This window comes from Lactuca serriola, chromosome 7, assembly GCF_051521515.1.
Source record: "Lactuca serriola cultivar US96UC23 chromosome 7, Lser_US96UC23_V15, whole genome shotgun sequence".
Taxonomy (NCBI): domain Eukaryota; kingdom Viridiplantae; phylum Streptophyta; class Magnoliopsida; order Asterales; family Asteraceae; genus Lactuca; species Lactuca serriola.
The window spans coordinates 5,977,642-6,049,730 of NC_136414.1; the positions used below are offsets into that span (position 1 = coordinate 5,977,642).

Genomic DNA, 72,089 nt, shown 5'->3' on the forward strand with positions numbered 1-72,089 from the left:
ATTTATTTTTTTTATTTTTTTTTTTACAAACGGTTTCCAATTTTCCATGTTGACGAGAAGTGGGGCTTCCATATTGGGTTCATGAGAAGTGGGGCTTCCATACTAGGCTAACGAGAAGTTGGGGTGTTATCTTGGATTTACAAGAAGTAGGACTGCAATCGTAGGTAATTCAAACCTTCAACGCATCACCCCATATAAACATATGTTCCCTTTATACCAAAGAATAACATTTGCATATTTCCATATGACATTTACCATCTTAAATCAGAAAAATACCACATACCAAGCATCATGCAAACCATTTTCGTTATTATATATAGCCACATTAGAGAAAAAAAAATTAACTCTTCAGTTATTCAGGAAAGTTGTAGGTTTTTGTGGGTAAATTGCATAAAAGATCTATAAGTTTTATGATTTTTTGATTAGATCCAAAACTTTTTTTACAAGAAAAGCCTACAACTTTCGAAAATTTCTATTTTGCCCGTTTACCGGAAGTTAACAAAATGAAAAAATAAGAAAGTTCTAGGGTTCTATTTTTTTATTATTTTTTTATTTTTTTATTTTTTTGTAAAAACAAGTTTTGATTTACACTGGAATATCATAAAAATATGAAACGTTTTGAAATTAGTCTTTTATATTTTCAATCAAAACCCAATAATTCGAAGAGGAAAAAACATAATTTTAATATAAACTAGGTGAGTAACCCCGCGTTGCGGGGTCGTATGTACACCGATGAGAAACCTCACTTTGGGGGTTGTTATTGTTTGACGAGAAACCTCACTTTGGGGGTTGTTATTGTTTGACTGTCGCTCTTAAAGAAAACTAATGGAAGACATTAAAGAGGGTGTTATTGTTTGACTGCCGTTCTTAAAGGACATTGTGGGGATTAGAGGGTACTTCATAGCTTGTTAATTACTGATTTTTTTTTAATTGTTTTTTTTTTGTTATTATATGAGTAGTTGTAAAACTGTTGTGTAAACCATTTAATAACTTCAAGATAGTGTACTGGATGTTTGAAATGGTTTTAGAAAGTGATCATGTATTTGCCAAAAATTTGCAGATGAGTTGTCAACTTGCGTGAGTATTTGTATACATACCGTTGATGCTGAATCATAAACTGTGGATGCTCTCTCAAAGTTCGTTGCCATTCCCAAACCACACCACAATATTTGATTGTATTAAATGTGAATGTAGAGTCGAATGCAAATATGCTTAGTATAACATCCTAATTTATTTTGAAAAATCTACCCAATTATATGAATGTTATAGAATAGAAAACAAATAATAATAATAATAATAATAATAAAATAAAGAAAAATAAAAAAAACCTACTATAATACGTTGGAGATTTTTAAGGACAATTTTGTAAACGTAAGCAAATTGTTGAGATAGCAACCTCCGTATAGAAAAGTCGAGCAAAAGTACACCTGAACTGACGACAGATAGATCTCTTATCACATTTATACCGTATGTTATTACTATAACCGCTCGTGCTTTCTGACCTTAATAACGTTCTTCATGTAGAGATCAAGTTCTTCTCTCTTTGGTGTGAACCTAACACATCAGAAAGCCATATATTAATGTAGCTTCGCAAAAGGGTAAAATAGTCAAATGTCACTCAAAAGGTTATAGAATCCTCACCCCATATGCTAGATATGAGATTAACAAAAAAATACATTAAGGTCGCTTCGGAAAAGGGGTAAAATAGTTAAATGTCACTTTCGCATTTGATACTTTCGCTTTCTTTTTTGGAAAAAAAATTCAGAACAAATTTTACCACATTTATAAAAAATAAATGATAAGTTGAACAAAATGGCAATGTATGTCGTTTTTTGGGTACAGAATTTAAAATAAATTGAAAAAAAAACAGAAAAAATAGGTATAAATGTAAAGTACATTCATATTTAGGACATTTTACTCCTAAAAATGGAAATTACACATAATGAAAATGTAGTTATTTTTTTGGGAAAAAAAAATCAAAACAAATTACATAAAACAGAAAAAAAAATGTATAAATTCTAAATACATTACTATTTCCTGCATTTGCCATCTAAATATGAAAGTGCACTAAATGGAAATGTACTTTGGATTTTGGTAAAAAAAACAAAACAAAACTGCAAAGTACATTGCTATTTAGTGCATTGTCCTTATCATTACTTCTTTGATGGCTCCAATATTGACTTGTTTTAATAGAGAAGCTAATAAAAAAAAATTCAAAAACCCCATAATAAGTTAGTAAAGAGATAAATAAATCAAAAAACAAAAAGTTAACTTGTTAAAACGGCCATCTTCCTTTTTTTGTACTCATTGCATCTTTTAATACGCCAAAATTTATAACAAACGAAAAATGAAACAATTAAAGGAAAACCTCATTAAAAAGTGAAACCTGATGCAACACCTATTCGTCGACCAACTAATGGATTGATTTATAAATTAGCCCCTACAATCTCATCAGGCCCCCTACACATAAAAATTTAAATTAATCAAATTTCTTTTGGACCAAACGGGTACAAATTCTGGTAAATTTGATAAAAATGAAAGAAATTGTTGGTAATCACAAATAAACAATAGATATTGATTAAATTCTGGTAAATTTGATCAAAAATACATATATTAAACGTGGAAGATTAGCATCCTTTAAACAAAAAGAATAGCATAATGTAAACAAACCAAATGATTGTAAATCGGATTTGAGAAATTGGAGAAAGCCTAACTTCTTAAATTAAGTCAACTTGATTGGTAATCACAAATAAACAATAAATATTGGTTCACAGCAAATCTGTTTGAAAGAGAAATTGACAAAAAAAAAAAAAAGTAGCCTAAACAAACTTTAAACAAATGGCTTTGAAGAGGTGCAAAATAAAACGAAAAACAATAACATGTTGGTAAGAAGTTGTTTCAATACTTGATTACTGTTAAAGAGTTTAAATGTCAATATCAACTAATTTAAATAAAACTGCGTAAGTTTGAGAAATCTTAACATCTTCATTTGGTTGAAAAAAATAATACACTAAACAAATGAATCGATATATTATTATTTCATATAACTCACCATAAAAATATAATATTTAATGTAGATTACAATAATAATGTATTTTTTCTCCAAATTGTCATTGTTATTTTGAATTAGTTAAACGATAATAATCTACTTAATTTTTTTCCATGATTTTCTAAAATATTTAAGATATTGCACTAAGCTTCCAAACTCCAAACATCATGCATCAAATATTGGCAAAATAAAAAACAGAAGAAGAGTATAGTACCATTCACATTATAAATTCTAGATACAGACTGATTCAAATGCTTCAAGGACATCATTTTAATCTGTTTTCCAAAAACAAAGGTAACTAATAATTAGAAACCAACGAAACTATCCTATTTAGGCAAATAAGTAAATTAACAGAAATAACGGAACAAACTCACGTAAAATAGAGCGTAGTGAATGAAAGGGAACCATTGATTTAATCATAACATTAGTTTTCTTTGATTCAACACATCTCTTACCTTTAGAGCTTCACTCAACATCTTCATTCGTTGAATTATTGTTGCTTGTTACAGATGGATATGGTACATCAAGGTCAAGATGCACCGTCAATTTCATTATCAAATTCTGATTTTTGAACTTGATTTATTCTTTTCATGCAAATTGTTAATATCCAGATCATTAAACAGCACCAAGACTCAATTTTACAACCAAAAGCCATTGTTTCATAGATCAAACCTGAATGTGAAGCTTCTTGATCAGGTACAAATTCAAGAACAGAAACGGCACTTCAATTTTCAATATTTCTAAGACCCTTCCAGCAAAAACTGTGATAGAGGGTAAAGTAGTACATGAAATCATATAAATTGAAAGATGACTTATACATGAAAAACGGTAATAATGGTTCAAGAAAAAAGACTTGCCTCTAACGGCTTCATTAGTTTTTTTTAATTGGTCCTGCAATAAACACATCCATCCCACAATGACATAATAAACGCAATCCACATTGTTGGGTACGTTATCAGGAATTAAACGGAAATTAAAAAAAATAAAAATACATGCTAGAAAATTTTCCCCTTACAAACTAAAAGCAGACTTCACACCTGGGATGAGCCAACTCTTTGAAGTTTGATTTATGGGATGCATCTCTCCCTGATAAAGAGAACTTGAATGAGGAGAGAAAAACTAAAAAGGTCTTGAAAATAAATGCATTGTGATAATGATTAAAAAAGAACAAATTACCTAGTGTTTAGTTATTGGGTAACTACAGACACGACAACAAAATCATTCTTGATGAGAAAAATGTCCTCATGCAACCCAAACAATTGTTGAATCCAATGACACAGTTGCAGCGACAACATACCTTGAAATTAAGATATGCATAGAAAGAATAAATGAAGGTTATATCATGTTTTTAGTAACAAAAAGATAATAAGCACCTATATACCAAGGGTACATATGGAGCGTATTGCATTTGTTCCTGACTACTTAATCCAAGGGTTGATATCACTTCAATAGCAGTAGGAAGTAGTCCGTCTCAGTTTACATAGAAAACATTCCCTGCTTTATGAACTTAAAACTATGATTAAAGCATAAAAAAAGTAAATGGTTAATAAATTATGAAATTAGGACAAAAATCGCACCACCGCATGCCGATTGCATTGGCGATTTCTTCTTCTTCCTGTATAATATGTTGTTGTCGAATAGAAATCTTTGAAGAAGAAAGCATGACACCACCGGTATGCCCTAAAACGTCATCAGAAACATAATATTACATGTATAGACAACTGAACCAACTGTTAATGCTCTTTTAACAGGAAAAATAGAGATTTGTTTCATTACCTGTAAAAGCACTGCAATTACATATGTCGTTCCTGTAATTAGGGTTTCAATCCAACGAAGAGAGATGACGTTATTGGAGCGGAGAGGAGAGTGCAACAGAAGATGGAGATGGCGCTGAGACGGTAGTAGGGTTTTAGATTAAAGTATTTACCTGCAGTGGAGGCAGTGACTGAAGAATTGTTATGAGGACATGTGACACTACGGCATAATCGTCATTCCTAGGATCTCGCTGATGGCGGTTAGGAGGTCACGTCTGGTGATTAGCTGGGTAAAGATGAGAGCTGAAGTGTGAGCGATGGCGGAGTTGACAATTTTAAAATACGAAACCAAATCGATTGCAGAGAAAGGGGGAAGGAAAAGTCGATGGAGGCGAACCTGATAAGAGAGACGGTGGGAACTGGGAAGTATCCGGATGTTCGATATGTAGTCTGTTAACTGGGTTACGCAAGAAGCTGACGGCTGATGTTGACGAATCTTCTGCCCCTTCGAGCGGTGGTAAAGTAGGAAGGAACTGGAGGTGTCATCTACTCCAAAAGACCAAAAGACGAAGGCAGATGAAAGAAGGCGGTCTGGCGGTGGAAGCAACTGTATTTGATTGGGTGAGGGAGGCGGTGAGTAAATGTGGATGGAGGTGATGAGGCACGTAGGACAAACTAGGGATGAGCAACGGGCCAAACCCGGACTAGACCGGCCCGAAGACCGAAAACCCGAAGACCGAAAATCGTGAATTTTCTTACCCGAAAACCGGACCGTTTTTGGATGTATCAGGTTCGGCTTCGGTCCGGTCCGGTCTCGGGTACTAAACCGGGTTTCGGGTTTTGGACCGAACTAGACTTTGAAATTGGTACAATGCGGGATTTTACTTAGATCACGTGCAAATGAGGTGTCTACAAAAAAAATACAAACCTTATTAACATTTGGAACAAATAAAAATTACACTATTTAGCATAAAAACTACACTTTTTATAAAAAAAAATGCATGTTTTAACAAAAAAGAAACAACATTGCTAATAAAAAACTGCATTTTAACAGCTTTTTTGTGTAAAAAACAACAAAAAACAACATTATTTATAAAAAACTGCATGTTTTTATAAAAAAAAATTTGCATGTTTTTAATTTTTTTTTTTGCATGTTTGAACAAAAAATAACGTGCTAGATACATTCTTTCTTGTAAAGTGATAGGAACATACGTTGATCAAGATTTATAAACAACGTTAAAATAAAAACATCAAGTTTTATACATAATGTTATATATAACATTAACTAATAATTCAATATCATTATCTATATATTCTAAGGTGAAAAAAAATTCCGGTCCGGTCCGGGTTAAATCCCGTATTCTGGGTACGGTCCGGTCCAAACCCGAAACCCGATTAGTGGTAAAAACAAAACCCGAAAACCGGCCCATTAATATGTATATCCGGTCCGGTCCCGGTTTTTTTCCGGTCCGGTCCGGTCCAACGGGTCATATGCTCATCCCTAGGACAAACGGAAGAAAACTATAAACAAAGTGTGAAACACCACCCAAAATATATTCAACACAAAAAAATACAAAAACGAAGAACCATTTGTGAAAATAACACGCGCAAAATAGCATAGAAAGCAGCTGCGCAAAATAACACAACGGCACTATTCCTAAGAATAGTCCAACTTTAATATATATATATATATATATATATATATATATATATATATATATAGGGAAAAGTGAATATACCTAACAACCTTATATAAACTTAGGTACCTAACTCCATAATACCACATCGGTTTGTATGATATTTATATTGTAATTGCCTAAGGTTCTTAAACTTCAACCTCATAACTTGATTGCTTCCAAAATCTTTGGACTTTCACCAATATCTTTCTTTTACATCACGTCTTTCTATCGAATACCACCTAATGGGCTTTATATCCTATCGCTACAAACGAAATGATGCAGGAGAAATATAATGATGAATTTTCAAATTTTTTTGAAGTAAATTAAGTTTAGGGATGAAGTTTAAGAACCTTGGATGATTGCAATGAAAATTTAATGCAAAATGACGTAGTTTGATGAGGTTAGGTACCTAAGCTTATATAAGGTTGTTAGGTATATTCATTTTACCCATATATATATATATATATATATATATATATATATATATATATATATATATATATATATATATATATATATATATATATATATATATATTGTTTTACCCAATATTCGTCATAGACAAATAGACTCTTATGGGGAACACGTGTACTTGATTTCTATCGTGAGCATTTTTGTAAATGAGACAATTAAAAAACAAGAAAATAATTTATTAATGCATATATGTGAAGATTTTGGCATACACTTCATGGATTAAGAGACCTGATAGCACATAGTACAATACATACATGTCTACAAAATCAATTTCTCATTAGATCGATGAAATTGTTAAGCGGTGGTGGTTGGTTATATCTAGTACTTAGTTTAAGTTATGGAGTTCGGTTGTTTTTTATCTACTTATCAAGATATGTTTAGAAAGAGTGACTCGATAAGGTAGGTGGATGGGGTTTTTCTTTCTAGAAAGGGGATTTCTAGAAGACTCTATAAGGCTTAACATCCGAGATGAGTTAGGTTTATGGTTTGGCGACTTATAAATGATCAAGGCTTGAGAGCCTTATGGAGATGATATGGGCAGTTCATGCCCGTTTGTTATTTTTGGCTCAATTTTCTGCCTATGTATTTGTATCCCCTAACTTTTTACATGAATAAAAAATTTTCTAGTTCGCGTGTTGACGATCACGATTACGGGCTCAAAGCCTTATGGAGACGATATGGGCTTTTAATGGACTTATCCCATATCTTGTTGCACCTATAAACCATATCATTCGTAAAATTAATAGAAGCATTTCTATATTGCATGATTAAGGCTTCATAGCCTTACGGGGACGAGCTTGCCTGTTTTTCCTACAACTTTATAATTTGACTTACACAATCCACTAAATTCTACACAATTCAATGAAACATATTGTAAAAATGAAAGAAAATGTGATTTACATTCAATATCTATTGAATGATAACTAAGCATTCCACATCATCCAACCATACTTAACTATAGTATTATTTTTCACATCTTAAAAATAAATTACAACTCAAATCAAACACGTTTATAAATATTGGCCCAAGATTGCCACCCTTAGATTACTTATTGTCCGTTCTCGCAAATCGTAGTGTTTGTATTTTTTGTGTTTGTTGTATAATATGTTAACACGTACGAACAAAATACTGGTCATTTCAGTAAAAGTATTGTACATATCGAGTAACTAAACGTCCAAGAACAACGATCAAGTAAAGCCACTTTTATTAGCTTCATAGCATCATCCCAATATCTAGATTGAACATCAAGATCCCAAAAATGGTTTACAAGCAATAATTGGTAACTTGTACGATTATTAAATACTATTAAACCCTTAGAAATAAGTATTAAAAATTAGCCGGCTGATCATGACAACAACACAAAGGCGAAGGAGATGGCATACAAGCACCCGTTAGAAAACCCCGCTCTTGGCAAAGTTGTAGGCAACTGTTCTTAATCGATGCACATGGTCCAATGCATGCAGGTGTAAGACCTGAATACATGCATATACAATCAATCAATATGTTTTATAATCTTATAATAACACAAGAAATGAGAAATGAAAGAAAGTTTTCATACCTAAACTTGGAACAAATACCAACACCAAAACTGTGATGGCCAGTATTGTTTTTGATGTCAAAGCCATGAGTCTAATTAACGTTTGATTTGATGTAGCTTGATTTGATTGTATTTACAGAATCTGTGGTTTGTGGGCTACTTAAATACCCATTTGCAGGTACTATAACAACCAATTTGGAACAAGGATTATTATTTTATTTATTAGACTTTTAATGTGTGTTCTTAATGGGACTTATTACCATATATAATACCGATTTTATAACCATTTAAAGGTATCACACCATTTTCGAACAAGGATTATTCTTTCATTGATTACAATTTTAATGTGTTCGTTATAGGATTAATTAGCATATATAAGACCGATTAATTATTTGTTTGATTGGACTTCTATTTTAGTACTTTTAAGTTTTAACTTATAAATACAAACAATCCAAAAAAAAAAAAAAACCCATCGAGGTGATGCCTAATGTTGCTCAAGGAGATGATGACATTTCAACGAAAAGAATTTGTTTAACATTACAAACCACATAATATTTATTATTTTAGTGCTTGCGAAGCCTTTATTTTCTTTCAAAAGATCAATGATTACTTTTATATGTATTATCTATGGTTCAACCATTTTACTTTCATTTCTAATATATTAAATAAATATAATCACTGGCGAGGTTATGCATAACTACGGTGGGTAATAAATTCAACGGTTCGAGTATAAATGAAAGAAAAAGGGAAACGAGATCACAATAAGATTTTCATCTTAAAAATGGGGGTTATTGCGAAATCGGTAGAAGCTACGGATTTAATTGGATTGAGCATTGGTATGGAAACTTACTAAATGATAACTTTCAAATTAAGAGAAACCCTGGAATTAATAAAAAAAAAAAAAGGCAATCCCAAGCCAAATCACATTTTCCGAAAACAAACAAAGGTTCAGAAAGCGAAAATAAAAAAGGATAGGTGCAAAGACTCGATAATGGAATTGATTGTCTTACGTTAGTAGAGGATTCCTTTTATTGAAACTTCATAAAAGAAGACCCACCTAATTTTTATAATTTACCTAACATTTCTATAGAAATTTTATAGTGATCTACTTTACAAAAAAAAAAAAAAAAAAAAAAAAAATTAGGATCTACCTTACCAATAAAATCTTTAAATTTGTACAGACAATTTTCTATAGAAAAATTAGTGAATTGCGTAGTTTTCAATCTAGACTTGCCACTAAATATAATCAGGTCATTTAATAAAAAAAACGGGTTAAACAAATCTAAAGGATCAACATTTATCCAAAGTATATCTACTCTAATAAATCAAGATCATTTTGTCACATGTCACTTTCTCATTAGTTTTGACACATGTCATTTTATGGTATTTTCTTAATAAATAGTATTTACATATCAATTTATGGTTTTTTTTATGTCTTTTTTAATTTTTATAAATTAAAATGTCACATAATACTAATATTTATATACGTAAAATATTAAATATAATGAATGTAATAATAAATGACAAAGATTGTCTATTAATTTATGGTAATTTGAATTCATAAATCCATTTCCTAATAAGTTATGATTTTTTGTTTGTTTTAGATAGATGATAACCTTTTTTGGTTAATAAATTATAATCTAGACCCTTCAATATTATTTTTTAAAACATGTTCAAAGAAAAAATAGTTAGAAATGTTTGACTTTCTATTATTTATTTGATTTTTTATTATTGGTATAAAAACTATTCTTAAAACGAGTTTTTAACTTTTTATTTAAAAGAATAGTTTATCAATAGCTATTTTTTTGCAATTTTTTGATACTTGTTTTCCTTGGACATAGTTTTCTTTTTTAAAATTTTAGCGGTAAATCAAAATATTTATATAAGAATATCAAGCCAAGATGAGCTTTTATAAAATTTATCGTTTTCAAAGAAGAAATTCTAAAATAACAACTCTTCATAATAGATATTACAGAATGACCATATTTTTAATAAATGTCACAAACTACCATAAAATATGAAATTTTATAAAACTTAAAAGTTAAAACTCTATATAGATTTTCGAGTTTAATATATATCTACCCTAATATATAATTTTTTTTTGTCATTTGTTACATTCTTATTCATTTTGTCACATGACATTTTGTGGTTATTTTAAATTAAATTTTTTTCACATGATATTTTATATATTAATCAACATATGTAGTATATGGGTCTCACACCTAATGTTTAATAGAATTCATATCATAGATCATGTTATGCAGAATTGCCAAATTCAACTTGTGATGGTCGAATAATTTTAATTATTTTATGAACCCCATTAGTTTGTTTCTTTAGAATCGCATAAGCGGTGGTTAACGAATAATTATTGTGGTGAAATTTTCATGCAATCAATCAAATTTACTAAATCCAAGTAACTTCAGTTTCATGAATGGAAATGTTTTCTCCTCATGTTCTTTATTTGAAGATCAATATAGTGGTGCACAATATAAGATCGTCTCTAAACTCAGGGCCGGCCAAAGCCCAGGGCGAGCTGGGCCATGGCCCAAAGCAACATGTTTTAAAGGGGCATCAGATTTCAAAGGTCTATTATGGGTAGCATGCTATTTGGGCCAAAACTCTTATCAACCACCACTAAAATTGATGGTTTGGAACACAAAAAGGGGAAACTAAATGATCTGAAACCTAATTTGGCAGCAATTGCAAATTAATTTACACTTCTGACTTCTTGGTCTCCTAAACATCACGCCTAAAAAGCTGAAGAAGATGAAGCGTCTGATCATTGAATCAGGGAAGACGACTCAAATAAGTTCTCTTTAATATCTACTTTTATACTTATGGAAGTTTGTTAGGGGTGTCAGACCCAACAAATAAAGGGGTACGATATACTCCTAAGTAACACTACTCTATTGCACTCAAAAGTAGTACAAGGCAAGTAGGGTCGATCCACAGAGACATGGGACTATCAGTCTATACCCTTTTTGCGTAAGGTACTTGTTCACAAAAGATGAAAGAAGAACGGGGGGGGGGGGGGGGGGGGGGGGGTTGATTGCAATGATTAGACAAATAAAGTAAAATCACAAGTAATTGGCTGAATGAGTAAATTAAATTCAGATATTATAAAGACTCCAACTTCATGTATGACAGTTCAACAATGTGAATCCAAGATGACAAGACCTTTGTTTCATTCTATCTAAGTTGGTACTTGAAAGTGTTAACAAGCTCTAACACTTTCCATTCACCACAATAATTAACCAAAACAAGCTCTTTGATTAATCCTAACCTTACTAACCTAATCTAAACAAGCTCTTAGAATTAGATTGAAAGATTGCATGAAGCTTTATGTGAATGTTCCCAACAACACCCAATACTCCTCATAAGCTCGGGAGTGTAAAAGTGTATGAATAAGATTTACACTAAATTCATTCAATAGATGTCAATTTAATGCTTGTTACTTGTTCAATTTCACAAAACAATTACGGATTTTGTAAAAGAGATAACTGGAATGACCTAACCCTAATTCAAATGGCCAATAAGAATCACAATTAGAATCAAACATTCGATTAAAGCAAAATCAAATTCATTAGATAGAAATTAAGAACAAACATCAAGTCATATGATTAGATTCACAACTAGAAAGTCAAAACATGAGTATTAAGAACAAACATCAAGTCATATGATTAGATTCACAACTAGAAAGTCAAAACATGAGTTGGAGAAATTAGAGTTCTAGCCACACATGACTAGAACAAAACCAGAAATCTAGAAGATGAAATCAAGAATTAAAATGCTTACAAATACGAAATCAAAATGTTTCCAAATGCTTAACGGACAATCCTTGCTAAAAACTTCAACTCCTTCTCCTCAAAAATGATTTTTCTCTGCTCTGCTTCCCCCAAAAATGACCTCATTCACGAAATAAGAAAAGAGTAAAAACTGCCAAAAAAACAGTTTTTAAGTCGAACACGCCCCGTGTCGAAATAGAGCAAATCAACACGGGTCGTGTTGAGTGTAAGTACGATGCTCAAAAATGCCCAAATAGCCCAACACGCCCCGTGTCCATATAGGCTAAATGAACACGAGTCGTGTTCATCGAAGTCAGAAGATAAGTGTTTGATAGCCAAACACGCCCCGTGTTTGTTTCCAATGCAAACCTAGCACGCCCCGTGTTGCCCTCTGGATGCTCGTCCAAACTTGATTTTTCTAATTCTTCCGATTCTCTCCCAATCATCCCGCAATCTTCATCAACGCTCCCTAGCACCTCCAAAAGCGCGCTCCAACCTCCGGTTCACCTGAAAATGACATGAAAGAGTGCAAATAAGGTCGTTCAAGAAATTAACCTAGATATGATGAAATGCAATAAAAGTAAAGAACAATTATGCTAAAAACATAAATAAAAAGGGCTAAAAGTTGTGCAAAAAGGGTGCACAAAATGCACCTAACAAAGTTATTGTTAATTAGGCAGTTCTTTCCTTCCTTTTCAAAAATCTCATTGCGAATTTGAATTGAATCAGTCATTCTTCTCCTTGGAAATCTGATAGTTTTCTCCTACAGTTGGCGACATTCTCGCATAAAGTGAATTGGTAAAATTTCAAAGGGTCGAACTGTTGAATTTTTCTCCTAAAGTCTCTGGTAAGTATTTCTCTTACAACCAATGTAAACTGCTGAAGATTCCAGAATCTGATAGTAATTAAAGTTTCTAAAAGTTTATGTCTTATATAAGTTTAACTGTTAGTGTAATTGTCCAACCAAGGCTGACATTTGATGGTTGGGGCAATATCCTTATAGACTTTCTATTTGATGCAAAATAAGCCTCTGAAGCATTGGTGCACATTCAAGTATGTGCCACCAACAGGAAAACTAATGGTAGTATTACCTATGAAATAACCTGTAGTGTCTTTATATACACCTTTTTTTAGACTGTTATAATGATGGCTCCCATGTTTTTTTATACATCCTCTTGAATTTTGTATCAAGACCAGATAAAACTAACCAGATGCAGTCAACAAATAGAATTAAACATGGTTTACACATTCTAATGTTTTAAGGCTTTTAGATGAGTAAATACTTCAAAGATCTTTACTTTAATTGTTTTATTTTCTGTTCAGGACATGGAACATTTTTCATTTCTTCAACAAACCAAAGAGCAAAACTTCTTATTTTTGGATTAGAGCCAAAAATTTCAGATTTAAACAATATTTTTTTTTTAGTGCCAGGCGAGTAGCAACCAGAAGAGCGAGAAAGAAAACAACAAGTTTTGAACAAAAGTATTTCAAGTATTAAAGATTTTTTTTGTGAAGTTCTAAGTACAAGATTAGAAATGTATTTTAGTATTTTTTTCTCAAGTGTTTTCTAAATTTTCATAGGAATTCAGTTAAATGTAATTTTATGTTGAAACAGTGAACTAACATGAATTGAATTCCATTTCCATCCAATTCTTATAAACTCTGTGTGAAATAGAAGCTTCTCTAATCTTTTCTTTATTTATGATGTTTTATATGGGTTTGATTTGATTATATGGGCATGATTAAGCCTTCTCGCCCGGGGCATGAAAATCCTATGGATCGGCCCTGTCTAAACTCCTCGGCTTGGTTGGGTGATAGAAAATGTTGCTAGTTGTGAACAAGCTACATTTTAATATTTTATGGTCCGTTAATAGTAAATGAAGAGGAAGAATAACTAATTTTTTTAAAATCAACTTTGAAAAGACGTATATGCTTCATGGGATTTCATGGAGTATGCTATGCAATTCATGGGTTTTGGAGGCAAGTGGTCGGTGTTGATTCGGTATTGTTTGACATCGGCTGGATGCTCGATTTTAGTAAACCACTGTCCTTTCCTTTCGATGAGTTTCAACTTTATCGGGAAGGAATAATGATAAACCTTATATATGCTACTTATTTATCTATTATCTAGTTTTTATATGAAAAATGAAAAACTTGAAAAAAGGAAAATACAAAATATGAAACATGAAACTTGGAAATATCTAAAAGTTATCAGATCAACTGAGACTAGTATACAAATATGAGACTCGAGAACACGAAATATGAAGAGTCGAGAAATGAAATATGAAAGAATAGAATATGTCAATACTATATTATAGGTTGTTTTTAAGGGTGGATGGAGTCAATATTTTTTTCTAGCGTGTCCACGACAGTACCACCGATACCGCCTGCTGCACGGATCCGAAGAGGTGTGCTATCGTCAAATGAGATTCCTCACTGATTACATAACCCACTTTTCAACCCTCTCTTTCTCTTCTATGTACTTATACATCATGCATTAATACTTGTAATTAAATGTATGGGTTTGAAGAGATGAATTTTCATGTGTTGTTGGCTGGGAGAGAAAAAATTGAAAGGAGACATAAATATTAATATGTCGCCAAGGTGGCATGTGGTTTGGAAGAGATAAACTCTTTCACCCTAAGCTTTAAGGTGTGTTAGACTCTAGGGTATGTAGCGGGATATGTGAGCGGGAAGCTTACCCGTACCTCGAAAAACAATACCGAGGGTAAGGGAATATGTGTGTGGGAACAGAGTGAGGGGAGGCTTCCCCGCCTCTTCTCTCTTGTTGTGATTGGCCTTTTTTTGTTTTTCTTATTTAAACAGACTGAAATAGAGAATATATATATATATATATATATATATATATATATATATATATATATATATATATATGGGTATGATCAAATGAGAACACCTAAAAGGTTGAGAACGCGAGAACAGATATGGACCATCTAATTTTTAAGATATGTGGCTATTATTAATTGTTAATTTTCTAATTATTAATACATTTAACTTTTAAATTTTAAATTAAAGAAAATTATAAAGGCTATTAAAGTAAATAAGCATTACCCTAATTTTGTAAACTCGTATAATTACTCTTTGCCTCTCTTGACCTAATCGCCATGTGTAAATCGGTAGTCTTTTTCCCCAATTGCCCATGATAAACGAATGCAGACTCAAAACTACTCGTGAAACACAACATGAGTTCTGAATCCAAAATGCAATTAACTCCGAGCAGACCTTCGTTCCGAGCACACAGTTACGAATGTTAGGCACTCAACATCTCATTCTGATTTTGAGCCGACAAGAACCCGATTCCGAGTACAATTGAACATCCCAACAGTGAATAGTTGGTTCCGAATCTGATCTTAACTTTGGTGTTCGTGGAAAAAATGAGTCTAAGCCCAAATTATCAAGCTCCGATCGTTCTCAGGTGAAATAGTTTTCAATCCCAATTTCATTTGTTCCGAACATCACACTCCCGATTGCGAATCTATGTCAATACCTGAATCCAAGCTTTCCAAACATAGGCTCGATTCCGATTGCAAATATGAGTTACGATTCCGAGACCTCGTTTCTGATTACATTCACAGGTGAGACATTGGAACCAAAAAGTCCACAAATCCAATTTTAACTTTTTAATTGACCATCCCGATTCCAAGTCAGTCGACAATATACTCCATAAAGTCAGTCGAAGAGAAGAAGAAAAGAGAATGGAAGCAACGGGATGTGGGGTCTGCCATTGGTTTATGGTGACAAAGCCCCGATATTGGGTTGTTTGGTGATCGAGAAGGGCAACAACGATTCAAAAATAGGTAAGGGTTCCTTTTTTTTGTTCTTGTTTGATTTGGAAGAACTCGATAGGCTCAAGTGGGTCTTTGAAGGCTCAAGTGGCAACCCTTACAATTGATGGAAGAGATAGCCACACAAAGTTGTAATCAAATTCATGGTAAAAGGTTGTGCACATAAGCTGTTTGATGATATGCGTGGGAGGGGTATTCATTTATGAATAAGGGTATTCATTTGTTAATAACAATGTATTCATTTGTAAATAGCAGTGTAATCATGTGTGAATGAGTGTATTTTATTTATGATTAGAGGTATTGTTTTACTCATTTGTGTATACCAGGGTATTCATTTCTTAATAACAATCTATTCATTTGTAAATAGCAATGTAATCATGTGTGAATAAGTGTACTTATTTATGATTAAATGTATTATTTTATGAAGAAATGATAATTTTTACACCCCTTTTATTTTCAGTTGATTAAAAGAAAGGAAGTGGATTACTTGTAAATTGATATGTATTTATTTGTGATTGCAGTAGTATTAGTTTTTTTGAAAAAAAAAATCGTTTATGAATACAAATGTATTTATTTGGGGTTGGATTTTTATTATTTTTTTTGAAAAAAAAAACGTGAAATATGAGAAAAAAAATTTAAGATAAAAAAATTAATTTTTTTTAGATTTAATTTTTTTTTGATAAAAATGTTTTTTATATTTCATTAATAAGAAAAATAAAAAATCAAATATCTCCTTTTTTGGTAACTAGTCCTAAATTTAATGGAATTTGATTGATTTTATTTTATTTTAATTTAATTAAAATATGCAATTACTTATATGCCCTTATATATTGATTGGTCCAGAACTGTTCTCGCGTTCTCAACCTTTTAGGTGTTCTCATTTGATCATTTTCCTATATATATATATATATATATATATATATATATATATATATATATATATATATATATATATATATATATATATATATATATAACATCTCGATTTCAAGGTATTTAACATTTTGAACCTTGCCATGAGAATTGTTTGCAAATTTGTCACAAATGGGACTAAAATGAAAATTCATACTTAATTAGGTACGTTGGGCGTACATGGACTTACTTAGGTACATTGAGCATACATCTGGTATGCTGGGAGTACGTGGTCAAGGGTCAAACCCTAATGTTTAGGGTTTGGACCCTATTTAAACATCCTTAACTCTCAATACCCCTTTCACTCATCAACCACCAACCCCATCTTCGACCCTTACAACCCCTAATCCATTTTGAGAGCATCTTTGAGCCATTAGTGTGTGTTTTGGTGATCTTGAAGGAGGAAGAAAGAAAAGGACACCATCTTAGAAGAGTAGAGCACTTTGGATCCAGAATCACATCATTGTTTGGTACCATTTGGAGGTAAAAAGCTCTGATCTTATTGAAGTTTTGTTTAGATCAGAATTAGCTATGGATTTGTTTTCTTTTTGGTCTCATAAGCTTGGTATCATGAGTATGGGTTATTGTAATTCATATGATTTGTCCTTCCAGACATTTTGGAGTGTTTAGAATCATAAAAATATAATCTTGGACCTTAGTTTCCTTCCATGCATGAACTAGGATGTCTTGATGAGTTAAGAAGTTAGGTTTTTTTGGTATTAGGCACTTAATAGCCATGCAAGACCATAAAGTTGGAAACTTTATGGTTAAGGACGTCATTTGAGGACTAGATATGGGTTTTAGACAAAAGAGCTTAAGGATTAAGCTCTTAATAGAAGGAAAACATGGTAGCAGCGTACGCTGGGTGTACCTATGGTACGCTGCTCGTATGAGGTCAAACATCTCGTTTTTGGTCACGACTCAAGTACGCTAACCATACAAGCTGAGTAGCTGAGTTGACTCGGCTGACTTTTTGACTTTGACCAGGATTTGACCTAAGGGTATTTTGATTTGTAATTGAGATTTGTTACTATTTGATGAATAGATGACTGGTATAGCTGATTATTTGTTCGGAGTGAGAGTTGAGTTTTCCTCACTATACTTATGGGACGAAGGCACCAGGCCGACCCACTAGATTATGTATCCTAGTATAGAGGATATTGTTATGTTGTAGTGATTTGTTAAATATGTGTCCAGATATATAGGATGTTTTTATGAAGTAGTGATCTGTAGGTCTGCATGTTTGTCTGTTGAATGGTTATATGATTATCTGTTTGTTGGATATATGATATTTTTATGTATATGTTGACATGGTATGTTGGGGTTGAGGCTGTACTGCTTTGTTCTGCCAGTCAACAAATTTGGGCAAGCCAATCGAAAGGTTGTGGGCCGGGGCATTCCAAATGGAAGGTTGTGGGCTAGGGGTAACCCAACCAGGAGGTTGTGGACCCAGTATGTATTGGGTAAGCCAACCAAAAGGTTGTGGACCGGCGCATTCCAACCGTAAGGTTGTGGACTTGGGGTAATCCACCCAGGAGGTTGTAGAACCAGTATCTAATTGATTATATGTTTGTATGGTAGTACTTTGGGGGAACTCGCTAAGCTTTGGCTTACGGTTTCAGTTTATTGTTTCAGGTGCTTCAGATGATCGTGACAAGGCGAAGACGTGATCATGCACATCCTTCGGATTTTATGTTATTTGGATTTTAGGATACTTTGATTATTGACTATCACTTTTGAAACAATTATGGTAATTGGGTTGTTTATGGAAAATAAAAATTTTACTCTGATTTTTGGGATGTTACTATATATATATATATATATATATATATATATATATATATATATATATATATGTGTGTGTGTGTGTGTGTTTATGTTTATTTTTTTTTCTTCTTTTTACAATGACTACTATTCAATTTTGATTTTTTTTTAAATCCATCACCCTATAAATATCAAACCGACCAAACTTAATTTTTACATCTTTTTTCTACATATTCTCTTAATAAAACCACAACCCAATGTCGTCATCTTCGTCCTCCGATTTGACGGTTCAAGAAGAGACATTATTTGTTGGGTCACAGTCATTTGAAATGAGAATGTTTCAACACATAATGTATGCATGAATCATATTACATAATATGATTTTTGAAGACGAAGGAAGAACGATATTACATTATATTATTTTTGAAGATGATGGAAGAACGATATGTCGATACAACGAAAACAAAGTTTTGCCAAATGTTGAAGGAGTAGCCATTAGTATGCAAGAGTATAGGGCAAATAGAAAAGAAGGACATGATCACGACATTCATCACGTCCTTCGTGCGGATTTGGTGGAGCACATTTATAAGGCTCACATACAGCCCCACATAGATTATTGACACGATGATTTGTTTGACGAATCAGATGAAAAATCAGATATATTCGTCGAGTGTGACGATGACGAGGACGACGATTCCGAGTGATGTATTTTTTTTTAAAATTCGGATATTATGTAGTTTTAGTTATGTTTTATAGGTCGTTTTAAAAAACAATAATAAAATCCAGATTGTGTTTTTTCATTATTTGTTGTTTTCTAGGTTTTTTTTTTAAACTTGAATGTTTTTTATGTATCTTTTTTATGTAATTTTTATTTATAGTAATGAAGTATTTTAATTTTAATTAATTTTGTGTTTATTAATCATATTTAAGAAGTTATATTTATTTTTTTAATTACAAATCTTAAAAATCAATTATTTTTATTTAAAAAAAAAAGTTAAAGTGAACTATAATGAAATATGACAATTTCCTGCATTTTGGTGAGTGACAAAAAAGTAAGTGATGAAAAGTAAGATGATTTGTGACCATACTCTCTACTCTTACACTTAGACCGATGGGTGTGATATCATATATTACCACATTTTTAGTCTAAACGTCACATCTTTTTAGTCTGCCATATTAACGTCACATCTTTTTCCTATCACTTTCCTCTCACCCCCTCAAAACTAATAGGAGTAGTAACACACCTTACCATATTTTTTTTTCTTTTTTTTTAAAAATGTAATTTATTAATTACATAAATATTTAAAATACATATTTATAAAAATAAAAGAGGAATATTCCATTAATTTAATTAAAAATGATTAATTAGCTAAAAACAATAATTAAATTAAAACACAACAAAATAAGACTAATTGTAATATTTTTTTTTCATAATTTCCGTTCTAGCCCTCAAAATCATATCGAGCTCGTTTCTGGTGACATGACCGATGTTTTTTGTTAAAAAATTTATATCGCGACTTCTTTGTATTTCTTATCGCGACTTCTTTGCATCTCATCTTGAACTTTCTTTTTTCTCTTCCAGTTTCTCATTTTCAAAATTCAAATAAGAAATTTTCAAACTACTAGCGACCTTTTGAATGTCATCTTCTCTCGGCTTCCCGAAATGTATTCAGAGAGAGGGAAAATACTTTGTAACATGGTTGGGCTAAGGGGTTGCATCATATAATGTTATTGTAGTATTTGTTGGTTTTTATCCGGGCGAAATCATAGATGGATCAAATTGCAGTCGGTAAACAAACAGATCCAAAGAACGAACCTTTGCACGCAATTTGGTTCGAGCGGTAAACTGAGGGTTGTTTGGATTTATTTTTGAAATGAAAAGATTTGAGGTTTTGTATTAATTGAAAGTGTTGTTTGTGTGAAATATATGATATAGAATATAATATTTATAGTGTTAATTTAACGAAACAAAAAAAATTAAAACTGAAAAAATTCAAAAAAATCAAAAACTAGTCGTTTAACGACAACATTCCAATTGTCAAAAAAAAAAAGTGGTGATAAACTTATTTGATGCGGTGGCCTTACGGCAGTACACCCCGGTAGGTGTCGTGTTCACTGCACCACTACAGTGACATATCATCACCGCAAGGGTGTGGTATCCGCCCACACCTATCAGTCTCAGTAGATGGGGGAAATGGTCCAAAAAGGCCTTATAGTTATTAGAACTAAATAAATAAATAAAAACCTATTAAAACCGGGTCTGTACAAAACACATATTTTAACCAGTCGACTTAGAAATTAGGTAATCGTGTATTAATTTACCGGGTCTTACTGGGCTCGTAATGCGAGCAATCTTTTAACTGGGCGTGAGCCCGCCCTAAGCCCAAATCTGTTTGAGCAATGGACATTGGTGAGCGAGTGTAACTTACAGAACGGTAAGTTTGGACATTTGGTTTAACTTCTGCTATTAGTCCATAATTGCTTTCAAGTACATAAATCCTCCTTAATAAATGAAGGTTTTTTTGCCACGTGTCAATCTCTCATGAGTTTTGACACTTGTCATTTTGTGGTATTTTTGAAATAAATATTATCCACTTGTCAATTTTTGGTTTGTTTCAATTTTTAAAATTAAAGTCATATACTATACATGTAAAGTATTAAATATCATATATATGATATGATATTAAATTGCAATAAATACGTTTATTCATTTCTTACTTTAGAGTTGTACATTAAAAATATTTTCTATTTACACTTTAATTTAATGTTTAAATTTTTTTTAAATCAATCCGTGTAATACACGGGCCTCACACCTAGTAAACAATAAAGGAAGTCTTATCAAATATAAATATATATCGATAACCAATAGTTCACAAGTTCGCTTAAATTTGAGGTAAATAAAGCAAAAAAACGTGCTGTTCTTGAAAAGTTGTGGAGTAGATCAGCCATCTAGCATTCTAGCCGATAAGTTTATATGCAGCGACTTTTTTTTAACTTCAAGCCAACTCAACTCTTATTGGGCCTAAAGCTTTTGTTTATGGCCAAGGCAACAAATTTATCATTTTTACTTTTATAGAATTTTTGGTGGGGACATTACTAGGAATGAGATATTTAAAAAAAATCAAGTTTTTGTTTTGCAAAAATAATTTTTTGTTTAAAATGGATCATTGTGGACATTTGGGACCAACTTTAGTCAAATTAAAAATACCTTTTTTACCAAAAAAAAGTACTTTTCGGATTGAAATTCCAGATTAATACCCGTATTCCAAATTATTAAAAAAAAATGTTATTCAGAAATTTTAAGAACAAATCTGAAATCCAATGAAAAAAATCTGCAAGTTCAAGAAAATACTCCATGTTTTACTGCAATCTAACAAAAAAAATAGAAAACTAGAAGTAGATACAATGGAAGAGCTTAGAAAGTGACATTTCATTGAAAACGGCTATATTAGACACTTCAAAATGATCATTTCGGACATATGTAGAGTTTTTTGATAAATATTTGATGCAAATGAGAAGAAAAAAAACACACATCATATATTTTGACAAATCTGAAGTATCTTATTCCCAACAAAAAGTCGAAAATATCATTTGTTAAAATGCAAGAAAAATATTAAAAAAAAAAATAAATAAATAAGAAAATAAAAAAATAAAAAAAAAAACTAGTCAGTTTTGTTAATATCCCTTTTGGTGCCTACTTATTTATGTATTTTAGGAAAATCAAATGAAACCATTGATATATGATTATCATTATCTCAAGAAATTGTTAATTAGGCTACTCCCATCGGGAGGGAGGTTTTGACGAGCCGCTCACTGAATTTTTAAGAAAGAAAAAATTATAATTGATTTTTTTTTGTGGCCTAGGCCACGGGAGCAACCAAGCTCACCAAAGATCGTGCCCACTTTTCTTATCATTTTTTTTTTTACATGTGTCCATCTTTGAAGTGGTTATTTAATATATTTTTTTAGATAAAACATATTATTTTTAAACTAACAAATATTATCTTAATAAAAAAAATATATAAAAAATTACTAAAATATGTAATTGTTGTCCAGTAAACGTATTTCATATCCCATTCCAATTCTTTATATCTAAATCCTTTTTATTTAATTTTATATTTAAATTAATTATTTATTTGTTTTGAAATAAAATATTTAGATTTAATATTTCTATTAGTTTTTAGTAAAATAAAAACAAACATAGATTATATTTATTAAATAAAAAATAGGTTTGGGTTGGGTTGGGTTGCTAATGAGTATGAATAATTGGATTGGATTAGATAGCATAGATCGAAGAGAAAGAAATTAGTTTTTATAGAAAAATTGAGTTGGATTGAATTGCTACTGGGGTAGCTTTAGAATTGCTTTTAGTTTTCTGTTTACCAAACTCAGTATAAGCATTAAGGATTTGAGCTTTAGAATTGCTTTTAGTTTTCTGTTTACCAAACTCAGTATAAGCATTAAGGATTTGATTCCTCTCAAAACATATACTATAAAATATTTTTGCATCTATATATTACGCATGACAAACATAAACAATGAAAACGGATCTAGCATTAAAAATGATCATTATTGTAATATAGTATAGTGACATACTTTTGGTTTGGATTTATCTAATTTAAACCGCTTAGGTAAAAAGTAAAAACAATCCAACATTCTTTAACGTCTCATCAACATTTTAATTAAATATAAATTACTAATTAAATTCAAAATATGTTAGTTAAAGTACCGATGAGATGAGATAAACACTGGTTTATTCCATAGACTTTTTATACCATACACAAACATATGTATGTAGTTTTACTTTTATTTATTACATAGTTCGATGAAAATTATAAGTGTATTTGTTTAGAAAAATATAAATTAAATCAAAATACTATTTATAAAACATAAGAGTCAAAAAAAATATTTAAAAAAAAACAATACACACTTTAACAAGAATTTAAAACTCATATCGAATATATCATGTTCGATTAAATCAATATAACTATTGGTATTAAATACTAAGATTTTTTTTTTTGATTCATAAAAGAAACGTATAGTATCACTTTACAGCTTGGAAACAGCAGGGGAAGGTGGTTTTCGGACTTTCCTTATCAAGCCCTCTTGAGTTACAGATGCAACAAGCTAGTAATAAAAAGCAAGTCAGCTTTCCTCATTAAGTCCTAGCTTTTTACATTTCCCCAAAATGTATCAAATATTTTATAAACATCATTTATTCATTTATTAGGACAACACTTTGTTTAAAGCACCCATGTTATCCTTGAGATGAACCAATCATGACTGTCTTATTGGTAATTTATCTGACTTTAAATTATGACTTAATTTTTATTAAAAAACCTAAACACACCACCAATGTTGTGATAATTGTCATATACTTTTAATGAAACATTGAATTGGGTCAGGTTGCTAATAAAGTCGACTATCTTCAGCAACAATCCAATTAAACCCAACTCAACCATTTATTAAAATATTAATTTCTTTCTCATCCACATAAACAACCCAACCAGTTCTATTTTTATTATTTTATAAACAATCCAACCTTTTATTATAAAATGTTATTATTTGGGCTCAGTTTTTATTATGTTTAAGATCATAAAAGATATAAGCAGTTTACATTTAAATAGAAAACGAAATAAACATATTATTATTGTTTCATCAAAATATATTTCTTTTTCTGTTAATAATTTTTTTGTCATTATTGGTGAACTTTTCACCAAAAACTGAAATGGTTGGGTTACTTGTGTGTGATTGTGAATGAGAGAGAAGATAGTTCTTTTATATTTTTTTAATATAATAAAAGACTGTTCTGGTTAGCTAGGATATAAATAGATTTCTTTTATGTAATAAGTTTTTTTTATTTTTATGATTGGGGTGAGTCATAAAGATGTGTTAGCTAGGATGATAGTGATAGTGGGGGGGCATACGCATACCTCTCCTTTTCTGTTGAACATTTGGCCACTCACGAATCCACGTGCATTGTATGCAGTTGGACTCGATATCTGTAAAACCAAAACCAAACCCAAACAAGGAGTCATGTTTCATATCAAAAGAGTCAAAGAGTAATTTAATAAAAACAAGACCTGACTACTTTTTGGCACTTACCACAAACAACAACCACTCGTCAGCTCTAAAAGGCCGGTGAAACCACATCCTTATTTAAAACAAAAAAAAGTTATCAAGAGAGGTTCGTTATCATTAAGGGTTTATTTTATGTCATGTTTAGGTAACCAACGTTTGTCCAATTTTCTCTTTAGATCATGAAAGTTGTAATTGTGGTCTGTGTCCCCTTAAACTATACCTTTTGTATCTCTATTATTTATACCATCGTAACATGCTATTGCAGGTTTACTTTAAGCGGTTGCCTTGCCTACATGGAATCCACCCTGGACAAATTTTGATCAGACTATGTCTATGTGGCGCTAAATTAGTACTTTTGACTTATTTTTCAGTTTTTTATAACTTATAAAGTTAGTTTTTTATATATATACTTGAATTATAGATTTTTTAAAACATAAAAGTTTTAGCAATCAAAAAAGTGATAAAAAGTTAATATTAATTTTTGAGTAAATTACATTTTTGGTCCCTGAGTTTGTACAAAAATTGCAGTTCTGGTCCCAAATAGTTTCCTTTTGCACTTTTAGTGCCTATTTTCAATTGTTGTAACGATTATGGACCCTGAGATTGTTTAAAAACTGTATTTTCAATAGTTTCCTCTGCAATTTTGGAAACTATTTGGGACCAAAACTGAAAACAAACTCAGGTACCAAAAAGGTAATTTACTATTGATTTTTAAGTTTTTAGAACTTCAAAGAGGAAGTTACATTTTTGGTCCTTGATTATAGCTGATACTAGCAGTTTTGATCCCAAAATGTTAACTTGTTATTTTGGGGAGGATCATGTAAGATTTCGGTCCATGTTCCAAGTAAAATGACTATTTTTGATCCCTGAGTATCGCTGATTTTTGCAATTTATTCATTTACTTGGAACACAGACAAAAAAAAATGTTACAAAAACCTTAACTAAGGACCAAATTTTGCAACAGAACTTCTTGGGACCAAAAATGCAAGTATCAGCTATAATCAGGAACCAAAAATATAATGTAATCAATTTTAAATTAAGTAACAAAGTCCACATAGACGTCATGTCAGCTCCACATGGACATAGTCTAATCAGAATTTGTTCAAGGTGGATGCCACATAGGCAAGGCAACCGGTTAAACCTGCAATAACAGGTCATGATGGTATTATAAATACATGACTTAAAGAGGTGATTAAACATGACATAAACCCTATTATTTAATACGAAAGCCATAATTCGTATGATTTTAACATGAAAACTTCCCAGAAAAGGAAATGATGGAATATTTCAAAAGAATAATTGTTACAATTAAAACGATTTAATTAATTGTTTGTATTTAAAGTTAAGAGTGATAAGTGATTATTTATAGGATAGTTTAAGGTGCTGGATACTTACGAGTGATCTAAGCTAACAGAAGAGGTTTTCAAGCCCTTACTGCGGTGAGGATTCAGACTGACATTTAGAAATATGAGATCTGAAGTGTATGCTGCAACACATCTACGCATAAATATAATATAATTATATATCATCTGATTATTGTCTAAATAATACTCTAATATATTTATCACCTCAACCTTATTAAAGGACTCTCACCTATGCAAAGCCTCATCATCTGAGAGTTTTCCTTTCGCTTTAAACCAGTACCTCAAACTGCAAAATAATATATAATATTTATTATTATTAGAGTAAATTACTGAAATCGTCCCTATGGTTTGGTCAAAATTGCAAGTTTGGTCCCTAACTTTTATTTTGCACTCGGATGGTCCCTATGGTTTGATTTTGTTGCGTTTTTCGTCCCTATGGTTTGGTCAAAATGCACGTTTGGTCCCTAATTTTATGTACGTAAGGGACGGAAAACGCAACAAAATCAAACCACAGGGACCATCCGAGTGCAAAAGAAAAGTTAGGGACCAAACGTACAATTTTAACCAAACCATAGGGACGATTTCAGTAATTTATTCTTATTATTATTCAAGCCTTAAATGCACCAAAATAGCAACGTATTTTCATTTATTTGTGAATTATAGCATCCTATTTTCATTTCCTTCTATTCCAGCATTGTACTTTAACCTTTTCTAATTACCACTGTAGTTTGAAAAATCTAGCCAGTTTATATAGCATCTGATTTTTCCTTCTTATTATTAGGGCATTATACTTTAAAAATTCTATCCAATTATATTATAGCAGTTTCATATTTGGATGACATTCCTATAATTGGGTAGAATTGACAAAGTACAATGTTGTGATGGGAAGAAATAAAAGGATGCTACTACAAACAAATCACAAAAGTATGTTGCTATTTCATGGAATTTTCCCATATTAAATAGTAACCATACATGAGTATGGCAACTTACAAACAAACCATTATATTCTTGGCAGTTTTGCGATTCAACCACTAATACTTCAGTTTTCCTTTCCAAATTAACAATGTTGACCATTATATTAGGTCTCAACAGTGATTTTTCAAATTAACCATTTTAACCTCTTATATCAAGTGAAAATGGATAATTTGTAGAAATGTCTAAAAGTTTTTATGGTTTGATTGGAAAAAATAAAAGTACAAGTGAAGTGGTTAAAGTGAAAATTGCGATAAAAATATAATGGTTTTTTGCGTAAATTGGCATTTATGAAATGTGGTGGAGGTGGACCTTGCAGGACGTTTATCGTAGTTGGTTGAATTGCTAGGCTCACAAAATCTTATCTCAATAGGCCAAGGAATAAACTTTGCTGTGGCAACTTTGTTTCTGTAAGTCCTGTGACAATAACACCAACAAGCATTCAATATTCATATTATACCTTCTTAGTATTTAGGGTTTAACAAAGAATGGATCTACCAATTTTTACCTGGGAAGACGAGGATCGGTAAGGCGCCTCTCACGCAAATCTTCCATTGATAAAAGCTGAAAACATCAGAGTTAATAACAAGGAAATACCAATTTTTTACTGAGTTTGTAGAAAGCAAAGGTACTTCTGATACCAGTTCTGGATCAGGGACAGCTGGCATAGAGGGTAACTGGTGATCAAACCCTACTTCTTCTTTCTGTAATAAAAATATATCGATATAACAATAAATGGGAAAGGATTTAATCAAAGTTAATTGAATATAGAAAATACCTGAAATGAAGCAATCATTGTGAACACAACATTTCCCTTTTGTATTGCATCTATCCTTCGTGTAGCAAAACTATTGCCATCGCGTACGCGATGAACATGATATATAATTGGAACTGCAATGCAAGCATACACTTATCAGACATTTCTCCCAAGTTATTCATCAAAGACAAACGAAATGACACATCATCTAATCTAATTATCCCAACAAGCTGATAAATTGAACATGGCTTACTTTCAAGATCCCCAACAAGAAGAAAGTAAACATGTAAGCTATGAACAATCTTGAGTGAATCAACAGTTTTTGATGCTGCAGCCAGCGCCTGCATATTATTCACCATTTACAAAAACCATTCCCATCAGATTTTCAGTTTCTTATAGTAAATTACATTTGGCCCCAGAGTATAGCTGATTTTTGCAATTTCGGTCCAAAAAAGTTCTCTCTCGTAATTTTGGTCCTTATTTGAGGTTCTCTCTCATAACGCTTTTGGTCCCTTTTCCAAGTAAAATGACTGTTTTTGGTCCCTTGGTAAAGCTGGTTTTTGAAATTTGGGTGAAAAAAAAATAAACTCATTTACTTGGAACAGGAACCAAAAGCTACAAAATCCTCAAATAAGGACCTAAATTGCAAGAGAAGACCTTTTGGGACCAAAAATGAAAATAATCCATACTCAGGGACCAAACATGTAATTTACTCAACTTTTTATATTATAGAGAAATCTCTACCTAAATGAATGGGAGCATTACATATACTGGTAGGAAAATATTATTGATAATGTAGGGTGTCAAAAATTGAGTAAAAAATATAGGTATTTTCTGCAATTTTCCCTAACATGATATGCATGTATATAATATAAATATACAATATAAGTATAAAACAATGTATAATCAACTGTTCCAGTTTAACCAAAAGAAAAAGTTTTACTATTACCTGTCCAATGAACTGTCCACCAAACACTTTCCCAAAACGTGGAGCATCAGGCAACGTGATCCCTTTAAAAATGTTGACCTTCATAGAAAACATCACAAATACAAGGGTTTTTTTTTTTTTTTTTTTTTTTTTTTTTTTTTTTTTTTTTTTTTTTTTTTTTTTTATTATCAACATATATAACAGGGTCAGGGATCACATGATATAGCCTGCTTTGTTTATTTTTATTTATATATTGCTTTACTTACTTCTATAGGCTCAAGATGCAATATGCTCTCTACAAGTGAACATGATTCTAGTGTTTTGTCTGCACTCCAGATTGACTTTGACTGCAACAAACTGCAATGCTCTTGGGGCAATACTAAGCAGGTCAACTGTTGCAAATAACGGGAGGGAATTAAAATAATCAAATTCAGAAAATAAAATAAGGAAAGACAGAACTATTCAAAGTACCTTAGTAAGTGCAATGACATCTGCTTGCTGTGCAGATACTGCCACACCTACAAATCAAGGTTAAATTAGTCAAATCAAGAATTATCATGAAAGGACTAGCTTTGAGTGCATTGTTGTTCCATTGAGAATTAAACTATTGTTGTTTACAGTTATTGGGAATGAAAAAAAAAAACAATAAATTATATAGCAAGCAAGAATAATGATATAATGAAAGATGAAAGATGAGATTTTCACCATTGCCAAAGTAGTCATAACGTTTAAGTTGGAACTCTGGCCTATTATGCTCATCTGCTTGGACATAGCCAGACACCTCCGCCTGCAAATTTTGAATAATCATACTAGGGAAAATTGCAGGAAATAGCAACGTGCTGTCATTGATTTGTTTACCAATGTAGGCAAATATTATACTATTTACACATAATAGCAGCATACTGACATTTCTTTACCAATAATAGGCAATATGTAACAAATATATGATGCCCATATTGGTAGCAAGATTCAATTATAGGTAAAAGATAAAGGACATTGCTATTATCGATTAGAAAAGTAAGTATGTTGCTACTATGGGTAAAAAATAAAGTACATTGCTCATATTGGTAGAGCAAGAGCAAAGTACATTGCTATACGAGGCAGTTTACTCATCATTCCGTATTATTGAATCACATGGAAAACATTACCTCGCCTTCCCATATGAAGTAGATTCCATTCCCAGCCTCTCCTTCACGAACAACATACTCGTGTGGTTCTTGAAAAGGAAACATTACAACTATTTAAGTCAATAAACATCTTTCATTTTGAGGGGCACAAAAACAACCCTAATTTCATAATTAAACTAGTCTAAGACTTTTAAGTAAATCATTTTACGATAATACTGAAAGCGTACTCCTGTATATTTATACTCTATGCAGCAACAATAACAAATTTTACTGAATCAATAAGATATTCCAAATTTTATTGTATGTTTTCTCCTGATAGTTATGTAAATTGACCAACGATACCCCAGAATTATTTAGCTTCCTTTCCATACAACCTAAGTATTCCAAATTTTATGCTTTCTTAACACTTTTCAACATTCCTAAAATTCTGATGAAGCCAAGCCACACTAAATTAAACTATTACTCTCAGTCCCATATAATTGCAAATATTTACTTGGTAACTGGCACATAGCCTAAGCATAGTGTTTTACTATTCCCCAAATATCCAATCAATGACAAAACTGAAGACTGTAATATCACCAGCATAATCTATTTGAAATGGTGCAAACTCATAAATGGGTCATTTCATCTGTACAATTTTCCAGTCTTCATGGTACATCACACATATCAAACTTTCAATGCTACTAATGGATTGGAGGTAATATGATATAGTACTTGACGAATCAACCTTAGATTTGCACAATTACATTATTCAATCCATCCATAACAGAAATAAATTATTACTTGAAATCTAACAATAATAGGCATAAATCTGAAATCTAAAACAACTCAAAACACTACTTTTCTATCAAATTACCGATCATCAAAACATCAACCGGTATCAGTCTATATAGAACTAATTTATTACTGTAATATTCAAAACCCTACTTTTCTACCAAGTAAACTGATCATCAAAACATCAAATTCACCAAAATTATATCAGTCGACAATCAAAATAGAACCAACTTATTACCGTAGTGTTTAACAGTAACAACTTGTGCGATTTTCCGGAGAGACAAGCTCGGGAGCCTCTGAAGCAACGGCACACAACCCAAAAACTCGATCACTGCTCATAAATTTCAACCATATACACCAACGAAAACAATCATCTGTCACATCAATACACATTGAAACTGCAAGGGATTAGCGACTATTGATAACGAATTCAGGTTACCTGCTTCTGTAGTGTACATGTTGAACTTTGACCACAACTTTACAATAATTCGGGAAAAAACTGTTTTTCCAGTCGTATCTAGACGGCAGATAAAGAGAGATGCTCCGAGCCTCCAAGGCAACGGCAACGCGACTATAATTTATTAGCGTCCATTTAATTTAATCACGTGTTTTCTCTTTTCCCCTTCTTTTTCTTTCAATAATTGATCTAAACGGACCCATACGGAAATATGGAACTTCTGTTACAAAGTAAAATGCTAAATTATATTCTTCGTTCCTATTAAATATGAAATAAATATGAGAATGAGTAGTCATTCGTACATAACAATTTTTTGCTATACACAACAATTCATGCATTATATAGTTGTACAATACAATATTTTAAACCAATTATTATGTATAAAGAAAAATTGTTGTGTACGGATCAGTTCTCTATGAAAATAATGATATCATTCCTAAAAATTGACCGTTCTTTTGATTATTATTATTACTAGATTAAAAAAAACACTTATTGATAATTTCAAATCATAATATGAAAATAATGATATCATTCCCAAAAATTCATTTACAAAAAGGGTACCTGAAGCGACATCTGTTGCATCCTTTGCGGCTTCCAGGGTCATCTGCAATGCTTTCGCCTTTAGTTTCCGTGGGGAATTGGGCTTTGTTGCATCCTTCTTCTTCGGGCAGTCTTTCGAAATGTGCCCTTCCTCGTGACACCCATAGCACACCCTTTTGCTAGCGGTGCACTCGTTGGCGTAATGTCTTGTCTTCCCACACGTATAGCAGGTTACCTCTTCGATACATTTCCCGAAGTGTTTCTTTTTACACTTCTCCCACCACTTTGTTTCGTTTCCTCCTCCATACTTCCTTAAACCAGACTTGTTCTTCTTGTTGAACCTTGCAGATCCCTCAAACTTTCTCTTTTCGCCAGCCTCAACCTTGTTGGCGGCTCTCCCCTTGATCATTTCCTCAACAAAGCTGGCAGCCCAGAGAGCTGACTCCAGAGTAGGTGCCTGGCGGACTGACACAACGTACTCCCATGGAAGTCCCATTGCATGCTTATCAACTTTTGTCAGCTCGTCTAGAACGATGCGCAAAACAAACTCCATTTTGTCAGTGAAGGCATTGGTGTATTCACCAATAGACATACTTCCCTTTTTCAATGTCAGGAATTGGTTCTCTAGCTCAAGCAGATTTTGGGCCGGGTAATACTTGCGCTTGAAGTGCACCAAAAACTCTGCCCAAGTCAGTTACAGAGGCTTATTGGGGCTTATGGTTTTCCCCATAGTGTTCCACCAGCGAACAGCGCCACCTATGAATTGAGGCACTACAAATGTGGTTTGTAGCTTGCCTTTGCAACCACATGTTATGAAGGCCAATTCCATTTCCGATATTCAGTCCATAACTCCAATTGGATCTTCTTTCCCAGTGAAAGTTGATGGCTTGCAAGTCATAAAGTCCTTATACTTACATCCGTTTCTCTCGACTCCGTCCTCTTGGTTGTTTCTCCTTATCACCGGCGGTTCAGCTTGACCAACGGTCCTGCTATAGTTTCCCTCCTCTGATTGTCCATCATTCAGTTCTGGCTGTTCAACGGGCATCGAAGGTTCATCCCTATTATTCAGCAACAGTTGCCTCATTTTTCCCTCTGCTCAGCCATTATAACTAGAATAATGGCTTGTACTCCAGCCATTGTGACTGGCTCAGGTGAAGCTTCTACTATCGGCACTTGCTCAATCCCTTGGGGACGAGGCTATTGATTCCTGTTTTCATTCACGTTTCCAGCTCTGCTTCGGGTTCTTGCCATTTCGATATATACACCAAATTAGGTGAATTTAGATATTTATTTACGATAGACACTTAAATTCTCCTTATCACTCCGAATCGTTACATGCTAGTTCTAATATCGTAGTCGTACGTTTAGAATCCTAAACACGTAAGGTTTCTAGATCCGGTCGACAACAGATCATAAATCTGAACAAATAATAGCATTTAGCACATAAAAACATTTTAGGCATATTTCCTAAAATAAACTAGTGCTTGTGTCTAGAATATGGTAGACACTCATCTCACGATCATCACTTAGCATTGTAAGTTTAAGCCTAGAAATCATACAAATTTGTAGTTCGCTTAAACTAATGCTTTGATACCAACTGTGACATCCCCATTTTCACGGCCAAAAAAGAACGATTTTGTTTATGCTTTATAATAAAATCAAAGGAACTTTTTTTAAAGAAAGTGTTGCGGAATTTGTTCCCAAAAATATAGATAAGTATTTATCAAAACATTTCCGAAGAAATGTATTTTCATTACATTACAAAACCCGATATGTCATCGTTAATACAAATCAAAAGCATAAACGAAAAACAACATATGCCTTACAACATTTCTATTTATTTCTATTGGCCTATAATCCATAATCACTCATCTGATCATCGCATCTATGCCCTTGAGTCACTACCTATAATACAAGAAACTAAGTGGGTCAGGCTGGGGAGCCTGGTGAGCATATAGGGTTATCCTCACTTTACGTCCCTAAAGCATCTAATAAAATGGGACCTAGCCTAAGGAATTTCATCGGGGTGACAACACTGCTTAGAGGATTCCTGAGCAATTTATGTCAAATATGGAAACCATGAGGGGGGTGGAGTACAACTGGTGAGCACGTAGTTCAAATAAACACCTATAGGTTGCGAGCATGCTAGCGTTCCACTGGACTGTTTAGAAAAGTTCGTAGTCGTCATCCATACTCCGCTAGATGATTGGATCATCATCAAACTGAGGTCTCTCATCATTTTATTTCATCACACACCACCTATTACATCTACCTATATTTTACCCAACATATCTATACTAATAAAAGAGTACTCATTTTGCCAAGTGTCATAATACTAGAACTCCTAATTAATATGATGCCACTTGTCATTCTATTAATTCTCCATTTTAAATTCATTAAACCTCCTATTAATGTGATGTTATTTGTCAATCTATTTATTCTTTATTTTAAATTTTATATTATTGTTTTCATTAGTTCATAAATAAAAAGAGTCTAATATATATGATAAATTAATTCCACATATTTATTTGAATCAATAATTATAATTTTACATAACTAATAAAAAAATCTCTTAATTAATAATGTATTTAAACTTTTATATAAATAATTGATTAATAATTTTGAACTTTTTACTATGAATATTTAATTAATTTTGTAACCGTGGTTTTCACGGGTTATAAACTAGTTTGTATATATAAAACACATATACAGTTCAGATATGAAAAGGAAGTTTAAATCTTTCATACAACATAGATCTCAAGTATAAAATACATACATATATATATATATATATATATATATATATATATATATATATATATATATATATATATAGTTTAGATTTGAAGTGAGAAAGTCTAGATCTGAAGGAAAAAGTTCGGATATGAAAGAAAAAGTTTAGATCTGAAGTGAGAAAGTATAGATCTGAAGGGAGAGGTTCAGATCTGGAAGAAAGTTTAGATCTGAAAGAAAAAGTTCAGATCTAAAAATAAAGAAGTTTAGATCTTTAATCCAACATAGATCTCAAGTAAACAAATAATATATATCACGTAATTTATATAAAATATTTCATATCTATGTGTAAGATGAAAGTGACTATACACTCACTTGATTAGGTGGTGATTCAGACATCACTTCGCTTCTTAAAATGATATTCTTTGACAAAACCAAGAGGTTTGCTTGAAAACTGGGCTCTGCGGGGGTAGAGTTTCTAAACCGAAAAACTCTTTTTCTCGGAGCTTTTGGGTGCTCTAGTGCTTTCTTCTAGTGCTAGGGAGGTTTCTTGCTTTGGGGTGGTTTAGGGTGGCTAGAATCCGGCAGCTCTCGCACCCGCATTACGTTGAGCGTACCCTCGGTGGTACGCTGCACGTAGAGGCAGGTGTCGTAATTTCGGTGGGGGCGACGTGGCATGATTCAGATCATAGAAGAAAAGAGACCGTTGAGCGTACTTCGGTCAACATGGGGCGTACTCGTACGTGAGGCGTCTGAAGGTCTACGCAGGGAGTGGCCTCGCATCCAGCTTTGCAATTTACACCTCCGACTTCTAAAATTCGTAACTTTTGTATACGAGCTCCGTTTTCAACGTTTTTTATATCCACGCGTAGGTGGGACCGTACTCTACAACTTTCGTTTAGATCACTAAGGCTAAAAAATACTTTACCGTAAACTCACTTTTTACTTCATGCAGTGTCGTGCCGGTTTTGTCACAAAACTTCAACAGGTCATAACTTCTTCGTTATAACTCGGATTTCGCGTTCTTTATATGTTCGGAATCCTTGTCACGACCACTACAACTTTATTCGTAGATATCGGGATTATCTAACGTTTTATTTTTGACGCTTATTTTTATTATATCTTTACAAACAAGTATATAACCACATAAAAACACATAATTCACATAATATTCAAGTAATTCATCTTTATTACTTTAAAATAGGTTACAACGGTTGACCTAGACTATTACATCATCGCATCAATGCTTAGCCTCGAAACACGAGCGTTACAACAACATATGTGGACCTAGGAGATATAACATTAGAATGCATGACCAGTTGGACTCTGTTGAGGAGCTCCACCACCTCTGGTGCGAGAAAACCAAAGTTATCAAATGCAAAATGTATAAACACATGTCGATTTTTTATTCATGTATTCTCATGCTTTGCCACTTTGCACGCAATGGTTTTCAAAGCGGCATGTTGTTAGGTGCATTTCATACATCCATTTTGTAGTTTTACTTCATAAAAGTGCATTGCATTTAGGTTTAAACTCATGCATTTTTGCATATTTTTTGGGATTTTTCATGATGCAATTCCATTCACACACTTTTGTGATATTTCAGGGAATTTTTGAGGAAGGATCTTAGTTGAGATGATGAATAAGAGATATGGATGAAGTTTCGGGACTTGTGGAGCATCGAGGAGGAAGATATCAAGAAAATGAAGATTTTAGCTTTACAGAGATTTACATGGGCCGTGTAAATGCAAGCCTTGTATTCACACGGTCCGTGTAAACGCATACTATTGAGCATCGAGCTTTGAAAGCTTGACCAAATTGAACATTCTACTTTTTGTGTTTACAAGGCCGTGTAAATGGTAGTGTTAATTTACACGGGCCATGTAAACGAGGTCGTCAGTTTAAAACAGTTTAATTCCTTTCTAAAAAGAGGAGACCGGTTCCAGAAGTGAAGGGGGTCGATTTTGTGAGTTCTAGAGGCGATTTTGGGGAGTATTTTGAAGACAATTGTTGCTTGAAAACACTTCGATTTAATTTGGATTTTAATTTGTAAGACTTTAATTTAAATTTCTAGGTTTGTGCTTTGTTCTAGTCATGAGTAGCTAGAAACATAATGCTCCAACTTCATGTATTGACAATTATGTGTGTGAATTCAATCATTTGAGTTGGTGTTTGTTTTAAATGTTATTTAGTGAATTTGATTTGGTTTTAATTGAAGGTTTGATTTCAATTCTAGTTCTTTTTGGCCAATTGAGTTAGGTTTGATTCATTTAAGTTATCTAATATGCAAAATCCGTAATTGTTTTGTCATATAGAACAAGTAACAAACACTAAATTGAGTTTTCTTAGAATAATTCTGGTGTAAATCAAATTCACACATTCTTACACTCCCAAGCTTATGAGGAGTATTGAATGTTGTTGGTAAATTCACATAAAGCATAATGTAATCTTTCCACCTGACTCTAAGAACTCGTTTAGATTAGATTGGTTAGATTATAATTAATTAAAGAGCTTATTTTAATTAATTAAAATGGTGAATGTGAATTGCTAGAGCTTTTTAGCATTTCTAATACCAACTTAGATAGAATTTAACAAATATCATTTCATACTTTGAATCACATTGCTAATTAGTCTTGCATAGAGTTGGAGTATTTTACAAATCTTGAGTTTATTTTATTTGATAAATTGTTTACTCATAGCTTCAGTCTTTGTTTGAATTAAACCACCCCCCTCTTTTGTGATCTCATTTGTACCTTACGCAAAAAGAGTATAAACACTTATCTCGTGTCTCTGTGGATCGACCTTACTAACCTTGTATTACATTTTTAGTACAGAGTAATAGTGTTTAAGGAGTTATTTTACCCCTTTATTTGTTGGCTTTAACACGCCTAACAAATTGGTGTCGTTGTCGGGGGACACAGTGTTACTAATTGTTTATGTCTAGATCTTTTCGTACAAGTACACCACTGTCAATTGATTCGGAGATAGAGAAAAATGCAAAGAAGTTAAGGTAGCAAGCCAAGCTTCGTAAGAAGCAACCGGGCTTTGTGTAACGCCTGTGTTTCTGAGCTTGTCATTAATAGCAATGTAATAGTCTAGGTTAACCTTTGTAACCCATTTTGAAATAATAAGAATGTATTATTTGAGTATTATGTGTTTTGTGCTTAATTGTGTGTCTTAATGTAATTAAGAATAAAAATAAGCGTCAAAATAAAATGTTAGATAAAGCTGATATCTATGTATAATGTTGTAGTAGTTGAAACGAGGTTTCCGAATATATAAAGAATGCCAAAATTCGAGTTATAACGAAGAAGTTATGACCTGTCGAAGTTTCGCGACAGAACCGACAACGCTAAATGACGTAAAAAGTGAAATTTACGTTAGAGCGATATTTAGCCCTAGTGATTTAAACGAATGTCGTAGAGTTTGTTAAATCGAGAGCGTGCATAAAGAGAACGCCCAAATCTGACTTCGTATGAGGAAGTTATGATTTTCTGAAGTTTCGACTTAGCAGTATGCAGCCCGAATACTCGATTCGAGATCGAGTGATTGTTGGTCTAAACAATCCAAACGAGAATCGAAGATCTCGTTAGTAGAAGCGAAGCGATAAAAAGATAGGCGAGAACGGGCGTCGGATAAAAAAGTTATGAATTTATAACGAAGTTTTCTGTCCTGGCCTACTAAAAATAAATAATAAAAATAAAGTCAAAATTAGCCGACAGTGTCTAAACGAAAGTTGTAGAGCGTAGTCTCACCTACGCGTGGATATAAAGAACGTCGAAAACGGAGTTCGTATGAGGAAGATATGAATTTTTGAAGTTTATTAAATAATTAATATATAAATTTAATTATTAAATCCGATATTATTCGAAGGGGAGTCACCGGACTTATCCGGGTTTCGCCCAGCGTACAGCGAAGCATGACGACCCTCGCACTCGAGTTCTTCGGATACGTAAGCAGTGACGATTTCGGAGGCGTACACCCAACGTACTGCGAGGCCTCAGCCTCCTATAAAAGGGCATGTGAGGGCAGCCTAATTCTTTTGCCAAATTCTTCCTTTCTCTCTAGTTTTTGCCTCGATTTGCGTGCCATTTATACCCCGAAGCCCCGATATTATTCCCGAGCCCCGAAGCAAGTTTCGAAGCCCCGAAGATTCCGAGAAGTAAGATTCCCGAGCCGAAGCTCTGCCCGCGAGAAGCCAATTTTTGTGAAGATCTTCCAGATCTATCGAAGAATACTACTTCTACAAGTCGTAGTGTTGTCTGATCATCTTCTGATCAAGTGAGTGTGTAGTTACTTTCTTCTAACGCATAACTATGAAGTATTTTATACGGTATACGTGTTATGTGTATATTTTGTTGTTATATGTGTGAGTGTATATTCACTTTCTTCTATCTCATAAATATGATTTATTCTCTATGAAATACGTGTTATATGGGTGTGCCTCATCTGTTATGTGGAATATGTATTGAATGAGAATACTATACAGGTTTTAAACTATGTATAAAAATATATGTTTTTATCTACTAATATGTTGGGTAGAACATGGGTAGATAGTTGATGTGTGATAAACAGATGAGAGGCCTCGATGTTGTTGTTGTTGATCTAGTTATTCAGCAGAGTATGGATAACGACCACAGACTCTTTCTAGACAGTCCTGTGGAACGCTAGCAGGTTCATAACCTGTAGGTGTTGTGAACGATGTGTTCACCGGTGTACTCTATCCCCCTCATGGTTGCCTTTAGGATATCTATTGTTGAGGAAACCCCTTAGCAGTAATGTCCTTCCCGATGAAAATCCTAGATTAGGTCCCTTGAGATAGATGTTGTTTTAGGGACATAAAGTGAGGATAACGGGAATGGGTAATCGGGTTATTGTTGGTTGGTGGAATTAAATATAATTATTTATTGTGGGTTGAAAACCCTATATGCTCACCAGGCTCCCAAGCCTGACCCACTCAGTTTTATTTGTATTACAGGAAGTGGCGCAAGGGAATAAGATGGATGAATCATCGAGTTGTTTTGTTTACAAGTCTGTATATGTATATATTTGTTGAATGACTTGTAATGTTATCGTTTATGCTTTATGGTTTGTATCGGAACATGACATCCCGAGTTTTGATTATATAATGAAAAGGCATCTCTTGATGAAATGCTTTGATAAATATTATTTTATCATATTTTGTTTTGGGAACTAATTCCGCAACTCTTTTAAATCAAAAGGATTTACTCTGAAATTATTTTTAAAAGCATAAATGAAATCGGTCTTTTCTGGCCGTGATTTTGGGGATGTCACAGTTGGTATCAGAGCATTAGTTTAAGCGAACTAGAAATTTGTAGGATTTCTAGACTTAAACTTAGAATGCTAAGTGGAGATTGTGAGATGTGTGTCTGTTATAATATAGACACGAGCACTAGTATATTTTAGGAAGCTGCCTAAAATGCTTTTATGTGCTAAATGTTATATGTTGCCATATATGATATTATTTGTTCGGATCTATGGTTTGTTGCCGACCAGATCTGGAAACCTTATGTGTGTAGGATTCTAAGCGTATGTCTACGGTATTAGAACTAGCATATAAACGTTTCAGAGTAATAAGGATGATTTGAGTATCTATCATGAATCAGGATCTAATTTCACCTTATTCGATGCATAGATTAAAAATGGTGAGAACAAGGAGTGGCGTTGGAAATGCGGATGAAAATAGGAATCAACCACCAGTGATTGAGCAAGCACCTGTTGTAGTAGCAGCACCAGAACCAATAACAATGGCTGGGGTGCAAGCCATGATTCGGGCTATGTTAGCCAAACAAAGGGATGAGATGCGACAGATGTTGCATGATAATAGGGATGAACCTATCATGCCCATTGAGGAACCTGAATTGATTCCCGAGCAATCAAAGGAAGGGAACAATAGTCGCATTATGAGCCAAGTTGGGACTCAAGGAGAACGAAGGAACGATCCGGAAAGGAGAAACAACAAGGATGGGCGAATGTACAAGAATTTCTTGGGAGCCAAGCCGCCAAGTCTTTCTGGAAGCCCGAAGCCTGTTGAGATTATGGATTGGATCTCCAAAATGGAGATGGTATTTGAAAGTTGCGATTGTAGCAACAAACAGAAGACTGTCTTTGCAGTTAGACAACTGAAGACTGGAGTCTTGAGTTGGTGGAAGTTGTTGGCAGATACTATGCCACGAGGAGAAGCCCTGAAAATGTCATGGGAGGAGTTCTTGGAACAGTTAAGGGTGCAGTATTGTTTAGAGATAGATCTGATTGATCTGAACAACGAGTTCCAAAACTTGAAGAAGGGGAGGATGAACATAGATGACTATGCTACTGCATTCACTGAGAAAATGAAGTTATTTCCGTACCTAGTGCCAAAGGAACTCTCCAAGATTGAGAGGTTCGCTAATGGATTGCCTGCCGACTTTGGCCCGACAGTCAAGATGGCAACCACTCTGAAAACAGCTGTTCGAGCAGCTAAGAATGTGGAGGCCCAGCAGAAGGAAAAGGGTCTGGAGAGGATAGAGGTTGGTGAAAAAATGAAGTTCGATGGAACTTCAGGGTCCAACAAGAAAAACAAGTTCTCGAAGTCTAGTTCGAGAGGAGGAGGAGGGGAAGCGAAATGGTGCGAAAAATGTAAGAAGAAGCATCATGAAAAATATGAAGTGGTGGCCACATGTTTTAAATGTGGAAAGTCAGGGCACTATGCCAAAGAATGCACCCTCACTAAGAAATTTTGCTATGGTTGTGGTGAGGAGGGACACATTTCAAGGGACTGCCCGAAAAAGAAGGAGGCAGCAAGACCCAACATTCTGCCAAAGCTGAAGGCGAAAGCATTCCAGATGACACTGGAAGCTGCTAAAGATGAAGCTGATGTCGCTTCATGTACCTTTCTCGTTAACGAATTGCCTGCCCAAATTTTATTTGATTCTGGAGCCAACTACTCCTTTATTTCGCATGAATTTGGTAGGAAACTAGCTTTGTCTGTTGATAGACTAGATAATGCCTTATTAGTCGAAGTTGCTAGTAGCAAGTTTGTACCTATTAGCCATCGTATGGAAAACATCTTAATTGACTTAAATGGGAATAAGTTCCACGAGGAACTATTGCCTATAGAACTTAATGGTTTCGACATCGTGTTGGGAATGGATTGACTTAGCGCCAATGACACCGAGATATTGTGCAATAAGAAGATTGTAAAGGTAAACCCGCCAGGGAAAGAATCGTTTATGGTGTATGGAGATAAACACAGAGTAAATTCTGGAATCATTTTTCTAATGAAAGCCAGAAAGTTTTTGGCCAAAGGATGTACATCGTATCTAGCATTTGTAATAGATGCTAAGAAGGAGAAAAAGGCGATGCAGAGCATTCATGTCGTGTGTGATTATCCGGAAGTATTTCCCGAAGATCTTCCCGAATTACCGCCTGATAGACAAGTGGAGTTTAGAATAGACTTGTTACCAGGGACGATGCCAATAGCAAAAGCACCTTACCGATTAGCGCCGACGGAGATGAAGGAGCTGATGATGCAACTTCAGGAGTTATTGGACAAAGGTTTCATTAGACCTAGTTCATTGCCCTGGGGAGCTCTGGTGTTATTCGTAAAGAAGAAAGACGGGAGCATGAGGATGTGCATTGATTATAGAGAGATGAATAAAGCAACGATAAAGAATAGATACCTGTTGCCAAGGATTGATGACATGTTTGGTCAATTGCAAGGTTCGAGCTATTTCTCGAAGATGGATCTAAGTTCAGGATATCATCAGCTAAAAGTAAGAGAGCAAGATATCGAGAAGACTGCATTCATAACTAGATATGGACACTACGAGCTCTTGGTTATGTCGTTTGGACTAACCAATGCTCCAGCAACATTCATGGATTTAATGAATCGGGTTTGTAATCCATTCCTTGATAAATTTGTGATAGTGTTCATAGATGACATTCTGATTTACTCGAAAAGCCAAGAGGAGCATGGTAGACACTTGCGAGAAGTGTTAGAAGTTTTGAAGAAGGAGAAGCTGTATGCAAAGTTCTCCAAGTGTGATTTTTGGATTCGAGAAGTCCAATTCTTGGGTCACGTGGTCAACCAAGAAGGGATAATGGTTGATCCAGCAAAGATCGAAGCTGTGATGAAGTGGGAACAACCGAAAAGTCCCATGGAGATCCAAAGCTTTTTAGGATTAGCCGGATATTACCGAAGGTTTATCCAAGACTTTTCTTCGATCGCTAGTCCATTGTCAGCTTTGAACCACAGAGGAGCTACTTATGCTTGGAGTGATAAGCATAAAGAAGCATTCGAGAAGCTAAAGAAGAAACTATGTGAGGCACCGATACTTTCTCTACCCGATGGAGTTGAAGACTTCGCTGTTTATAGCGATGTGTCTGGGGTTGGATTGGGTTGTGTTTTGACCCAAAGAGATAAGGTGATCGCATATGCGTCTCGACAATAGAAAGAGCATGAAAAGAACTATCCGACTCATGATTTGGAGTTGGCAGCGGTAGTTTTCGCTCTGAAGATATGGAGGCATTACCTCTATGGCACGAAGTGCAAACTTTTCACTGATCATAAGAGTCTCCAATATCTCTTTAATCAGAAAGAATTGAATATGAGGCAACAATGCTTGCTAGAGTTACTTAAGGACTACGACTGTGAGATACTTTACCACCCTGGTAAAGCTAATTTTGTTGTTGATGCTCTCAGTCGGAAAGTCAATCTTGAAAGGAAAAGGACAAGAGCGTTGAGAATTGAAGTTGTCTCGACCATTGTGGAAAGTATAAAGAAAGCTCAAGAGGAAGCTTCTGAGAAGAATGATCGAAAGGAGGAATGTTTGGGCAAAACGTTGGTGTTCGGTATAAACAGTCATGGACTGAAGGTGTTCCAAGATCAGATTTGGATACCTAGGACCGGAGGAGTCAGAGATCTTCTGATGGAAGAAGTATTGGGTTTTGAGCATTCTAACACTCCTAAGTGTACATGCAACCCTAAATACCTTGGATCTATGTTTTCTCTATTATACATTCAAATAAGAACTTCCAAGGTATTATCCTAATCTAACATACAAAACAATGAATGTAACAAGATAGAATACATACCTCTTTGATGTAGAAAGTCTTCATGAAGCTTGAGTGCCTAGCCCCAATAGTGTGGAAGCCTCAAATGGAATCACAATCACCAAAACACTTAGAATAACTTGAGAGAATTCTACAACTCATGAAATCGGCTAGCCCTTTTACTTCACACACTAGTCGCCGATTTGGTCAAGAATAAGATGCTTATATAGTTAGGGTTACACCATGTAAACCCTAATTGACATGGCCTTTCATTTCCATGATCCATGGGTACAAATACACCATGGAGCATCCATGGACCATCCTATGGGTTTTAGCCCAACTTGATTATCCATGGAGCACTAGCCCACTATACAAGTATGGATGATTTACACAATCAACCCATATATTTAATTAGTCTTCTTTTGATCACTTAATTAATCCTAGATTAATTCTTGATCAACACTAATTAAATAATCTTATTATTCTTATTATTAATATACTAGAACTTATAATATATTAATAACCATAAGTGTCTTATTTCTCTCATTATAGTCTATCCAAGTGCATGATGGTATGCAACCCAAATGGACCATGCCGGGTCGGGTCAAAGTTTTACCAATTATAGTTATGGACTTAGACATTAATCCAACAGTCTCCCACTTGGATAAGTCTAAAACTATTATTGCGTATGACTTCAGGAACCAACTGGCAATCATAGCTCTCAAAAGCTTCTGTCGAACCCTGACCTTGTAGATGAACTCTGACCTTTGTCAATGACTTGTCCATTAGATAAGGGATCATATATTCCTCCATTCTAGATATCGTATGGACTGAGACATGGATTATAATCATTCTCTCTGTCCATTTGTTGTTTCCCGATTTCCAATTTATGACGACTGACTAATTGAACAAATCAAATCAGTCCTGGCCCAGCCGAGCACTTCCATTTTTCATCATCAAATCATCGAGGGGCCCACAGATATCGCTTTTATCCCGAAGGTAAAAGGAATGGATAAACTTCGACTCATATGGCTTGTTCTACTACTTGTTGAATCATACACAAAGGCACGTTTTATAGCACCGAGTTACCAAATGCGTTTTCGTGCAATCAATGTACTATCAACTCATAGTAACAACTCATATCTCTAGGTTTGAAGAATATAAGATATTATCGTCTCATGATCACTCGTGATAAAATCCATGAAGTGATTCCAATGAGCGCGGGTTGAATCCAATACTCAGAACTTATGAGCACTCATGAGTGTTGTAGCCCTTTGTCCAACACCTTAGACCTCTACAAGCCAACCCATGACAGTCTTAATTCATATCTACTTCCAACATATGACCGACTGTGGATGGTTTGAATAACTTAGTCATTCCGAAAGAATAACCTAGTTTATTCGGGAAGTCAAAACATGCAAAGTGAAACACAATAATAATTGAATCCAATATGGTATCAAAACCTATGAACATAAATAAAACACCTTTTATTTATCACCATATGATTACACATTATTCATTGTATACTGTTTCGGCTATCAACTTTATTCTTGAATTTAAAACAATAGTTGTCCCATGCTCCAAGCATGCACACTATGTTTTCTAAACACTAGTCATGCCATACACCAAGTATGCATACTATGTTTGTCTATGATCTTTACTTTGTGAACTAGATCCATTGAACATAACTTCAATGATTCTCTTTTCACACTCCCAAATCCTTACTGCAAATGCAAAAATTCCAAATTCATGCCATTTACTGAAATCTGTTAGATTCTAAACTTATATGCATTGAACCTCTTGTAATGATTATGCCCAAAGTCAGAAAGACTTGACAACAATCATTATAGAGTATTCCAAAGGAGATCAACTCCTTGGAAACATCCTTCTTGCATTAAGTTTCCTTAATCTTACACAGATTCAAAATTCTAACTTTGAAACATTTTCAGATTCCATTTTGACTATCACATCTGAACAAGAGTTGCCTCCTTACAGATTATGTCAATATGGTCCTTCTAGAATTATCACTATACTTCCAACTATCCTTGAGCAACCAATCTTTGGAAAACCTTAGATTGTCCTCGACAATTGTTTAATCCTTTTAGTCATATCCAGTTCTAAACCTTTTCCCTTCTTAATGCCCCAGGCATTTGGAAAATTTTAGAAAGGATGAATATAGCACATGTAATCGATCTTATATCCAAAGCATATGGGACACGATTCATGATGTCTCACATAAAGACTAAACCAGTCTTTTGCTATAACATTTCCATTTCTATTTGCCAAGTTCTCATAATTCAGATTATGAAAAGGGATGCCGTAATCATAATCGAATTTTAGAACGCAAATAATGGACTCATATACAAAATTTCCTTATGTTGAGCCATTTCAACATGAAATTCATATATATCCTTGACTAAATGATTAAAACCTCACGATTTAAGCTTATAGATTTGAGATCCTTGACTAAATGATTAAAACCTCACGATCTAAGCTTATAGATTTGAGATGAAGTATAATTTCCTCTCCCTTAATTATAGCAAAACAACTCTTTCCCAATTGAAACTTTTGTTTTCTATAATTAACATTGCTAGCTTGCAACACTTATCATAATTATCATGCTCCCACTAACATGATGATTATTAGCATAACACTTATGCTCCCACTAGCTTTGACATGTACTCAAAAATCAGCTGGACTTCTAGAAATCAATACTTCATTGACTTTTTTACCAAAGTTCAGATTTCTGATGCTAGATTGTTTTGATAAACTCTATCAAAATCATACACCTTCCCTTAGATAGCACACTTGTGTATCTAAACAATTATGAAGAGGGATGCCGTAATCATAATGGTTTAGACCTTTTTTCCATTTCTCACAAGTCCAGGTTAGTGTGCCGGTTAACCACACACGCTCCACTAACGACTTTGAGAATGCAAATATCACAATTGCTATCTAGCTAAAATCTACTTAGTGAAAGTGTTTCCTCACCATCATTTTCATGAATCGGAGAGAAACCTTATGACACTTAGATTTAATGGTGTATGTGTTCTTATCCATGTGAATTGTCAAAACCATAGTCACAAGGCTAGGATAATGACAAATCCAAAACCATATGGATTGAACTCAATCTTAACTTCTTGCCACCTAGCAGCTCAAGGGCCTGCCATTGCTTCCAAGTTGTTGTGCAACAAATTAAGAACTCTAAGAACTCATATGCAAAGCCAACTTTAACTGAAATGGGCACAGAATACGTCAACACGATAGGTTATAAACCGCAAGTCGTGTGCTAGTGAAGAACTTCAGGTTCTATTCTTGATTAGTTCTTGAGACTTTCAAGACCTTTAAGACTCCCACTGTCCTCTTGACCTATAAGACTCCCTTGTCAAATATCCAAGAGATAGTGTGGATTCTAATCAAGACAAACACTTCACAAAATTGGCCTAAGTTGGTCTTTGTTTTATCCAAAACATCACAACTTACCAATTTCAAATGTACAAGAGTAGAAAACTTTTACTCTTACATTTTACAAGTGTTTTAAACCTTCTTTAAGACATGTCACTCAAGTTACAATCTTGGAGTATGACTCTAAGACTTGTATTGAAACGAAGTATGACTCATCTTCTTGATTTAACCATTTCAACAATTCAAGAACCCTTCTTCTTAGTCATAAGAATGCACTAAGACTTCCTTAGAGAACTAATTTCGATATGGTTTCTTAATCATTAAGATGATCACAAAACTGATACTAAAGTACTCTCCCATCTTTTCAGATTTGAGAAACTTTTATCCTTCTGCCTAATTTGATTCTTCTTATTTGCCCTGCCATACATTGGAACCTTTTTCCAATGTCTCAGAATTACACTTATGCTTGTAAGTATAACCATATTTACTGAACTTAAGTAAATCGTGACAAATAGTCTTATCAATCTTTTGTGGTGGACTTAATCAGAGCACAAGAATGTGTACTCGATCCCTTAGTCCATTACTTGACTCACACATCCATGTGAACAAGTAATTAGTCTTAATTTTCCAATACTTGAAAGTTCTCATTCATCATGCTATACAACTTGCATGACTCCAAGTTCCGGTCCAATGGAAACTTGGGTGATGAGAATCTTTCCTTATTTGGTAAATTTAGACATTACCACAAATGAAAGAATCAATTTCATATTTCCACTCTTGCTCTTAATGGAATCATATAAGCAACAATTTTTTTTTTCTCAAATGCCATTGTAAGGATATTTTAAAATAAATAAAATCTAAAATTTTTCTTTTATTTTAAAACTTTGTGGAAAAACTATCCTTACAGTGCAGAAGCACATGAAAACTTTGTTGCTATCCATTCCTAAGCAATATATCATAACTCCTAAGAAGTAGCCCAAGAATCCGATCTTCAAACCATGCGATAGAAATCCATCTACGCGATCAGATTCAACATATTCTTTCTTTAAGTTTCTTTACTTTTCTTTGATTCTTAAAACATCAACATGTGACCCAGTCACATCATGTATCAAGAATCTCAAATTAGAAACTTAACAGAGTTAGATAGTGGACTTTACCTGAAGTAGAGTCAAACTTATTGACTTTAACATCCTTAGGTAAATTTGGCAGATTTGTAACCAATGTCCCTTCCTTTGGCAATATAAACATATGGACCCTTTGATAATGGTACACGGGACTTTCACAGACTTAGCTTTTCTCTTTACCATTTGGTCAACCGAGTTGACTATGGCTGATCCCTTTCCATTGGGAAGAAAATGCTTTTCTGGATTTCCTGTGTCACTATTGTCAATGTCCATCAAGTTTTAAGGAAGTTGATCTTAACAAATAGATAAGATCATTAAGGGTCTTGTCATAGTCTGTTTCATAGGTGTCCCAAAGGAACTCACTATGTGACTTAGAAAGTGATTGAACCATCAACTTTCTCAAGACTTTGACACCCAACTCTCTCGGCTTGTCAATATGTGACTACATCTCCAAGATGTGATCACACCTAGACCTTGCCTTGCCAATAGGGCCTGAGTGACCTTAAACTTTTTCAAGAACTTGTGGGTTAGGGAGAATAATTAGAGGAGGTGAATGAAGTATGATTTCCATAGGACATCATCTTCATTTAGGAAAGCTTGTTTCAAGAGATTTGGGAAGATCATATATGTCTAAACCAGACATCTTTTTGGAGATATTCAAGAAAGTTGATTTTTAAAGTCCTTAATATGACACCCAATATGAAATATTAAGGCTAAGACCCAACAAACTATTTTATAACTTAGAAGAGGTATGCCGTAATCCAAGCTATAAAATATTTGAAGGTAGGTGAATGACGATTCACCAATTTCCACCAAGATAAACAAAATGTATTATTAGGTTTTAATTGGTTTTGAAACTCCTAGATCTTTGAGATTCATTGAACTGTTCAAAGACATGTTTCAATCTCGAGTGTGCCCTTCAGGTTTTGTGACTGGGATGCCGAGGATCACAAAACAAGGTGTGAAGTAACCATGCAAATTACTTGGTACCCTTAAGTGTTTACCCCTTAATCGATGTGCCGGTTAACCACACACGCTCAATCGATACTATGATAAACATTAAGGTACCCTTTACCTACCTTGTTAAATACGAGTTAGTGTGCCGGTTAACCACACACGCTCCACTAACCGACTTAAACAAAGTGCAAAGTGTAATTTCATGGATTAGCACCTTATTCACATTTTTCCTAAGTAACTAAGATTGGGTATTATTAAGAGTTTAGTTACTTAGTATTTATCATTAATACTTTTAATGAAGGGAGAATTATAGTCCTGTCAAACCCGTTCGGCTAACGACCCTCCACCGGTCAAGCAAGCGGTGGGTGAGAGTGGACACCCATTAAGTTGCCATTTTATAGGCAACAACCTTATACCCACCTTATAGACCGGCTTCGTGAATGAGGCGTACTAGCGGTAAGACTGACTTTACTCTTATACATATATATATTATTAACTTATAATATTATAAAGTATAAGGGTTGAATTTTAACTTTTAAAATTCTAAGGGCTAACTTGGAATTAAAGTATTCATAAGAGAAAACTTTACAAATTCCAAAACTTGAGGGCAAGTTTTGAAACTATTCAAAACTAATTAATTCTATAACTTATGTGTTTAAAGTAGTTTTAATCCAAAAACTCTTCAAGTTCCATAACTTGAGGACAAGTTATGGAAGACTTTAAATTATTAAAGAATGTAACTTTTTCTTTATTTTGTAACTTATGGAATTAATTAAGGTTACACTTTATTTACTTATTTATTAATGAAGTGACTCTTGAACCTCCATAACTTAAGGACAAGACTCTTCATCTTTTGTAACCATTGCCAACTTTTATGAGTTTTATGAAACTTAAATGTGACTTTTCATATAACTTGAGGACAAGTTACAAAAACACATTTTAGAATCAACTCTTAGATTAATTTGGATTGAAAACAACTATTTCACTCAACTTTTCTATTAATCTAAGCAACTCATAAGAACAAGATAATTCAAATCAAACTTTTCCATGTAATTAGAGTAACACTTTAAACTAATACAAAACATGAATCTATTGACAATTATCTTTGAAAATCGATTAGCATGAACATTACCACATCAAAAACAAGTTTATAAGTTCAAAAACAACTTAGGGTAATGTTCCTAGTCCATTTCTAGCCAAAAACTTCGAAAATATGTTGTCTGGGGGTCCAACTCGTCGAGTGCATGAACCAACTCAGCGAGTTGGATCGAATAGACCACGTTTTAGGCATGGACTCGCCGAGTCTCCTGATGGACTCGCCGAGTCTGATGATCAGACAACAACAAATTCGTTTTTTCCAGCTTCTATTGCAGGTATAACAAGAAAACAAGCCTAGGCTCTGATACCACTGTTGGGTTTTGAGCATTCTAACACTCCTAAGTGTACATGCAACCCTAAATAACTTGGATCTATTTTTTCTCTATTATACATGCAAATAAGAACTTCCAAGGTATTATCCTAATCTAGCATACAAAACAATGAATGTAACAAGATAGAATACATACCTCTTTGATGTAGAAAGTCTTCATGAAGCTTGAGTGCCTAGCCCCAATAGTGTGGAAGCCTCAAATGGAATCACAATCAACAAAACACTTAGAATAACTTGAAAGAATTCTATAACTCATGAAATCGGCTAGCCCTTTTACTTCACACACTAGTCGCCGATTTGGTCAAGAATAAGATGCTTATATAGTTAGGGTTACACCATGTAAACCCTAATTGACATGGCCTTTCATTTCCATGATCCATGGGTACAAATACACCATGGAGCATCCATGGACCATCCTATGGGTTTTAGCCCAACTTGATTATCCATGGAGCATTAGCCCACTATACAAGTATGGATGATTTACACAATCAACCCATATATTTAATTAGTCTTCTTTTGATCACTTAATTAATCCTAGATTAATTCTTGATCAACACTAATTAAATAATCTTATTATTCTTATTATTAATATACTAGAACTTATAATATATTAATAACCATAAGTGTCTTATTTCTCTCATTATAGTCTATCCAAGTGCATGATGGTATGCAACCCAAATGGACCATGCCGGGTCGGGTCAAGTTTTACCAATTATAGTTATGGACTTAGACATTAATCCAACAAGAAGCTCATAAGACCATGTACTCGATTCATCCCGGTAGCACTAAAATGTATAGGGACCTGAAACCCTACTACTGGTGGCCGATGATGAAGCTTGATGTTGCAAGGTATGTGGCCGAGTGTGTGACTTGTGCGAGAGTCAAGACACAACATCAGAAACCATATGGGAGTTTAGAACCTTTGCCTGTGCCTATAGGTAAGTGGGAAGACATTGCTATGGATTTTGTCACTAAACTGCTCAGAACAAAAAATGGTCACGACATGATTTGGGTGGTCGTTGACCGATTCACTAAGAGTGCACATTTCATAGCAGCCAATGAGAAATGGTCTATGGATAAGCTTGCGAATTCTTACGTGAAGGAAATTGTGAGGCTTCACGGTGTTCCGTTAACGATTGTGTCAGATCGTGACAGTCGTTTCACCTCGCAATTTTGGAAAAGTCTACAAGAGGAATTGGGTACCAAGTTGTGTTTGAGTACAACTTACCATCCACAGACTGATGGTCAGAGCGAACGGATGATACAAACACTTGAAGATATGCTGAGAGCATGTACCCTGGAATTCCAAGCTAACTGGGATGAACATTTACCTTTGGTAGAATTTTCCTACAATAATAGTTTCCACTCGAGCATTAAGATGGCACCTTATCAAGCTTTGTACGGACAGAAGTGTCGTACGCCGTATTGTTGGCTTGAGGCTGGGGAAAAGCAGTTTATGGGACCCGAGATGGTTCATCAAATTGCTGAAAAGTTGAAAATAATTAGGGAAAGAATGTTAGCAGCTCAGGATCGTCAAAAGAGCTATGCTGACAACAAGCGAAGACCGATGACTTTTGAAGTTGGAGATTCGTTTTTGCTTAAAGTATTGCCGTGGAAGGGACTTATAAGATTTGGAAAAAGGGGAAAATTATGTCCAAGGTTTATTGGACCATTTAAAGTTTTTCAGAGGATTGGGAACCAAGCTTACAAGCTCGAACTACCAGAAGAACTGAATGGAATTCATAACACTTTTCATGTGTGTTATTTGAGGAAGTTCACGGGAGAAGTTCCCGACATGATTCCACTTTCGGAGTTGAGAATCGATGAGAACAAAAGGTTGATTGAAGAACCAGAGGCAATCGTTCACTGAAAGACTAAGAAGTTACGACACAAGATGGTCGAGTTAGTGCTTGTCCGATGGAAACACACGAATGGGCCGAATCTCACCTGGGAGACGGAGAGTGACATGATGGGTCGCTATCCGCATTTGTTTGTTGATGTGTGATTCCGGGGACGGAATCATTCTAAGGTGGAGAGAATTGTAACGCCTGTGTTTCTGGGCTTGTCATTAATAGCAATGTAATAGTCTAGGTTAACCTTTGTAACACATTTTGAAATAATAAGAATGTATTATTTGATTATTATGTGTTTTGTGCTTAATTATGTGTCTTAATGTAATTAAGAATAACAATAAGCATCAAAATAAAATGTTAGATAAAGCTGATATCTATGTATAATGTTGTAGTAGTTGAAACTGTTGGAATAGTGTCTAAGGCTGCAACTATATTATGCAAGTATTTGACCCGGTTGTGCATGGTCCTTTTGGGTTGCCTTCACCATAGCAACTTGATAGGATGATTTATTAAGAGAGAGTAAATATTATTAATATATTATGAGAATAATATAAAGAATAATATATTGTTATTTGATTAATATAAGTCATAGAATTAATTGGAATTAATTTGGTGACTTAAAGAGGTTAATTAAATAAAGGGGTATAAACTGTCAATTGTTTGATAGTTAAGATTTAGACTATAAATCCTTATAGATATATATTGGATGGATTCTAAGAGCTTAGGGATAGCTAAAATCGTCCATATGAGTTATCTAAGAAGGATTTGGATAGCCTTAAGAGAAGATTATCCAATTAGGGTTTAGGTTGTAACCCTTAAGGAGTCTACAAGTATAAATAGATCCCATGGGAAAGGGAAATCGGAATCTAACCTAAAGTAAGGAACCTCTGGTCGAAATTCCTCCCCTCTCCTCTCTCCTAAATCATCCTTCTTGCTATTGGTGTTTGTAAGCCATCAGAGGAGTGACATTTGTGACTCTAGAAGCTTCAAGACCACAAGATCAACAAGGAACTCAAAGGTATGGTTCTAGATCTGTTTCAACGTTGTTGTTTAAACCTTATTAGCCATTAGAAGTCTTGGATTCAAAGCATGTTTAATTAGAAAGCCTAGATCCAAGCATTAGGGTTTTGCATGCACACATAGGAAAGTTCTTCTGGCTAAAACCCAACAGTGGTATCATAGCCTAGCTTGGTTTTCTTTAAATTTTTGCTTGAATAACTGAAACAAACCTGCAAAATTCGATTTTTTGGTTTCTGAGTCATGGACTCGGCGAGTCTCAAAGTGGACTCGGCGAGTAGGCCTGACTCGGCGAGTCCCTTTGTGCACTCGGCGAGTCCAGGCGTCAGGAATGGCCAGATTCGGGATTTTTTCATAATTATCTTATGGAAACTTACCTTAATCATAATAGATCAACCTAAATCCGATTTTTTGATATATATGACTATTATCTTGATCTAGTTAAAGGTATTTATCAACTAATAAAATATTTAATTTCCGTATATGATAATTAATTAATTATTTTAATTATTTTGGTAATTATCTTTCAAAGAAATCTTGAATAAAATCAAATATAGATAATTAGGATATTAATTGTTAATTGGAATTATTTGTTATTTGATCCTCCATGTTTTAAATGTTTAAAACTTGCCCTCAAGTTTTGAAATTTATATTTGTGATTAAAAGTTTTAATTTAGACAACTTAAATTTCAAACCCTAGATTTTAAAAGGTTTAAAATACAACCCTATACTAATATGATATTACTAGTATAATATATATATGTATAACCAAATGCTAGTCTTACCATTAGTAGGCCTCATTCACGAAGCCGATCTATAAGGTGGGTATAAGGTTGCGGCCTATAAAATGGCGCTTAATGGGTGTACACTCACACCCACCGCTTGCTTGATTGGTGGAGGGTCGTTAGCCGAACGGGTAGGATAGGGCAACTTCATCCTCTCATTAAAAGTATAATAAGTAATACAAAGTAACTACACATTTTTAAATTTTCCCAATCTTAGTTACTTTAGGAAAAGTGAATTGATGCAATCCCATGAAATTACACTTTGCACCCTTGCTAAGAAGTTAGTGGAGCGTGTGTGGTTTACCGGCACACTAATTGATTCTAAGCAAAGGTGGCAAAGGGTGATTCATTGTTTATCATAGTTCGATGGAGCGTGTGTGGTTTACCAGCACATCGAATAGGTGATTGTTACAATGAAGGCACCATGTGAATTTGCATGGTAATTCACACCCGCTTTGTGATCCTCGGCATCCCAGTCACAAACAAGAGGGGCATATCGAGATTTAAACATGCCATTGAATAGTTTCAATGAATCTCATCCGAACCTAGGAATTCTCAATACACTTAGGACTAATAGTTTAGGTTTTTGTGATGGAGAATTAGTGAATCGTCATTCACTTACCTTCAATTTATTTGCATGTTAGATTACGGCATCCCTTTTCTAGTATGTAAATGTTATTGTTGGATCCTAGCCCTAATTTTCTTATTGGGTGATAATTAGGGATTCTTATTCTAATCTATCCTTGTCCTTTTCTAATTGTAGATGTCGAACGCTAACAACGCTGCTGCTAGTTCTTTCACGTTGATGAGCCTTTGCCAAAAGGTCACTTTCGATGGGACGAACTTTAGCGAATGGATAAGATACATTCGCACCATTGCTCGCTATGAGGACAAGGAGTATGTCCTTGATGAGAAGCTCGAGAAAATCAACCCCAAAATCGCTACTCCGGCCGAAATCACCGCTTTTGAGACTCATGAGCGAGATGCAACGAAGGTACATTGCATCATGATTGCTACCATGAACTCCGAATTCCAAAAGTCCTACGAGGACATGTACCCGTACGAGATGCACCAAGACTTATTAGAGAGGTACCACCAGAACGCGAGACAAGAGCGTTACGAGATTTTCACTAACATGATTTCCGCTAAGATGGGCCATGGAGAATCTCTTACCGTGCACTTGCAAAAGATGCAAAGGTATGTCGACCGCCTTCGCAAGTTAAACGTTGACTTTGGGGAAGACTTGGCGATCGACATGGTGCTTCACTCTTTGCCTCCGATGTACAACCAATTTAGGATGACCTACCATATGAACAAATAAGAGGTCACCCTAAGCAAACTCCAAGGTCTCTTGAGGGTTGTTGAGAGCAACTTCAAAGACAAGTCTGCTGCACCAACTCCCAATCCACTTGCTGCTCCTGTCTTGGCTATTGGTCAAGGAAAGGGAAAGAAGAGGAAGGCTTCATCGAAGAACTATCGCAAGGTCAAAGCCCGAGATGGTGCCTCTTCTAGTGGGACCAAAGTTGATCCCGCTAAGCCCTGTCCTAACCCGAAGGAGGCAGAGTGCCACCACTGCCACAAGATAGGACATTAGAAGAGAAGCTGCCCAGAGTACCTGCAAGCAATCAAAGAAGGAAAGATCAAGCCATCTTTCGCAGGTATATACACAATTAAATCTAACGATTCTAATCATGCTATTTCTTGGGTTCTTGATACCGGTTGTGGTTATCACATTTGTTCTAATGTGCAGGGACTAAGAAGAAGTAGGGATGTGGAGCAAGGAAGGATCAATCTAATCATGGGAAACAGAAGATCGTCGCCTGTGACCAAGATTGGAATGTATTCTTTAGTGCTTAGGAATAATTTGTGTTTAGATTTGAACAATTGTTGCTTTTCGCCAGAAATGGCTAGAAACATCATTTCATTTCATGGTTTATATAGACAAGGATTTAGATTTTCTTTTAATAATGAGAATGGTTCAATTTTAGCTTATCTAAATGGTGTCTTTTACTTTGAAGCTATACCATGTAATGGAATATATGAAACTGTTATGATTGTTGATAACTTAGGAAATGATGTTTTGAATATTGATTCTTCCACTAGTGTGGATAAAGCATCCTTGTGGCATTGTCGTCTTGGACATGTCAACAAGAAACGCATAACCCAACTCCAAAAGGATGGAGTGTTGGAGTCATTCGACCTTAGGGAAGATGACACATGCGAGTCTTGTTTACTTGGAAAGATGACTAAATCACCCTTCACGAGTACATATGAAAGGGGTGAAGGTCTATTGGACCTAATACATACCGATGTATGTGGACCGTTTAGATCAACCACGAAGGATGGGAACCGCTTCTACGTAACTTTTACCGATGATTATAGTAGATATGGGTATATCTATTTAATCAAGCAAAAGTCAGAAACCTTTGAAAAGTTCAAAGAGTTTAAGAATGAAGTGGAGAATCAATTGGGCAGGAAAATCAAGATGCTTCGATCCGATCGAGGAGGAGAGTACCTAAGTCTTGAATTCCACGATTATCTCAAGGAGTGTGGAATAGTTTCGCAATTGACGCCTCCTAGGACATCGCAGTTGAATGGTGTGGCAGAAAGGCGTAATCGAACCTTATTGGATATGGTTCGCTCTATGATGAGTCGTGCTTCACTACCTATCTATTTCTGGGGGTATGCCTTAGAGACTGCCGCCCATATCCTTAACCGAGTCCCTACTAAGAAGGTTGCCAAAACACCTCACGAGATGTAGACAGGGAAAGCTCCCTCGTTGGCACATATCAAGGTTTGGGGTTGCGAGGCTTTCGTAAGACGAGATACTCACGACAAGCTCGAACCTCGAAGTGAGCGATGTATTTTCATCGGCTACCCGCAGACATCCTTTGGATATCTCTTCTATAGACCGAAGGACAATGTGGTCTTCGTTGCGAGGAGAGGAGTTTTCCGAGAGCGAGAACTCATAAGCCAAGGAGACAGTGGGAGGCAAATCGAACTTGAAGAGATTCAAGAGTCGATAGATGAAGGAACCTCTACCGCTGACACTCAACCCGAGGAGGAAACTCCGGTTGAACCGATTGACGAGTCCTTACCTCTTAGACGTTCCGATAGAGTTAGAGTTCTACCCCAGTTTTATGGTTTTCATATTACTACCGAAGGGGACACGTATATTAGTGATGGTACACTAATAAATCTTGATGAACCTAATAGCTATAAGGAAGCCATGGCAGGCCCGGAGTCTGCAAAATGGAAAGAGGCAATGGAGAGCGAGATCCAAACCATGTATGATAACCATGTTTGGAATTTGATTGATTATGTGCCCAGACGTAAGACCGTTGGGTGCAAGTGGATCTTCAAGAAGAAGACCGACGTGGATGGAAATGTACACACATATAAAGCGCGATTGGTTGCGAAGGGCTTTACTCAAACTCCCGGAGTTGACTATGATGATACCTTCTCACCAGTTGCGAAGATTAAAGCTATTAGAGTGATGCTAGCTATTGCCGCATTTCATGATTATGAGATTTGGCAAATGGATGTCAAGACCGCTTTCCTTAATGGGAAGTTGGCTGAGGATGTTTACATGGCTCAGCCCGAGGGGTTTGTGGATCCGAAGCATCCGAATAGAGTGTGTAAGCTTGAGAAGTCCATTTATGGACTTAAGCAAGCGTCTCGCAGATGGAATCTTTGCTTCGATGAGAAAGTCAAAGAGTTTGGATTTGTACGAAGCGAAGACGAGTCTTGTGTATATGTCAAAGCCAGTGGGAGTATAGTAAGCTTCCTCGTTCTATATGTCGATGACATATTACTCATAGGAAACGACATCCCGACTCTGCAAGAGGTTAAGTCCTGGCTCGGGAAGTGCTTCGCTATGAAGGACCTCGGAGAGGCTTCTTATATTTTGGGAATAAGGATAGTGAGAGAAAGAAGTAAGAGACTAATAGGACTTAGTCAAAACACTTACTTAGAGAAGGTACTAAAACGTTTTAGTATGGAAAACTCGAAGAAGGGAGAATTACCGATACAAAGTAATGCCAAGTTGAGTAAGACTCAAAGTCCGAGTACCGAAGCTGAAATAGCAGAAATGAGCCGAGTACCATACGCTTCCGCAGTTGGCTCAATCATGTATGCTATGACTTGTACTCACCCTGATGTATCCTTTGCTTTGATCATGGTTAGCAGATATCAAGGGAACCCTGGCAGAGCCCATTAGATTGTGGTTAAGAATATCCTTAAGTACCTTCAGAGGACAAAGGAATGGTTCTTAGTCCTCGGAGGGAGTGATGACTTGAAGGTGCGAGGGTATAGTGACGCCAGCTTTCAGACCAACAGGGATAACTACCGTTCGCAGTCGGGCTGGGTCTTTACCCTAAATGGAGGAGCAGTGACATGGAAGAGTTCCAAGCAGGAGACCGTAGCTGATTCAACGTGCGAATCAGAGTACATTGCAGCGAGCGAAGCGTCGAAGGAGGCAATATGGCTAAAGAACTTCATCGGTGATCTTGGAGTTGTACCTGCCATAAAGGAGCCCATGGAGATTTTCTGTGATAACGAAGGAGCGGTTGCCTTGACCAAGGAACCGAGGGATCATGGTAGATCAAGACATATCGACAGAAAATATCACTTCATTAGACATCGTGTAGAAGAAGGACAACTCGTAGTGAAGAGGATATCATCAGAAGATAACCCAGCAGATCCGCTTACGAAGGGACTGAGTAGGGTTAAGCACTTGCAACATGCTAGGAGTATTGGGCTGAAGGATGATATTAGCATAGATTAGATAGTATTAGAAATGTGTAATAGATAAATGTAATTAACATTTGATGATTAAATAAAGGAGTTTTATTTATGAGTAATGTTACTATCTTATGTTAATTGTTTAACTATTGTTTCACTTTGCATGTTTTGACTTCCAGAATAATTGAGTTTATTAGGAATAATTGAATTATTCAAATTGTCCACAATCGTTCATATGTTGGAAGTAGATATGAATGAAGATTGTCGTGAATTGGTGTGTAGAATGTCTAAATGGTGTTAGACATAGCAAAGGGTTGCTGCAACGTTCATGAGTGCTTATGAACTAGTTTTGAGCATTGGAACAAACCCGCGCTTGCTGGAATCACCTTATGGAATAAGATATAAAAGGGTGATCGCAATACGATAATATCATATAGTCTTAAAATCTAGATATATGGTTTGTTATTTGTTAATTGGTTGTACATTGATAATGCAAAAACGCATCAGTAACTCGGTGTTATAAAACGCATTGTTGTGTATAGTTGGTTAATGAATAAGTAAATGCATATAAGTCGAAGTTTATCTGTAACTTTTATCTAAGAAGGTAAAAGCGATATCTCGGCCGCTCGATGATTTGATTTGACTTATGTGCCGGGCCCGGTCAGAACTGAATTGATGTGTTCGATTAAGTTCTATGTCGAATAAATCAGAGATCGAGAAACCTAAATGCTTGACTAACCATTCCATAGGATTGTCAGCATGATATCTAACAGAGGACTGTACGATCCCTTATCTAAAGGACAAGATTGATTAGATCAGAGTTTGACAGCGTCTTTGAGAGCTACGATTGCAAACCGAATTGTACTTGTGCATATAGTTACTAGACTTATCCAAGTGGGAGACTGTTGGAATAGTGTCTAAGGCTGCAACTATATTAGGCAAGTATTTGACCCGGTTGTGCATGGTCCTTTTGGGTTGCCTTCACCATAGCAACTTGATAGGATGATTTATTAAGAGAGAGTAAATATTATTAATATATTATGGGAATAATATAAAGAATAATATATTGTTATTTGATTAATATAAGTCATAGAATTAATTGGAATTAATTTGGTGACTTAAAGAGGTTAATTAAATAAAGGGGTATAAACTGTCAATTGTTTGATAGTTAAGCTTTAGACTATAAATCCTTATAGATATATAGTGGACGGATTCAAAGAGCTTAGGGATAGCTAAAATCGTCCATATGAGTTATCTAAGAAGGATTTGGATAGCCTTAAGAGAAGATTATCCAATTAGGGTTTAGGTTGTAACCCTTAAGGAGTCTACAAGTATAAATAGATCCCATGGGCAAGGGAAATTGGAATCTAACCTAAAGTAAGGAACCTTTGGTCGAAATTCCTCCCCTCTCCTCTCTCCTAAATCATCCTTCTTGCTATTGGTGTTTGTAAGCCATCAGAGGAGTGACATTTGTGACTCTAGAAGCTTCAAGACCACAAGATCAACAAGGAACTCAAAGGTATGGTTCTAGATCTGTTTCAACGTTGTTGTTTAAACCTTATTAGCCATTAGAAGTCTTGGATTCAAAGCATGTTTAATTAGAAAGCCTAGATCCAAGCATTAGGGTTTTGCATGCGCACATAGGAAAGTTCTTATGGCTAAAACCCAACAACTTATTCCATAAGTCTGAATTTTCACTGTAACTGCTCTACTACTATTGGATTGAAATGGTTTGATTAGAATGGAAATTTTCGGGTTGTCACACAAAATGATCTCGGATCTTCTATCCAATATCAATGCTCCTGTAATGTAATTCCGTGCAAGATGTAAAATCCCAAATTTTATAACTGCCCGTTAAAAGTTTAAGAATTGCATTTGAGCTTAAAATTTAGGTAGCACGTTTCATTTGGATTAATAGTCCAATGTTAACTAGTGAAGGTTCCTCCACTTTGCGGGAGTTGGAAGCCTCAGTTGACTCCAACTTAAGAACTGTGTACTGTCTAATCCAAAGATTGTAAGTGCAAATATACAAATTACACTCAATTTTGAGAGACTGGTTACCGAGAGACTATCAAAGAATCATTAGATTATATGACTACATCAAATATTTGTCTTTGTTATCCAAAACAACATCAAATGCCAGTTCATCCATAAGTACTGTTTCAACTGCACTAATATCATCTTATACTATCAAACCACCACTACTCATAATTTCCTACAAAAATGCATGTAATGTTATAAAAACCATTTATATGTTAATACTTGTTGAAACGTAATGTAAAACTAATTGAAATCAGATAGCAACAGTTTCCTTCAAAGTACCCATAAGGGAAAAAGGAACAAATTTTCCAAAAATGTTTGTTGATAAAAACAATTATGTTACAAAAGCTAATTGAATTTGCAAATAAGATTATAATAAAAATATGTTTTGTAATTATTTGCAGAAAACAATTTGTATAACAATGTTTTTGCAGTTTAATGTTTAAAAAACATTTTTTTATTGTTTAGTTTTTTATTTATTACTTTAATGGGAAAAATGCAGAAATAGCAATGAATTTTAATTTTATTGACTAATATATCATCTTGCTTTGAAAGAGCTAGAAATAGCAATGCATTTTCTTTGCAAAGTGAAGGCAAGTTGCTATGTTTGCTATTAAAGTAAATATAAAAAATTAATAAATATAAATCGAAGTTAGATGCAATATTAGACGATAATGTATGTCGGGATGAATGTATATGTTTAAAGAAATAATCAATGTATTTTCATGGTACTACCTTGATGATAGCATCACCGTTGACAACATTGTCAAATATGCCAGTTTTAAGGAGATAATTAATGGATATTTGAAGGTGTTTTTTGTCATAAAATCCAATTATTTCAATTTATTTTCATATGCCCTTCCTCTGTAATAAAATGAACAAAAAAAAAAGTTGTTTTACTTTATTCTTTGACGTGATTGATTAGAAATAAAAGAAAATCATAAATAAAAAGAAATTATGTAACTCATAGACTATATATATCCTTGCACCTTCATTGCGGTCTTGAATAATAACAATGAAACAACATTTGATTTTATAAATAGTAAGCAAAGAGGTAGTAAAGGTTGTGCCATATCCAATATTTCAAGTCCCGAATTTGTATAAAACAACCTTGAAACCTCAGCAAACCTGGAATAATCAAAGTGTGAAATATGTGATAAAAGTTTAAAAAAAACAAGATGAAATGACAGAAAATGGGTTGACTTACTTGTCTATTACGTCAATGAGATTCGGTGTTCAGAATGAAAGTTCACCCATCCCCGTCGTCGAGATCTATACAAATTCTTAATTTGGTGTTCGGACTGAAATTTAAAAATAAAACCAAAAAATACATTAAGCTAAATATAAAATTGGTTACTGTAAAAACAAGAAACATAAATAAATAATTAAATACCTATTCGTACTTTTCGAAGATTTGATTATCCAATTTTGTGCCAGTCACTACTTTAAACCACGTTTGAAACTAAAACATATTTAAAAAAAATTGATTCATGTTATTGTTTTCTTAAATAATTTGTGTAAGATAGAACATAAATCATCACACAAAATCTTTACTCCATCTTGCCCCTTTTAACCCCAGTTTGTGCTTGATATAAAATAGCAGCTTGCTAATAACATCTTTTGTGTCAAAATAGAGTTATAGTTCATGCGGGAATTTCAAATGTGATTTTCGATGTACAATCTACAACCATAAATAGTGAAAAATGAAAAACTAAAACTCCACGTGATATGGATATAACTGAATCGTATTATAAACGATTTTGTTGATTGAAAATATATATTACCTTCCTAAAAATTGACAGTGAATCATATGAGTATCAATATGGATAGCCCACAAACATGTGACACGTAATGGCATCAACAACCACCTGAAAAAAGAATAACAATCAAATAATAATCTTATTTTATATTTTACATGAAAATGTTATTATATTTTATCTAAAGAAATACCGATAATGAACAACCCTCTTTCACTTTTCTGCTATCATTTCCAAATTCAATTTCATATCAGTTTTAATTTCAATTTCAATTTAATGCATAAAATTAAAAATTTATATTATAAATGGTACATCAAATCAGAAGTAGGCTTTTCCAGGTTTGATTTTTTTGTCCATTTTTCATAAATTGGTTTCTCTATTCCCCTATTTCCTTTGGACCTTTTTACCCTTCTCTTTGCAGCTACCTCAACACAATATGGCAAATTATTGAACTATCTGCTTAGCCATTGGACTTGTAAAACTATAACTTTCAGTAATAAAGCTTGTTACCCACCATATCACATCAACACATTATCTTCATGTAGCTGTATAAAAGTAATAGATGGTGCATTAGTAGTGTGGTTCCATGAGTGCAATATCAGTAGGAACCAATTCAAATCACGGTTAACCTAAAATTATGATATGGTAAAATAGTAGTAGCAACAAATACAACCCAACTCCGACCCTCTTCAGTTTATCATCCCTAACTTTTAGGTTTACCTACAAAATCACATATATCAATTAAGAAGGAAAGGTTCTCATTCATATAACAATAAACTTTCAGAGCATCCCAACTTAACAACAATTAATTCCTAAGAGAGATTATATACTTGGATCAATGGAAGCAATCTTACAAAATCAGAAAGAATTTTTTACCATATCAGTCAGTTAGCCTTTCTGTCTTCATCCACACCTCCAAAACTTACATGATACTTCTTAAACCTATGTTAGATCCAAGAAAATTACTAAATTGACCACCTAAATGGGAACGAATGAAACCAATATTTAAACAAAGTTGATTGATTTGAGAAAAATCATTATACTTGTTGGTTGCTATATCCAAGACGCGTATGATTCTGTTGTAAATATAAAGCAACATTCATAAACTTCGAGTTTTTAATTGAACAGGGAAACAAAATCAATTTCAGTTATGAAATGTCATTAACTTATGTTGTATAGATGTCGAGAGAATTACATATATAGCTACCAAGAGCGAATTTAAAAGTTGGATATATTAAGCAATTTATAAAGAGAAATTCAAAGGTGTATATTTATCGACGACGAAAAAGACGTCAACTTTCTTAATTTTGCCACCGAGTCCTGATACAAGATCAAATTTGTAGCACCCGGTTCCTGGTATGAATTTCATTAAAGTATTATTCATTTTTTTGGCCTAGAACTCGGCGAGTTGATGGAAAACTCGACGAGTATGAGCGACTTGGACTCGGGAGTTTAATGACCAACTTGACAAGTCGGCAGCCATACTCGACGAGTAGGCCCTGATTGGACAAAACCCTAATCTAAGGGATTGCACCCTCTTTAAGCATCTCATTCAGCCTCCCTTCATCCCTATTGCTCTCAGAACTCTCCATATCAAACCCTAATTGTTCGTGTAAAGATCTAAGGCCTTTGTGGTGGTTTTTGGTGATTTTGGAACATAAGAAGGAGGAGAAAGGCTTGAGGAATCAAGAAGAGGTCAGAGGAGTTTGAGTTTGTGCACCCTCTGTAGTTCTTTAGAGGTATAAAGTTGATACCTTGCTCTTTCATGTTTTAGATCCCTTTTGGGGGTGATTTAGGGCTTTTAGGAGCCATTCTTGGTGACCAATTATGAGTGCAAGCATGGTTGGGGGCTAAGACTTTAGATCCAAGGTCTTTGAGGGGTTACAAGGCTGAAAGGGACTGATTTTGGAGCCTTAGAGAGCCCCATGCATCTTAAGAGTCTCATTTAGGGTCATTTGAGCTCATAGTCCCATGCATGCACGTAAAGTTTGTAACTTTACATGCTAGATGGATCTTAGAAGCCTAGATATATCTTTTGGTCAAGTGTTGTACATCAGAAATCGAGAAATAAGACTTGGTCATTCTCGACTCGGCGAGTCCATGGCTTGACTTCCCTTTTCTGTTGTGGTTCGAAGGAACCTAATGAGTGTTAGAGTGGTCTTAGAGGGGTTCGGGGGAGTGACCCAACACATTAGACTTAGCCATAGACCTGGAAATCATAGGACTCGACGAGTTGTTCATATAACTCGGCAAGTCAAGGGCAGACTTGTTCATAGGATGGGGATGAACTCGACGAGTTGTTCATACAACTCGGTGAGTCGGATGAAGGTTCATTTGAGGATGTTTTAGAAGGAGAAGTCGTCGAGTCGTTGCTAAAATCGACGAGTAGGGGCGTGAAGAAGGTTAGATGAAAGTATAGGGACTCGACGAGTTGGCGGCCCAACTCGACGAGTCAGGTCAACTGGCAGTTGACTTTGACTTTGACTTGGTCAGGGGTAAAATAGTCATTTTACCCTAAGAGTAGTCAGACATCTGTCGATCAGCTTTTCAGCAGTCAGCCTTACGAGGTGAGTTGCCTTCCAGTAGAAGTGGGTCTAAGGCACCAATGCCGACCCACCAGTAGGAGTCGTATGTTAGATGATTGTCTTTGTGATATTCATCTAGGTTTACTACTACCTGATATGTTATGTGCTAGTATGATATGATGTTATATGCTAGTAGCAGTAGGGGAAATAGTCCCCAAGATTTCTGGAACGATAAGGCCGAAGGGGGTAGTCATACCCAATCATGCTAGATAGAATATGACTATGTGTTACATGTTATGTGGTAGTAGTTGTGACAACCCGAAATATATTCCGTTATTTTTAACCCCTCGTTCCGTTAATAAGCCTCGTTTTATTTAACTGCCCGTTAACCTTTGGACTGGTTAATTAATTTGGGACTTGTTAAATGACTTAGTAAGGGTTGAAACTGATGGGTTTTGGCCATATGAACATTCCTATGTGCACATGCAAACCTTAATGCTTGGATCTAGGTTTCTCTAATTAAACATGCATTGAATCCAAGACTTCTAATGGCTAATAGAGTATAAGAACAATACAAAAACAAAGTTAGAAGCTTACCTTGAAACACTTGTTTGATCTTCTTTTTCGTGGAGCTTTAGAGTCACAAATGTCACTCCTCTAATGGCTTACAAACACCAACTAGCAAGAGGATGATTTGAGAGAGAGGAGAGGGAAGAAATCGGGCAGGGTTTCTTTGCTTTAGCAGAGGTGTCGATTTCCCTTGCCCCAAGGGTCTATTTATACTTGTAAGGCTTCTAAGGTTTCACCCTTAAACCCTAGTTGGATAATCTTTACTCAAAGCAATCCAAATCCTTTCCAAGATAAGCCCTTGGACGATTTGTGGCTTATCCCAAGCCCTAGAAATCGTCCAACCCTATCCAAGAAGGATTTACAGCCCAAAGTGTAACTATCAAACAATTGACAGTTTATACCCTCTTATTTAATTAATCTCTTTAAGTCACCAAATTAATTCTAATTAATTTATGACTTATATTAATCAAATAACAATATTATTATTCCTTATATTATTCTCATAATATATTAATAATATTTATTCTCTCATAATAAATCATCCTGTCAAGTTGCTATGGTGAAGGCAACCCAAAAGGACCATGCACAATCGGGTCAAATACTTGCCTAATATAGTTGCAGCCTTAGACACTATTCCAACAGTCTCCCACTTGGATAAGTCTAGTAACTATATGCACAAGTACAATTCGATTTGCAATCATAGCTCTCAAAGACGCTGTCAAACTCTGATCTAATCAATCTTGTCATTTAGATAAGGGATCGTACAGTCCTCTATTAGATATCATGCTGACAATTCTATGGAATAATTAGTATAGCATTTGGTTTCTCGATCTCCGATTCATTTGACATTGAACTTAATCGAACACATCAATTTAGTTCTGACCGGGCCCGACACATAAGTCAAATCAAATCATCGAGCGGTCAAGATATCGCTTTTACCCTCTTGGGATAAAAGTTACAGATAAACTTCGACTTATATATGCATTTACTTATTCATTAATCAACTATACACAACATTGTGTTTTATAACACCGAGTTACTGATGCGTTTTCGCATTATCAATGTACAACCAATTAACAAATAACAAACCATATATCTAGGTTTTAAGACTATATGATATTATCGTCTTGCGATCACCCTTTTATATCATATTCCATAAGGTGATTCCAGCAAGCGTGGGTTTGTTCCAATGCTCAAAACTAGTTCATAAGCACTCATGAATGTTGCAGCAACCCTTTGCCATGTCTAAAACCATTTAGACAATCTACACACCGATTCATGACAATCTTTATTCATATCTACTTCCAACATATGAATGATTGTGGACAATTTGAATAATTCGATTATTCTTAATAAACTCAATTATTCTGGAAGTCAAAACATGCAAAAATTGAAACAATAGTTAAACAATTAACACAAGACAATAACATTACTCATAAATAATACTCCTTTATTTAATCATCAAATGTTAATTACATTTATCTATTACATGTTTCTACTATCTAATCTATGCTAATATCATCCTTCGGCCCAATACTCCTAGCATGCTGCAAGTGCTTAACTCTACTCAGTCCCTTCGTAAGCGGATCTGCTAGGTTATCTTCCGATGATATCCTCTTCACTACAAGTTGTCCTTCTTCTACATGATGTCTAATAAAGTGATATTTTATGTCGATATGTCGAGATCTACCATGATCCCTCGGTTCCTTGGTCAAGGCAACCGCTCCTTCATATCACATAAAATCTCCATGGGCTCCTTTATGGCAGGTACAACTCCAAGATCACCAATGAAGTTCTTCAACCATATTTCCTCCTTCGACGCTTCGCTTGCTGCAATGTACTCTGATTCGCATGTTGAATCAGCTATAGTTTCCTGCTTGGAACTTTTCCAGGTGACTGCTCCTCCATTTAGGGTAAAGACCCAGCCCGACTGCGAACGGTAGTTGTCCCTGTTGGTCTGAAAGCTGGCGTCACTATACCCTCGCACCTTCAAGTCATCACTCCCTCCGAGGACTAAGAACCATTCCTTTGTCCTCTGAAGGTACTTAAGGATATTCTTAACCACAATCTAATGGGCTCTGCCAGGGTTCCCTTGATATCTGTTAACCATGATCAAAGCAAAGGATACATCAGGGTGAGTACAAGTCATAACATACATGATTGAGCCAACTGCGGAAGCGTATGGTACTCGGCTCATTTCTGCTATTTCAGTTTCGGTACTCGGACTTTGAGTCTTACTCAACTTGGCATTACTTTGTATCGGTAATTCTCCCTTCTTCGAGTTTTCCATACTAAAACGTTTTAGTACCTTCTCTAAGTAAGTGTTTTGACTAAGTCCTATTAGTCTCTTACTTCTTTCTCTCACTATCCTTATTCCCAAAATATAAGAAGCCTCTCCGAGGTCCTTCATAGCGAAGCACTTCCCGAGCCAGGACTTAACCTCCTACAGAGTCGGGACGTCGTTTCCTATGAGTAATATGTCATCGACATATAGAACGAGGAAGCTTACTATACTCCCACTGGCTTTGACATATACACACGATTCATCTTCGCTTCGTACAAATCCAAACTCTTTGACTTTCTCATCGAAGCAAAGATTCCATCTGCGAGATGCTTGCTTAGGTCCATAAATGGACTTCTCAAGCTTACACACTCTATTCGGATGCTTCGGACCCACAAACCCCTCTGACTGAGCCATGTAAACATCCTCAGCCAACTTTCCGTTAAGGAAAGTGGTCTTGACATCCATTTGCCAAATCTCATAATCATGAAATGCGGAAATAGCTAGCATCACTCTAATAGACTTTATATTCACAACTGGTGAGAAGGTCTCATCATAGTCAACTCCGGGAGTTTGAGTAAAGCCCTTCGCAACCAATCGCGCCTTATATGTGTGTACGTTTCCATCCACGTCGGTCTTCTTCTTGAAGATCCATTTGCACCCAACAGTCTTACGTCTAGGCACGTTATCAACCAAATTCCAAACTTGGTTGTCATACATGGACTGGATCTCGCTGTCCATAGCCTCTTTCCATTTTGCAGACTCTGGGCCTGCCATGGCTTCCTTATAGCTATTAGGTTCATCAAGGTTTATGAGTGTACCATCACTAATATACGTGTCCCCTTCGGTAGTAATATGAAAACCATAAAACTGGGGTTGAACTCTAACTCTTTCGGAACATCTAAGAGGTAATGATACGTCAATCGGTTCAACCGGAGTTTCCTCCTCGGGTTGAGTGCCAGCAGTAGAGGTTCCTTCATCTATCGATTCTTGAATCTCTTCAAGCTCGATTTGCCTCCCACTGTCTCCTTGGCTTATGAGTTCTCTCTCTCGGAAAACTCCTCTCCTCGCAACAAAGACAACATTTTCCTTCGGTCTACAGAAGAGATATCCAAAGGATTTCTGCGGGTAGCTGATGAAAATACATCGCTCACTACGAGGTTCGAGCTTGTCGTGAGTATCTCGTCTTACGAAAGCCTCGCAACCCCAAACCTTGATATGTGCCAACGAGGGAGCTTTCCCTGTCCACATCTCGTGAGGTGTTTTGGAAACCTTTTTAGTAGGGACTCGGTTAAGGATATGGGCGGCAGTCTCTAAGGCATACCCCCAAAAAGAGATTGATAGTGAAGCACGACTCATCATAGAGCGAACCATGTCCAACAAGGTTCGATTACGCCTTTCTGCCACACCATTCAATTGTGGTGTCCTAGGTGCCATCAATTGTGAAACTATTACACACTCCTTGAGATAATCGTGGAACTCAAGACTTAGGTACTCTCCTCCTCGATCGGATCGAAGCATCTTGATTTTCCTGCCCAATTGATTCTCCACTTCATTCTTGAACTCTTTGAACTTTTCAAAAGTTTCTGACTTTTGCTTGATTAAGTAGATATACCCATATCTACTATAGTCATCGGTAAAAGTCACATAGAAGCGGTTCCCATCCTTCGTGGTTGATCTAAACGGTCCACATACATCGGTATGTATTAGGTCCAATAGACCCTCACCCCTTTCACACGTACTTGTGAAAGGTGATTTAGTCATCTTTCCAAGTAAACAAGACTCACATGTGTCATCTTCCCTAAGGTCGAATGACTCCAACACTCCATCCTTTTGGAGTTGGGCTATGCGCTTCTTGTTGACATGTCCAAGACGACAATGCCACAAGGATGCTCTATCCATACTATTGGAAGAATCCATGCATAAAACATCATTTCCTAAGTTATCTACAATCATAACGGTTTCATAAATTCCATTACATGTTATAGCTTCAAAATAAAAAACACCATTTAGATAAGCCAAAATAGAACCATTCTCATTATTAAAAGAAAATCTAAAACCTTGTCTAAACAAACCATGAAATGAAATGATGTTTTAGCCATTTCTGGCGAATAACAATAATTGTTCAAATCTAAAGATAAACCATTCCTAAGCACTAAAGAATACACTCCAATCTTGGTCGCAGGCGACGATCTTCTATTCCCCATGATTAGATTTATCCTTCCATGCTCCACATCCCTATTTCTTCTTAGTCCCTGCACATTAGAACAAATGTGGTAACCACAACCGGTATCAAGAACCCAAGAAATATCATGAGATGAATCGTTAGATTTAATTGTGTATATACCTGCGAAAGATGGATTGATCTTTCCTTCCTTGATGGCTTGCAGGTACTCTGGGCAGCTTCTCTTCCAATGTCTTATCTTGTGGCAGTGGTGGCACTCTGCCTCCTTTGGGTTAGGGTAGGGTTTAGCAGGATCAACTTTGGTCCCATTAGAAGAGGCACCATCTCGGGGCTTAACCTTGCGATGGTTATTAGACGAAGCCTTCCTCTTCCTTCCCCTTCCTTGTCCAATAGCCAAAACAGGAGCAGCGGGTGGATTGGGAGTTGGTGCAACAGACTTGTCCTTGAATTTGCTCTCAGCGACCCTCAAGAGACCTTGGAGCTTGCTTAGGGTGACCTCTTCTTTGTTCATGTGGTAGGTCATCCTAAATTGATTGTAACTTGGAGGCCAAGAGTGAAGCACCATGTCGATCGCCAAGTCTTCCCCAAAGTCAACATTCAACTTGCGAAGACGGTCGACATACCTTTGCATCTTTTGCAGGTGCACGGTAAGAGACTCTCCATGACCCATTTTAGCGGAAATCATGTTAGTGAAAATCTCATAACGCTCTTGTCTCGCGTTTTGGTGGTATCTCTCCAACAAGTCTTGGTGCATCTCGTACGGGCACATGTCCTCATAGGACTTTTGGAATTCGGAGTTCATAGTGGATATCGATGCAATGTACCTTCGTTGCATCACGCTCGTGAGTTTCAAAAGCGGTCATCTCAGCCAGAGTAGCGATTTCAGGGTTGATTTTCTCGAGCTTCTCATCGAGGACATACTCCTTGTCCTCATAGAAGCAATCGTGCGAATGTATCTTATCCATTCGCTAAAGTTCGTCCCATCGAAAGTGACCTTTTGACAAAGGCTCATCAATGTGAATGCACTAGTAGCAGCGTTGTTTGCGTTCGACATCTACAAATAGAAAGGACAAAGATAGATTAGAATATGAATCCCTAATTATCACCCAATAAGAAAATTAGGGCTAGGATCCAACAACAATATTTACATATTGGAAAAGGGATGCCGTAATCTAACATGCAAACAATTTGAAGGTAAGTGAATGACGATTCACTAATTCTCCACCACAAAACATAATTTTAAGTTCTAAATGTATTGAGAATTCCTAGGTTTGGATGAGATTCATTGAAACTTTTCAATGGCATGTTTAAATCTCGATATGCCCCTCTTGTTTGTGACTGGTATATCGAGGATCACAAAGCGGGTGTGAATTACCATGCAAATTTACATGGTGCCTTCATTGTAACGATCACCTATTCGATGTGCCCGTAAACCACACACGCTCCATCGAACTATGATAAACAATGAATCACCCTTTGCCACCTTCACTTAGAACCAATTAGTGTGCCGGTAAATCACACACGCTCCATTAACTTCTTAGCAAGGTGCAAAGTGTAATTTCATGGGATTGCATCAATTCACTTTTCCTAAAGTAACTAGGATTGGGAAATTTTTGAAAAACATGTAGTTTCTTTGTATTTCATATTATACTTTTAAGGAGAGATGAGGTTGCCCTATCCTACCCGTTCGGCAAACGAGCCTCCACCGATCAAGCAAGCGGTGGGTGTGAGTGTACACCCATTAAGTGCCATTTTATAGGCAGCAACCTTATACCCACATTATAGACCGGCTTCGTGAATGAGGCCTACTAACGGTAAGACTAGCATTTTAATTATACATACATACATACATATATATATATATATATATA

The 72,089-nt window shown here is 35.0% G+C and overlaps 1 protein-coding gene and 1 long non-coding RNA gene across 16 annotated transcripts; both read right to left on the minus strand.

The window, feature by feature from the left end:
- Positions 1-1,308: 1,308 nt before the first annotated feature.
- Positions 1,309-5,441, minus strand: LOC145061395 (uncharacterized). 14 transcript variants are annotated; one of them, XR_013687207.1, is made up of 12 exons: positions 5,201-5,441; positions 4,977-5,089; positions 4,826-4,857; positions 4,627-4,729; positions 4,423-4,543; positions 4,226-4,346; positions 4,065-4,135; positions 3,907-3,940; positions 3,722-3,810; positions 3,264-3,633; positions 2,387-2,460; positions 1,309-1,554 (listed from the first exon to the last, which is right to left on the minus strand). It is a non-coding gene; the product is annotated as an uncharacterized LOC145061395 (long non-coding RNA). The 14 variants fall into 14 exon arrangements; XR_013687210.1 differs by having other exon boundaries at positions 3,264-3,810; positions 4,087-4,135; positions 4,431-4,543; XR_013687208.1 differs by having other exon boundaries at positions 3,264-3,810; positions 4,087-4,135.
- An 18,227-nt stretch (positions 5,442-23,668) lies between these two features.
- LOC145062857 (acyl-CoA hydrolase 2-like) lies at positions 23,669-31,341 on the minus strand. Of its 2 annotated transcripts, XM_079010446.1 has the most exons (17): positions 31,203-31,341; positions 31,002-31,094; positions 30,011-30,078; positions 29,568-29,649; positions 29,334-29,380; positions 29,129-29,254; positions 28,884-28,961; positions 28,188-28,275; positions 27,956-28,068; positions 27,819-27,881; positions 27,686-27,741; positions 27,490-27,594; positions 26,435-26,491; positions 26,237-26,338; positions 24,866-24,914; positions 24,694-24,762; positions 23,669-23,887 (listed from the first exon to the last, which is right to left on the minus strand). In XM_079010446.1, exons 1-17 carry the CDS (start codon positions 31,219-31,221, stop codon positions 23,810-23,812), a joined length of 1,293 nt encoding a protein of 430 aa, XP_078866572.1. In that variant the 5' UTR covers positions 31,222-31,341; the 3' UTR covers positions 23,669-23,809. The 2 variants fall into 2 exon arrangements, with proteins under 2 accessions (XP_078866572.1, XP_078866571.1); XM_079010445.1 differs by lacking the exons at positions 23,669-23,887; positions 24,694-24,762; positions 24,866-24,914 and adding an exon at positions 25,595-25,982.
- Between the last annotated feature and the right edge of the window lie 40,748 nt (positions 31,342-72,089).

Bases quoted from the DNA above. Each gene is read 5' to 3' on its own strand.
- LOC145062857 (XM_079010445.1), bottom strand. The intron at 29,381-29,567 runs GTGAAAATCTCA...CTTGATTTGTAG, and splicing joins TTATGACTACTTTGGCAATG to GTGTGGCAGTATCTGCACAG. The intron at 29,255-29,333 runs GTACTTTGAATA...TATTTGCAACAG, and splicing joins ATGTCATTGCACTTACTAAG to TTGACCTGCTTAGTATTGCC.